The sequence below is a fragment of the Schistocerca serialis genome, chromosome 4, assembly GCF_023864345.2.
Source record: "Schistocerca serialis cubense isolate TAMUIC-IGC-003099 chromosome 4, iqSchSeri2.2, whole genome shotgun sequence".
Taxonomy (NCBI): Eukaryota; Metazoa; Arthropoda; class Insecta; order Orthoptera; family Acrididae; genus Schistocerca; species Schistocerca serialis.
Window position 1 is genome coordinate 266,234,876 of NC_064641.1, and position 72,089 is coordinate 266,306,964.

General features: G+C 42.1%; 1 protein-coding gene across 1 annotated transcript; it reads right to left on the minus strand.

Moving 5' to 3' along the window:
- Positions 1-3,504: 3,504 nt before the first annotated feature.
- On the minus strand, positions 3,505-58,675 carry LOC126474389 (uncharacterized). Its single transcript, XM_050101857.1, has 4 exons — positions 58,631-58,675; positions 38,215-38,309; positions 11,482-11,640; positions 3,505-3,732 (listed from the first exon to the last, which is right to left on the minus strand). The coding sequence occupies exons 2-4, from the start codon at positions 38,296-38,298 to the stop codon at positions 3,505-3,507; spliced, it is 471 nt and encodes a 156-aa protein (XP_049957814.1). The 5' UTR covers positions 38,299-38,309; positions 58,631-58,675.
- Positions 58,676-72,089: the final 13,414 nt, after the last annotated feature.

A 72,089-nucleotide genomic window follows, 5' to 3' on the forward strand; every position in this document is an offset into this window, starting at 1 on the left:
TAATGTTAAGAACTGCAGAGCAGTTGTGATTCCCAGTCAGTGATTTTCTGGTTGTTGTAGATGGCATTACGCACATTCTATATTTCCATTGCGGTGTAGTGTAATATTGGTTCATCGACGGAATGAATTACAGGAAAACTGAATACTTAGATTAGGCAACACAGTTTGATATTATCTTTTCCAAATTTAATATGAGCAGCAGCCCATGACTGATTAGTTGCAGTAAACCTGTGTGATGTTTCACAGACAGCCCAGTCTGGAGTTTAGATCGCTGTTCGGGCACTGAAAGACTATTCCACTTAACAGTGTTCCTCTAAATTTATTTTTGGATGGGATCCATCTTAATCAAAGTACTTTTTTTTTCTTTTATTACTCAGCCATATTCACTGAAGCTTCAGCATTGTGTGTGTTTCTGTTTTCTTTCTTGTTTTTACTATTTGTATAAACATGAAATCGGGTTTTAAGAAACTAATAACAAGTTTGCAAAAACAGTAGACTTTGAATATATACCTTGTTACCACAGGCTGCGGTATTTATCGTTTCGTATGTTTTGCATTACAGCTGTTTTTCCTTTCATAGTTTGTCATCTGCAACCATATAGAAAATAATGTAGACAAGTTTAGGGCAACGTCATTAATTCTATGTGGAACATTGTGTGTTTGTGTGTGTGTGTGTGTGTGTGTTTGTTCGTGCGTGTGTGTGTGTGTGTGTGTGTGTGTGTGTGTGTGTGTGTGTGTGTGAGAGAGAGAGAGAGAGAGAGAGAGAGAGAGTGTGTATGCGTGTGCGCGCGCGCACGTTTTATTTCCCTTACAGAGAGTTGTATCTGTTGGGCAATGTTTCATGTCCAAGACATTCAGGAAATGTAGAAAAACGGCTTTTTCTCTTTAATACTCTTCTCTGTTCTATGTATCTAGCATTAAAGTCCGTCCGATATAAATTGATTTGTAATCCTTGCATGTCAGTTGCTTAAGACTAGATGTGATATGTTTCTCTATGTTTGTATTAGTTGCTCTTAGGTTTCTCTTATTGAGTTCTCTGTTGTATAGGCTAGTTTCAGCTCTTGTTTTTTGAGGCTGTAGCCTATTCTCTGCGCTGAATTCGTATTGTTAGAGTGTACCCTTTGCTTATTGTTGTGGGCATATTTTTTTCATATTTGTTCTGAGTGTTAGAGTTCTAAGAGTCTGTGTTTGCGTGTTGGCGATGATCCGATTGTTTTTGTATTGTAGGTGCTCCATTCATTTTTGTTTTAATTTTGTGATCCAGCTTGTCTATAACGTTTTTGCCATACCAATTCTCCTCACCTATTTGTTTGATTATATGTGATTCGTTCTGGTGTTTGTCTTCACTGACTGCAGTTTTGTTCAGTCTGTGCACTATGTACTGCAATCCGGCTAGTTTGCGTGTAAACGGATGATTCGAGTTTTTATGTAGGGCTGCCCGTGTGGTGACGGCTTTCCTGAATGTGGATAACTGGCGTCTGTTGCTGTGCCTTTGTATTGTGGGGTTATCTTCTGTTTCTATGGTGAATTTTACTTTTGTGTCAACCGTGTTTACGACATTGTGGAGTTGTTGGACGCTACTGGGTGTTTTATCCAGAAGGCATATGTCATTTACATAGCAATACCAATATACTACCCGGTATTTTTAGGGTCTTACTATTATTTCAAATATTTTGTTCTCAGTGCGATTCGGGAAGATATTGGCTAGAAGTCCACTGGCCGGTAACCCGATGTTTGGGTGTTCCTCTAGATGCAGTATCTTCTGTTGGAATGAACCTAATCAATTAAATAATGAAAAATCATTTTAGGCAGTCGTGGCATGTGGCAAAATTAGTGGTAAATATGGAGCTACTGTATAAAGAAGGCAATTGTATCACTACGACACAGGAGATATTTCAATTGAAATTTTGTGTTGTGAAAGAATTAATAACTCTTCCTCAGGTTATGTACACAATTTATTGCAGAGACTGCGGAAAGTCCACGAAGAATGTTGGACTTGTTTGTTTTCTGTTTTCAGTTCCATTTCTAATGATAAATTTGAATTTCCAGAAATATCTGAATATTTTTTCGAGTGAATAAAATCAAAAGAAGTATTTAGGAACAGAGCGATAAATAAATGTGCCGCAGAATAAACGTACCCATGGATGTGTCATAGTTTGTAGCTGACACCGTCTGCCGACAGTGTAATATAGCGTTATCATGATTTTAGTGCTCCAACTAAATATTACGTAGGTGATAAAGAATATTTTCGACCATTTGTTATAGTCGAATCTCAGCTCCTACCTTACATATTGACAGCGTAAGCACTATTTATCATGTTCAAAAACTTTGTAAGGTGTCTAGGCCATTGTTTCAAAAAACTGTAACACTGAGTGTTTTCATGACTAATAGTCCGACTCATTGAGACTCTAGAAGAAATTGTCTCCCAGTGTGCGCACCAATATCAGCACTAGTTCTGAAACAGCGAAATAGGTGAAATTCTTTGCTAACATCGTCAAATTACTCGGAAAACTGAGCTCTTATTTGATGTGAAAATCGAGAAAGCTCATTATCCACTGTAACAATCAATGACCTCTGCATATCAATTGAGCTCTCCATACCAGAATGTCAATAAAGCGCGTCCGACTAACTTTTCTGCATGCCGGACACGAACGAATACTATGCTATCGAAAGTATATTGTGGATGAAGGATTAGATTGCGTCGAAATGCGAGAGTTGGATCTGGGCTGACAGGTGAAATGTTATTGTCAGATGAACGTCACTTTCGGCATCGTTCATTATACGAAAATTCGAAAAGCGCAAAATCAAACATCTTGCGTAAAGGAAGAAGCTGGTTGCAGCTCAGGAACATGTTTTTGTGTCAGTGCAAGGGATCAATAACCATAACAAAGCTTCTGTCGACCGATTTGGTTGCAAATAACCTTCAGAAGTCGTTCACAAAGAAAATATTTCTTACTGCATCGGATTAAATCTTTCAGGAATTCTCGAAAGTTAGTCGCCTAATTTCTCCAACTAAACTAAGACTTAATATTTATCAGACGAACTTCACCCTCATTGGGGCTCTTTGGATTCTACTCCAAGAGCCACTCCGCAAATGTTGCGTCTACTATTGGTGGCCAGGATTCATATACCACTAATGCAACCTCAGTAGTTTGTTGAGCAGCTGGAAACCTGTATGGGCGTTGTTCTACATATTGCAGTTACTTTGCTTGTCAACTTGCGACCATGTGACTCAACTGTGTATAAATTAAAGAATGAGACAATACAGTTTTACAATGTATGAAATTCAATTTCCACAAGACCACCTCTTCTCCTGTCCCAGTTGCTCACTTACTGTCTTACAATCAGTGATAAATAACTTTGTATTTGAAAGAAGATGATTTAGTATGAGAATGGATAGTTTCATCTATTACAGAGAATTAAGAAAAACTGCAGTTACTTGCTTGAGTGCTTGAAAAAAAAAAAAAAAAAAAAAAAAAAGTGTTCAGGTGCGAACTCTGTGGTACTAAAATGCCGGCTTCCCAGAGCGATCTGTCCTGTTAACAGAGCTGTCTTGTGGCGACGTTGCAGAAATGCCTGCAGACTCTCCGCCCAGCGGAGGTCCCACACGGGGTACCAGCGACTCGATGGGCTCAGTCGTGGTGAAGGAGGAGGCGCTGATGTCCAGACCCAGCTTCGCCGCGATGAACGGCTTCGCCGCCTCCACCAGCTGCTGTATGCGCTCTGCTGTGTTCTGTGGGCATGACCAACCATTGTTATTACTACGGTGCCCTGTCTCAGAGTATAAATTTACTGTATATTTACTGTTAACTACCCACGTTACAACGTAGCGAGGAAGTCATCGACTTTACCGTGTTACACTCATGAAAGGATTCTCTAAGATGCGTGACGATCTCTTATTTATTTCTAGGACGCGTTGTCCCAGAAGAAATTTACAACAAGTTCCAATCCCACGATTATTTTTAAGGTTTCTCTTGGCTCTAAATCAAATACTACATCTGTAAATATCATCCCCCATATGCCGAAATGCGGCTCCTTCTGCCCCACTATCAGGACGCGAACAGGACTTTCAGTCGGTTAGATCTCTAACAATTACCAACACCCATTAAGGCAGATCATAGGAAGTACGCCAAAAAGCGTATAACAAATTAAAACAGAAACCAAATACAACCACAATTGTGAGCAGGCCGTTAGAACTACTGTGCGTCCCACGTGACTGGCAGAACATGGTAAGTACTCAGAGAAAGATCTGATATCGTGAATATCTACAGAATAATACTGATAGAACTATGTAACAGATATCACATTGGATCATTTATTGCATTATTTAATGATATTGAATCCTCCGTACAATAACACTGTTGTCAGAACCGATCTTCACTCTTGGATAAATATTTCAAGGATTTATTGACACGTCAGATTTAGATGTAATCTCAAGAGTTCAACGACTTCACGTGTCATCATAGTCACGGATTACCTGCAAGCTATATGGTACTTCATTCAGCTGACGGAATTGTAACATAGAGACGTCACGGAACTAAACCCATCTAGAATGACCTACGACATACCAAGAATACCAAGAAAGAACACACATGAAACTCAAAAGGAATAAAACCGTACAATAAATTACCAAAGAAGATTAAAGAATTGCTAAAACAAATTTAATTAAAAAGCCAGTTAAGAAGTAATACATTCTATACATTCAAGGATTACTTAGATAGCACAGCATAGCGGTTTCGTAAAAAGTGTAAACAAATAAAGATTGATAGTAAAACGAATAGATTTCTACATAACACTTTCTCATTATATATTTTTTTCCTTCATTTCTCCTTTTCTGGACAACTTACTCCTACAGTTAGGCAATGTGTAATACCAACGCCTAATCCTCTTGCGAGCTCAATATCTCAGTAGTTAGCTTTTAAAAGTATTAAAGACTCAACAGAAATTCAACTCTTCTTCATAGAACTAATCTGAGTATACCAAAATCATTGCCTCCATTGAAATACGGATATTTGTGACCTCTCTAATTATACACAAGTAAACTTTTGAATGTAAGAATTTCAGCTGAGAATTATATACACTAATGGCCATTAAAATTCCTACATCACGAAGATAACATGCTACAGACGCGAAATTTAACCGACAAGAAGAAGATGCTGTGATATGCAAACGATTAGCTTTTCAGAGCATTCACACAAGGTTGACGCCGGTGGCGACACCTACAGCGTGCTGACATGAGGAAAGTTTCCAACCGATTTCTCATACACAAACAGCAGTTGACCGGCGTTGCTTGGTGAAACGTTGTTGTGATGCCTCGTGTAAGGAGGAGAAATGCGTACCATCAAGTTTCCGACTTTGATAAAGGTCGGATTGTAGCCTATTGCGATTGCGGTTTATCGTATCGCGACATTGCTGCTCGCGTTGGTCGAGATCCAATGACTGTTAGCAGAATATCGAATCTGTAGGTTCAGTAGGGTAATACGGAACGCCGTGCTGGATCCCAACGGCCTCGTATAACTAGCAGTCGAGATGACAGGCATCTTATCCGCATGGCTGTAACGGATCGTGCAGCCACGCCTCGATCCTTGAGTCAACAGATGGGGACGTTTGCAAGACAACAACCAGCAGCACGATCAGTTCGACGACGTTTGCAGCATCATGGACCATCCGCTCTGAGACCATGGCTGCGGTTACCCTTGACGCTGCATCACAGACAGGAGCGCCTGCGGTGGTGTACTCAACGACGAACCTGGGTGCACGAATGGCAAAACATCATTTTTTCGGATGAATCCCGGTTCTGTTTACAGCATCATGATGGTCGCATCCGTATTTGGCGACATCGCGGTGAACGCACATTGGAAGCGTGTATTCGTCATCGCCATACTGGCGTATCACCGGGCGTGACGGTATGGGGTGCCATTGTTTACACGTCTCGGTCACCTCTTGTTCGCATTGACGGCACTTTGAACTGTGGACGTTACATTTCAGAAGTGTTACGACCCGTTATTACGGCCAGAGGTGGTTGTTCTGGGTACTGATTTCTCAGGATCTATGCACCCAAATTGCGTGAAAATGTAATCACATGTCCGTTCTAGTATAGTATATTTGTCCAATGAATTCCCGTTTATCATCTGCATTTCTTCTTGGTGTAGCAATTTTAATGGCCAGTAGTGTGCATTTTAATTACAAGTAAGCGCAATGCGCGATCTCGACAGACACTGTATCAGATCGTAGTACTCCACATATCAGTTGTGTACACTACGGAGCCAGACTCAATCTAGTTTATCTTATAACATAGATTCAGTGCATACCAGTGTCAGATCATCATGCCCTCCACATGAACGTAATCAGTGAATCTAGTATGATACTATGACCATCGATCAATAACGCATTTTAGCTATAAATTATTTCTTTAATACTGCACTATGCAGAAGTACATTGCTAATTACTTAAATGAAATTATTGAATGTATTATCTGGGGTACCTTTTGTACCAGCAAGATCTGAACTTTTATCAGTGTAAATAATATAAGGCAAAGCGTGGTGGTCCATTGTATGAAACATTTCATTTTATTAATCACTCCAGTTTATTAAACATCAGATTTAAGAAAGAATGTAAGCTGTAAGGGAGACTGACTGAAGCCCATTGGCGTGGACCTACATGTGGACTAGCGTCTTATTGGCTCTGAGCAGCGATTGTGGAGTGTCCAGAGACCAACTGGTAGCCAACAGAAGATAAAACGGGGGAGTTCATATTACGCAGGTAAAGATGCAGTTACATTCATGGAGTCGTAAGAACAGTTTTCTAGTGATAGTTGACCTACAGTAGCATGCGGTCACACTAGATACCACATCAGTTACTGCTGAGTTGGAAGGCAACCCACAAATCCAAAAACCCAAAATTGCAAAGAGAAGAGCGATTCGAGAACAATCTGCTTACATCATTCAGCATGGAAGAATGAGATACGGCTATTAAAAAAAGCCAGAACGGAAAATCAGCTGACTTAGATGATATACGAGCAGAGAAAATAAATCACTTTGCGTAACAACAGAGAAATGCCAGAATGAGATTTTCACTCTGCAGTGAAGTGTGCGCTGATATGAAACTTCCTGGCAGATTAAAACTGTGTGTCCTACCGAGACTCGAACTCGGGACCTTTGCGTTTCGCGGGCAAGTGTTCTACCAACTTTTTTTTTAAATCTCATTTTGCTCTATTTTGTTCGTTGAATTAGTTCGTGGCGGAAGTCCGATGACACTCGTTCGGGTTGTTCGTTGATCCGGTTTCTCAGTCTTTTTGTTACAGAGGGTAGCTAACCCTCTGACCGAACACGCTGAGCTACCGTGCCGGCTCCAACTGAGCTACCCAAGCACGACTCAGGCCGGTCCTCACAGTTTTACTTCTTTCAGTACGCCGTCTACTACCATCCAAACTTTACAGAAGCTCTCGTGCGAACATTGCAGAATTAGCAATCCTGAAAGAAAGGATATTGCGGAGACATGGCTTAGCCACTGCCTGGGGGATGTTTCCAGAATGAAATTTTCACTCTGCAGCGGAGAGTGCGCTGATATGAAACTTCCTGGCAGATTAAAACTGTTTGCCAGACCGAGACTCGAAGTCAGGACCTTTGCCTTTCGCGGGCAAAGCACTTGCCCACGAAAGGCCAAGGTCCAGAGTTCGAGTCTCGGTCCGGCACACAGTTTTAATCTGCCAGGAAGTTTCAACAAAGAGATGAATTCTGCAACTCTAAAAATTGCATGAGTAGATGTCAAAGACAAGTTTCATCACTCTGTCATCTATACAGACTGCTGAAAGGAATGATTTTAAATCGCCTCCTACCTGTAGTTTACCCCCTGCTGATACCTGAGCAAACTGGATTTTGTCGAGGTAAAAGCTTCACAGGACAACTGATGAGTCTTACGCAGTTCATAAAAGATGGGTTTGAAGATCGTAAGATAACAGGGATGGTATTTGTCGACTTATCAGCGGCCTATGACACTGTCAACCACCACCTAATACTATTCAACGTTTCAATATGACGAAGGATTTTAATCTAACTAAGTTCACCGCAGCATTTCTACAAAACTGCAGGTTCTTCGTTGACTTTCAAGGCAACGCAACCGATGGAGACTACAGGAAGACGGTCTTCCCCAAGGAAGCGTGCTAGCTCCAATCCTATTCAATAACCTATAGCCCCCAACACCAGGAGTTTCTTGTATGCTGGTGACCTTGCTCTTTTCACTCCGAGCTCAGACATTGAATCAATAGAGAACGCCCTCAAGACTGCCCTTGAAGATCTGTCAAGATACCATAGCAGAAATCAGCTTAAATCAAACTCCTCAAAGACTTTAGCGTATGCCTTTCATTCGAGAAATAGGGCAGCTACTCGTAAATTGATTATAGTATGGTAAGGAATTGAGTTAGAACATTGCTGCACTTTAAAATACCAGGGAGTCTCGGTGGGCAGCTCTCTTGGTTTCAAGAGACACTGCTTGATTTGCAAGTTGAAAGTTTCCATCAGGAAGAATCTGTTAAGAAAATTTGGCGGAACACAGTGGGGTAGTCAACCTGAAACCTTCGCAAGTGCATTAGCGTATTTTGCAGTAGAGTACGCTTGTCCTATTTGATATAATTCGTCACATGCCAAAAAGGTAGATGTAGCTCTCAACAACACCTGCAGAATTATAGCAGGATGTTTGAAATCTACTCTTTGTTTAAAATCTATTCCTGTCGAATGGATTTACTATATAGCAGAAATAACACCACCTCCAATTCGAAGAAAAATTACGGCGAATGAAGAACGAAAGAAAGTGGAACAAGAACAAACCCATCACGTGTAAGCCAAGGATGAGTTTCCTTAGAACATCAAAGGTACTTACTAAAACTGCTGAAAGTGTCAGGGTGCAACTTTGGAGGGATAAGACTTCCCATCCCTGTAGTTGGAAAAGAATTTCTGAAATTCAGCCTCCAGGACAGGACGTAGAATGCATGACCTGGAAATCTTTGAATAGGATGAGATCAGGCATTGGTAGATCAAGGATTAATCTGGCTAGATGGGACTACAGTACAGAAAACAATATTAAGTGTGATTGTGGAAAAGACCAGACTGTCCAGCACACACTTCAGTGCCGAATGTGTCGAGCCTCCTGTATTGCAGAAGGCCTCCATCAAGCGACAGAAAATGGACTGGAAGTGGCCAAAGCTTAGTGAATGACATATAACTGTTCGCCTATATATGTTTCTGACACGATAATAATAATATCTTCAGCAATTGTCGGGACTTTGAAAATATTCCTGTGATGTGGGACTTGGTTAAAATTCAGCAGTTCAGGTGTGCGGTCGAGTTGAGCTCAGTGAACAGTAGAACTGGAGAATTTGATAAATTTTCATGTTAATGCACTATAGCAAGCTTCACTTACATTATTATTAATTATTTAAATAACATTTGTAGGACCACCAGCTTTAATTATTTTAAAGAACTTCTTGGTCGACTATTTCATTTAATTGTAACTTCGCCTGACAGCAATTGTTTTATTTAATGTAACCAGCTGCATTTTATGTTATTTATTATTAGCAATAACTGGCCAATGTCTGGTAAATTTGGCTGTCAAGCTACTGCAGGGCGTTAAAGCTGACGCGTGGGACTCAAGCTGGACGCCAATATTGAGCCAAATATTTTATCTGAGCCACACGTTGTCCAGTACAGACTTCATCATATTCTTTCCCAGTAAGTCGCAGATGGTTTGTCTCATCTTAACTTTCCTCATTCTTTCCACTCTTTTCACCGGCACTTCGCAAGGACAATGTCGATTTATATTTCTGACCTTCTTCGTTCCAAGGATGTTCTCCAATGAGCTTCTCTTCAGCTTACTTCCTTTTTATTCGTGAGATCTGTGACGCTGTACACGACTCAATAAATATCTTGTGACTCTGTACTTTGGATTGAGTTTTAAACCTTCATGCACTATATTCGATGCTGTTTGAGACATTTCATTGAGGACACTGAGTTATCGACGTGAATACACGTACCATCGGTCTTATCTCGGAGAAGAGTCATGTCTTGGCTGTCACAACATATAAGTAGTTCCCGTACAGAAATCAAGAGGATATTGTATTTTTTCATGTGGATGTGAACAGCGCTATGAAAGAGGAGAAGGTTGGCAGAAAATTGCAGAGATTGATAGCTGACCCGACACAGTCTTTAAAAACTAGTCCGAATATTCGTAAAATTACTGGAATAAAAGAATGGCTTGGGGCACAATGTAGTCTACTGCATGATCTCTAATTTTGGTACTAGATTGACACCAATTTCATTTCTGCTCAATCTCGACACATTTGTCTGTCTTTCGTTTACTCTGAGTCGATATTGTTTTCAGTAGACAGTTCTTTCAAGTCGATACGTCCTATAATTCTCCCTCACTTTCACAGAGGATAAGAGCGTCATTTTCGAAACTTATCGTAACGTATATTGCCGCATTTTCATTGTACCTTATGCCTATTTTTCTCAGGGTTTCAAAGATGTTGTAACAACTCATATTGACGAGTTTTCCACGTCACAAAATCCGGTAACAGTGTCTTAATTTTTGTTATCTCTTGCTTCCATTATGAATCGCAAAGTCAGACCGCCTCATTGGTGCCTTTATCTTCTGTAAAGCCAAACAGATCGTCTTATAAAAACGAAAATAATTTTATTTTCCGGTGTTTCGTATTGTATTCAAGAAACTTAATACACGAGTTGCTTTCGCTTTTATCTGTCTTTGGGACTTTACGGATAATGACATTGCGATAATACGATGGTATGTCTCCATCTCATAAATTTTATACATTAAATTTGGTGATCGTTTAGCTGTTACCTACCCCAGTGATTTCAGTTATTCCGTAGGAATATTACATATCCTTTCCTCTTGTTGATCGCAAGTCCTCAAAAGCTCTGCCACAAATAGATTAATACTGGATCCATATGACCCCCAAACAGAAACGAGTTTATTCTGTCATATCAGCAAATAGTTCCTCTCCCTCATCAATACATTGTTAATTATAGTGTAGTACATCAAAAATATCGTAACGATTCAGTATTTCACTACCAGACTAGCAAATACTTTGTTTTGTGTAATAGTCAGGCACTATACTCAGCTAGTTGCCCCTACTAACATTGGTAAGCTACGCATGGAAAATGTTCTGCTATCACTGGATCAGTCTTGAAACGCACCGAGCTGATTTGCAGCTTTGCATTATTTGTAATTTTCCCCAAATACCCAATCAGTGGCGAGAGAGTGTAGAATCGAAAATGGAACTCCCTTCTTTGCAGCGCTGTTACAGTAAAACACTAAACACTTTTCCTAAATTCATCCAACAATATTTCGCTGAAAGAGCACCTACGTTGCTTCAATAATTTTCATTTGAGGTCGCGAATATTACAAATTTGTCTATCAACTGAGCAAACTGTTCACAACTCTAGTAGGTCTCTTGACATTAGCGACTTACGAGAAAGGTGATGTTGAGTACCATGGCAGCGTCCTTGCTGGTGTTGAAGATAACTGCAGTTACATACTCATTCACATCCAGTTCGACGCCTGTACGGTTAAACTGCGGCACTTCGCCAGTCGTGGTGGTTGGCGGTTGAGTTGCTGCGTCCGTGAAGCTCTGCAACACGCAAATCAAATTGTAGACTGGTTCGTATTCCTTAGAGAGGCTTTTGACGCTGACTACGAACAAGAGATTTAGCATCATCTATAGATTTTTCGTACGTTTAAATAAAAATGAAGGAAATGCCATAGGGAAATATACGAGGGTTGTTCAATAAGTAACGCCTCACAAATTTTTTTAAAGCCATTGATATATATATGTAGACAAATGTCCTTGTTGGTGCCTCACATTTTATGCTTGTTCTGTGCACAGGTGAAGTTTCGGACTGTTCTGGCAGATGGCAGAGCTTTTTAGTACAGCGTCAAAATGGCGTCTACATACGACTCACGTTACAAGCAGCGTGCTGTTATTGAATTCTTGTATGCAGAAAAAGAAACCGTGGTGAATATCCATAAACGTGTTTGCGCAGTGTATGGCGATGCCACAGTTGATACGAGTACAGTTAGGCGATGGGTAAAGAAAGTTACAGCCTCAGGAAACGCAGAAACAGAGCTCCATGGTAAGCAGCGCCTGGGACGTCCTGTCACAGCCACTGCTCCAGACATGCTGAAACTTGCAGATGTCGTTATTCACTCATCACAAGTCGACAATTGGCTCTACACTTGTCCGTCAGCACTGGAAGTGCGTCTGCAATGATCGAGGCTCTCGGATATTCAAAGAGGTGCTGTGCTCTCCTTGGGTTCCACGAATGCTCACAGCGGACCACACGACTCAAAGAAAGACCATTTCATCTGAATTGTTGAAGCGTTTTGAGCGACAGAGAGGCTTTTGTGTCAGTTTGAAGATGACGGGAGTGTCACTCGTGAAGTGAAAACATGCTCTTCCACAAAGTTGGCGTACGGTCATAGAACGTGATGTAGACCACGTAAAAAATAGGACATGGGTAAGACTCGTTGATGTGTATTGTCACCGAATTCTGACTCTTAACAATAAATATGTTCCGAGGAAAAACTGTGGGGCATTACTTACTGAACGACCTTCGTATGATAGGGTGATACATTTGAGAAAATCAAAGCGAAAGTAATAGTCACAAGTAAACTGAAGCTAATGATGCAGTATATTAAATATCGGTAGAAACCAAGGACGATGTTTTTCACCACGTAAATAACTGCTTCGGTGAGATCAAAAAATGGCTGTGAGCACTATGGGACAGTCCCCTAGAACTTAGAACTACTTAAATCTAACTAACCTAAGGACGACCGACACACACATCCATGCCCGAGGCAGGATTCGAACCTGCGACCGTAGCAGTCGCGAGGTTCCAGACTGTAGGGCCTAGAACCGCTCGGCCATCCCGGCCGGCAGGTGAGATCAGGAAGGCAATCATTCCACGCACACTAACTTACGAGAAGCATGGAAAAACTGTGGTTCTTCTACTTCTCCCTACGAAATTGATCACAAGTCAACGCCCAGATGTAAGTGTCCAACCGTTTATCTTTTAAATTAGAATCTAAATGGAATATTCAAGACTACAAAAACTATTAAAACCTAGTGGTGGTGAAACATTGTACAAATTCTGTGCAGAAAACCCTTCTCCTTGTTGGACTCAACTGGATGAACTCGACGAACAAGGGAGTTACTAACACAGAGTTATGATAGTGATTATTAACAGGAGGTCTACAGAGAAAAAAACTATTATATGACATGTCTTCACATTACACGAACTTCACTCAAATAGCTGTTCAAGTAAGACAAAGAAGTGATAGAGTGTATTTTTTGGGGTTGGGGGGAGGGGAAGAGGATTTAATGGTCTGACGACTTCTTTGATTAGGTCCGCCACGAATTTCTCTCCTTCGCCAGTCTCTTCATCTCACAGTACCACAACTCAATTTCCTCAATTACTTGTTGGGTAGCTTCCGATCTCTGGTTTCCTCTATAGTTTTTGCCTTCGAGCACCACTGAAGGTATTCTCTGATGCCTTAACACATGGCTATCATCCTGCCCCCTCCTCTCGTCAATGTTTCTCATATGTTCTTCGCCAGTTGTGCAAGGACAACTTCATTCTTTATCGTATCACTCCTCATAATTTTAAACACCCTCCTATAGCACCATATCTCAAGTGCTTTGATTCTAATCTCTACTGGTTTCTCCACAGTCAATGATTCATTTCCATACAATGTGCTCCAGAAATACATTCTCAGAAATTTATTGCTCAAATTAAGGCCGATGTTCGATAGCAATGGACTCCTTTCGGCCAGAATTGCACTCTGCCTCCACTAGTCTGCTTCTTATGTCCTCCCTGTTCGTCTCTTAAGTATTATTTTGCTTCCAAGGTAACATATTCTTTAACTTCATTTGCATCGTGGTCAAAAATGTGGACGCTATGTTGCTATTTCTGCTACAACTCAATACTCGCGTCATTATTTTATACTACTGGCCATTAAAATTGCTACACCAAGAAGAAATGCAAATGATAAACGGGTATTCATTGGACAAATATATTATACTAGAACTGACATGTGATCACATTTTCACGCAATTTGGGTGCAAAGATCCAGAGAAATCAGTACCCAGAACATCCACCTCTGGCCGTAATAACGGCCTTGATACGCCTGGGCATTGAGTCAAACAGAGCTTGGATGGCGTGTACAGGTACAGCTGCCCATGCAGCTTCAACACGATACCACAGTTCATCAAGAGGAGTGACTAGCGTATTGTGACGAGCCAGTTGCTCGGCCACCATTGACTAGACGTTTTCAATTGGTGAGAGATCTGGAGAATACGCTAGCCAGGGCAGCAGTCGAACATTTTTAGTATTCAGAAAAGCCTGTACAGGACCTGCAACATGCGGTCGTGCCTTATCCTATGACGTTTTGCCATTCGTGCTCCCAGGTTCGTCGTTGAGTACACCATCGCAGGCGCTCCTGTCTGTGATGCAGCGTCAATGGTATCCGCAGCCGTGGTTTCCGAGTTGATAGTTCATGCTGCTGCAAACATCGTCAAACTGTTCGTGCAGATGGTTGTTGTCTTGCAAACGTCCTTATCTGTTGACTCAGGGATCGAGACGTGGCTGCACGATCCGTTACAGCCATACGGATAAGATGGCTGTCATATCGACTGCTAGAGATACGAGGCCCTTAGGATCCAGCACGGCGTTCCGTATTACCCTCCTGAACCCACCGATTCCATATTCTGCTAACAGTGATTGGAGCTCGACCACCGCGAGCAGCAATGTCGCGATACGATAAACCGCAATCGTGATAGGCTACAATCCGACCTTTATCAAAGTCCTCCTTACAAGAGGCATCAGAACAACGTTTCACCAGGCAACGCCGGTCAACTGCTGTTTGTGTATTCAGAAATCGGTTGGAAACTTACTTCATGCTATTACGTGTAGGTGTCGCCACCTGCGCCAACCTTGTGTGAATGCCCTGAAAAGCTAATCATTTGCATAGCACAGCATCTTCTTCCTGTCGGTTAAATTTCGCGTTTGTAGCACGTCATCTTCGTGGTGTAGTAATTTTAATGGCCAGTAGTGTATATATCATAAATCCTTATTCTGTACTCAAACAAGTCGGAACGTTAAACACTTCTTGCAGTTCTTCTTCATTTATGCTAAGGATAGAAATGTCATCGGTGGATCTTAATCCTGCTCTTGAACCTTCCTTTTATTTCCCTCAATGCTTTTATGATGTCTATATTGAATACTGGATAGAAAGATTGCATCATTATCCTACAACTTTTTCAATCCGGGCACATTGTTCTTTGTCATCCATTCTTTTCCTTCGCTCTCGGTTCCTGTGCATGTTACACACCAGTGTTAAATTGTAAAGACATATGTAACTTATGCGTGGTGCATTACTGCCAATTAACACAACTTGATATAATTTGACTATACAAGCAAGGAATTGCTGCTGTATAGCACAGAAGGAAACTGAAAGAAATAAGCAATGAGACGAACTGAAATAACGCATTCAATAACGATACTTACACTGAAGTCACCGAGATTTATAATAGTCTGCTAGACATTGCAAAAGATGAAGGCGGAGAATGGTTATAAATAGGGTGTGTTATCATCTGCAACGTGATTGGGAGTTGATTAGGAGTTATTGTAGTATGAAGCGCCATTCTTCTTGGAGCGCGAATGACAACTGCTGGATGGTAGCTGGTGGATGTGGAAGTACTGAAACACGTCTCTACAGTGCAGCCCACATGTGCCCGATGGGATTTAAGTCATGGAACGTGCAAGCCAGTCTATTCGCCAGATATCCTCTCTTTGCAATGGCTCAGCTACCTGTGGTTTTCGAAGCGGTCGTCCATTGCCATAATTAAAAACGAGTCAGGGCCGAATGCACTCCCGAAAACATGCACATTGCAAAGGATAACAGTGTCACAGTAACGTTGACCGGTGAGTGTACTGCGTCCAATGATCTGGAGGTCAGTACGCCCACACAACGTTGTTCCTCTCTCATCATATCACCTGGCCTGCCAAAAGTATCATATTCGGTAATGTTCCTCGGTGCATTACGTGTTCCCGCCTCTTACCATGTGAGGGTACGTCCAGAATGACTACACAGACTGAACTGCTCATCGGAGAAGAGCACGCAACCCATTCCTCGTTGGTCCAGTCACTATGCTCTTGGCACCACCGAAAACGCTGCCGCCTATGTGCGGATGTCCACGGAACACAATCTACTGGTCGTCGGGCAAAGAGACCACCGCCCATACAGTCGCCGTGTCATTATTGAGTGTAAGAGTGCGTGCCTTTCAGTCGTGGTAAATGTGGCTGCAAATACAACCGCTGTTTGATGCGGGTCCCTTCTAGTCTGTTGCACGACGTAGCGGTCGTCTGCTGCTGTAGTTCACAGTGGTCGACAGGCTGTGAGCAACAGTGGACTCCTGAGCTACATTCGTCATACTTAGTCCTTCTTCGAGTTTTCCTATGATTCCCTCATCCAAGTCATCCAAATGTTGTCTCCGGACCATGTTTCAATAAAGGACAACACAGAACTCCATAACTGCTCACTGATTGACTTATAAACACACTATCTTTTTTCATTCCTGTAACTAACTCGAGTTGTGGGGCTTGGCCCACTTGGTGTTGTAATCACACTAACCTCACGCCATATGCCGTCCGACTTTCTGTGCACGACTGGGAGACCTCCGGAAACATGCTCCAATGCTTTCAAACATTTCCACAGATTAATTGATGTAATATGTTACTTTACCTATCTCGTTCTTAAGTTTGTCAGACCAATGTATATTACCCGCCTTTTTCTATAGCTTCGTTCCACCTGCATGAGAATTTCAACCGTCTTGCACAATTTCATGTTCTCCAACTCCTTTTGTAGCTCGACAAACACCACGAAACTGTCTTGATTTTCCTTATGGCTTGTTTCCGTTATCAAGCTCAAGGCGCTACAGTCTGGAGCCGCGCGACCGCTACGGTCGCAGGTTCGAATCCTGCCTCGGGCATGGATGTGTGTGTTGTCCTTAGGTTAGTAAGGTTTAAGTAGTTCTAAGTTCTAGGGGACTGATGACCTCAGCAGTTGAGTCCCATAGTGCTCAGAGCCATTTGAACCATTTTTTGTAACACTGGATCCCCTATGTATTCCACAGAGTGTTCATGATTATAGTTCAGTTTTCAAAACCCCGAAGACCATTCCTCAGAATGACATCAAATTTGGGCAGCACATTTCTGTCGCAAGGGGAAACGTCAAGGAGAAAAAGTGTAAGCGTCCTAACGTAAATTGGATCTGCTGCAAATGACAGATGAATCGCAATAGGACATCTATGGTCTGAGGTGCACATTATACCATTCGTTCTGCTCAATCTGCGTGACTGCGCAGTGTAGGCAGTCAACAGTTGTGGCACTATTAATTATGTAAGTCCATCCATCACGGCAATGTCATACCACAACTGATGGGAAAAAGGTTTTTAATTGTCCTCGGACCAAAATCCGCTTAAAAAGCAAAATAACTACGTTTGTAGTTGGCGTGAGACTGGCACAAGGCGTGTTCAATATACTGTCCGCCGTTTTCTACCTTTCGTTGGCAACGAGAAAGAGCATTTTCCACCAGAGATCGTAGAGTCTCAGGGGTCACGTTTAGAGTGCGTTGCACCGTGCTTGCCTTCAATTCAGCTACGTTCGTAACTGGAGCATTTTTTTTTTCTTTATTGAGACTCGATTCCCCCCGAAAGGGCGGGCAGTCAGCAGCTTAGTACACCGTTCTTCAGCCTACAGATTTTTTTTTTAAAATGAAGATAATGAATAATAAAAGCAGGTGATAAAATCGGTACTTAAATGGTAAAATGGCAAAACATAAAACAAAGGGGCGGCGATGCGAATAAAATACACAGGAAGCAGACAGGTAAAATAATAGAGAGACAATTAAAAAACACGGGGACAATCTGGTTTCTGTTCGCAAGAGATATAAAAATGACACCCAGCGACAACGTGATTTCTGTTCGCAACACTTTGTAGAGACGCACAACACTGAACACTCACTTCAACGCTGCACTAAAAAGTTGGCACAAATATGACACACCACAGCCGAGGGCAGATGGGGAGAACCTGGACAGATGGGAAAGAAAAGGGGGAAGGAGAGGAAAAACGAAGTGAGGTAGTGAGGTGGAGGGGGGGAAGGAGCCGACGGAGGACGAGAACTCATAAGATGGGGGGGGGGGGGGAGCTGGGAAAACGTGAGGGGGAGTGGGGAAAGGCAGAGCAGGGGAATGCAAATGACGGCTGATAATTCTAGCATTTCCGTTCACTGGCTGTCCAATGTGAGGAGGAGCGCCATCTCGCATGAAAGTGATCCTATCCGCACATCTGAGGTATCGACGCTCGATGCAGTTGCAGTTATCGACCGCGGTCCGTATTAGTATAGTTGGACCCGCGAGTCGCGACCAGCGCCGCTAGCCCCTCTCCGCAGCTTGTATCGAGTTTCTAGCGAGCTCTCATCCACCTTGCTCGGGACGTCAAGCAGTAAAGTAGCATAGCCTTCAGCTGATAGGAAGCAACCTCTATTGAGGCACTTAGTAATGTATGGCATAAGTGAGGCCTCAATAGCTATCTGTTTATAATTATATGTATGCAGCGAAGAAGAATCCTGTACAACCAGTTAAGTACAATATGTATTCTTTTTTACCAACGACTTCTAATTATTTTAGTAGTTGCAGATCCAGACAATGCAGCCAGCACCTTACTGACGTTACTGACAAACCTGCTGCGATTTATTTGTATCTATTTAGCATTGGCCTCCAGTCAACATTGGCGACGACTCGTTCGTCGTCATCGTAATAATTGACGACGAGGGTAAAGATACAGATTTTTTGGAAAGCGGAGCAGTGAAAGCAGAGCTGCTTATATGTGTTTATAGACTATATGCTTTATAGACTATATACCCGGCTGCGCCACCCAAAGTGGGTAGCCACTTTGCAAGGCCTCACTCGCGACTGTGAATTTTCATGTTCTTGTGGCATATCATATTCTGACATAATGGTACGTGACGCTATTGCGCAAAACGTGTCAGACACACACATCTGAGAGCAAATTCTTAAATTATCCAACCCCACTTTAGAGAAAGTGATGGACATTTTGGACAGACAGGACAATTTGGACTTTGCTGCAAATTCTTTTGAATCGCCTCCCGCTGTCTGTCAAGTTAGTAAGTCTGCGCGCGCATCACACACACATGATGCTATACCGGCTCGGCGCGGGCCTGCCCAATTCACTTCCAGGAAATACACAGCTGTTAGCCTCCGGTAGAAGCCGCCTGCTTTACACTCATGCCCGCAATGTAATTAAAAGCACTCGCGCCAGAACTGCCCACCGCGCAAGGCCGCGTGCCATTTTTGCAACAAGAAGGGACTTGTCCAGGCAGTGTGCCTCAAAAGACAAAAATTTGACGCTTCGTATCACGTTTCCGGACAAAGTAGCTTCCGCCGGAACGGTTTCCGAAATAAGACTTCCTGTCACAACGAGCCACAAGCATTGAAAATAAATGCTGTAAATTCGCCTCCAGTACCTGTGACATTGCCCGAGTGTGACAATTTTGCTTGTGATGTCAGTAAACGCCAACGTAAGCAGTCCCGCCACGCACGATCTGTGCGTCAACATTTGCCAGTGAACATTGCTTCTCAGGATGACATTTTTTGCCGACGGCAGAACAAACTTTTGAACATTCAGAATGATACGATTCCTTTTCAGTTGGACACTGGAGCGTCTACCGGGTGTTACAAAAAGGTACGGCCAAACTTTCAGGAAACATTCCTCACACACAAAGAAAGAAAATATGTTATGTGGACATGTGTCCGGAAACGCTTACCTCCCATGTTAGAGCTCATTTTATTACTTCTCTTCAAATCACATTAATCATGGAATGGAAACACACAGCAACAGAACGTACCAGCGTGACTTCAAACACTTTGTTACAGGAAATGTTCAAAATGTCCTCCGTTAGCGAGGATACATGCATCCACCCTCCGTCGCATGGAATCCCTGATGCGCTGATGCAGCCCTGGAGAATGGCGTATTGTATCACAGCCGTCCACAATACGAGCACGAAGAGTCTCTACATTTGGTACCGGGGTTGCGTAGACAAGAGCTTTCAAATGCCCCCATAAATGAAAGTCAAGAGGGTTGAGGTCAGGAGAGCGTGGAGGCCATGGAATTGGTCCACCTCTACCAATCCATCGGTCACCGAATCTGCTGTTGAGAAGCGTACGATCACTTCGACTGAAATGTGCAGGAGCTCCATCGTGCATGAACCACATGTTGTGTCGTACTTGTAAAGGCACATGTTATAGCAGCACAGGTAGAGTAGCCCGTATGAAATCATGATAACGTGCTCCATTGAGCATAGGTGGAATCAAGACATCACCAACAATACCTGCCCAAACGTTCACAGAAAATCTGTGTTGATGACGTGATTGCACAATTGCGTGCGAATTCTCGTCAGCCCACACATGTTGATCACGTTGGAATGAGGCCTCATCCGTAAAGACAACATTTTGCACTGAAATGAGGATTGACACATTGTTGGATGAACCATTCGCAGAAGTGTACCCATGGAGGCCAGTCGTTACCTTCCTTCAATTGGGCCAACTGGCGGTGAATCGAGGAAGTACAGTACATACTGACGAAACTAAAATGAGCTCTAACATGGAAATTAAGCGTTTCCGGACACATGTCCACATAACGCCATGTCTCGCGCCGGAATTAACCTCAGTGCTCAGTCGCTGCGGCGACCGGATGACCATATAGACCAGATGCCTTCAACTGTGATAGTGCACAGTGAAATTCCGGTTACAACTCCGCCCATCGCCGTAGAACAGTCTGCGCTTCCTGGTTTCCAGTCTTTCTTGCCGGTCGTGTGCCCCGACCCGGTGGAGGTCGACCCTTCGGTTCCTCCCATAGTTGGAGAATCGCAGACACCTTATATTGACGTGCGCCCTGGAGTGGGTTTCCTAGCGTTTCCTGTCTCCCCTCGCCCCGAATGGCAGGGCGCGGGTAGTCATGCCTCGCCTGCAGTCAGGCTCCCCACCTCTTCGACTACGTCAACATGGGGTCGTCCACCCGGCGGTTGTAAGCCATATTCAACGGCCTTTCGCAGATTTTCGGGGGAGTAATGTGGTATCAACGTTCGATACCATACTTGCTGGGGGTTGCAGTTATTGACCGCAGACCGTATTCGTATCGCTGGACCCACGAGTCGCGACAAGCGCCCCTAGCGGCGCTCCGCGGCTTGTATCAAGTTTCTAGCGAGCTCTCGTCCACCTTGCTCGGGACGTCAAGTAGTAAAGTAGCATAGCCTTCAGCTGATAGGAAGCAGCTTCTAACAAGGCGCTTGGTAACGTATGACCTAAGTGTGGCCCCAATAGCTATCTGTTTTATAATTCTATGTATGCAGCCAAGAAGAATCCTGTACAACCAGTTATGCACAATATATATTAGTTTTTACCAACGACTTCTAATTATTTTAGTCGTTGCAGATCCAAACCATGCAGCCAGTACCTTATCGACGTTACTGACAAACCTGCTGTGGTTTATGTGTTTCTACTTAGCATTGGCCACCAGTCAACTTTGGCGACGACTCGTTCGTCGTCGTCATAACATCAGCGCTGTTGAAGGGTTGAAATGATATTCATGCGCAAAAGACTTTCATAGTGTTTACGATTGACGGTAAAGGCAACAGGATCGGCAGGACTCAACTCCTGAAAAAATACGGCTCCAAGAGAAAACGATGTCACCCGCACCATGCAATGACCTTGCTGAATAAAGCGCTACCAGTTGATGAGCGGGTGGATTTTTACTTGCCCATATTCTGCAATTCTGAGAACTGACATGTTCTTGGAGGTGGAAATGGGCTTCATCTGTCTAGAGAATGTTTCATGGTCATTCATTGTCCACTTCCATGCGAGCAAGAATTTCCAGAGCGAAAGTTTGTCTTGTTGGAAGATGAGCAAGTCAGCAGGAAGCAACTCTTGAACATCAGTCTTTGTATGCTTAAGATATCATGCACCGTGCTCGCAGACATGTATAGTGTTTGGAACATTCCCGATGCACTGAATATTATTTGCACACCACCGCTTGACCCCTTCTGCAATACTGTGGTCTCATCTTCGACAGATGTGAGATCAACTGCTTTCCTCTCTATGCCACTCTGTACTTCAGAAGACCCTGTCTCCTCGAACTTTGTAATCTTTTTCTCCAGGCCCTTAACAGACAGCGGACCAATGCCTTTTTTCATACCCTTGAGTGTCCGGGACTTCAACAGGGCTACTGGCGTCCAGCCAACATAGAAGTAAAAGAGTTTTACTGGCAGCGAGCGATCCTTCTAGGAGACAGTTATTTTCGGCGTCTCGGATGAAAATAGCCATTTGCCACGCGTCTGTTGGTGTGAATATTCTGAAGCTTAAAGCGCCGTCAATTAGTCAAAATTTCGTTAAACTTTTTTGTCTATAACGTTTGCTTCTGCGACAATAATACGCTATCGGAATTTGACATCAGTCTGAACATTGGTTCCCTTTCTATGGCTCATTGAAACGGGAACTTTACTTATGGAAACCTTTTATATCGATCCGTACTACTTCTTCTATCACATCATCAGACACGTCCTCCCCTTCGTAGAGGTTTTCAATGAGTGCTTTTCTTCCTTCTATAGTAGTTCCTTAACGCCGGCGCGCTCGAATCATACTACCTGAACTTCTCGACCGAAACAAAGAACCAAACCTGCTTGCGGAGATGGGTGAAATGCACGTCCCTGATTAATACTTGTTGTTATTTGTCGTAGGACTAGGCTGTGAGATGTTAAATCTCACCTACCCGCTGTTTCCCGTAACAAGCGAAACCCAACGAAAGGTTTCTCATATCGCGTGATCTTGGAAACATCTCACTCGATCCTACTTGCATGAATGAATCAAGCACTTTTTTTGCACATAGATTAATGAAAACGAATAATGGGGACGTGGGTGATTAGTAAGGGCAGTAACACAGTCACAATTATGGAAAGAAGGCAAATGCGACTCCTTAATTGTGTCATAGTCCGCATTCAAGATTTAAAAAGCAACAGAAATCCAGTATTAAACACTGTAATGTGGAGATGTGGAGGAGATAGTGCACTAGTGTTACCAAGCTTAAATTAAAGTAGAAGTTACGTTAATGTAATCATTGAAGCCGATGTAAGGCTGGCACTAGCGAGAGAGAGGTAAATGCCTGCAATAAGTAATACCAATGGATGACGAAGCCGCGTCACCTGGTCTATAGGCCGTAGCATCTCGCCATGTTGTGCCGAAGGCGGCTGACGATTGTTCCCGAGGTGACAGACACAAACGCTGAGTGATCCTTGGAAATCTCGTTCCAAGCAAGGAAACCACAGACGTGGCAGTATTTTATATTGCCCCGGTTCCTGCATAAAGCTGTATTTGTCTTACCTGCGAGTTCTGTCGGAACTTTCCGAATTTGTTAGGTTGCTTTACCTGGTGTTCCCAAACACCATCTACCTCCCAGGACTGTATCTGTACACTCCTGGTATCCTCCTTCAAAATACGATCTTCTCCGACGGTCGCACCTCGTGATGACTGGGTGTTGTGTGATGTGCTTAGTTTAGTTAGGTTTAAGTAGTTCTAAGTTCTAGCGGACTGATGACCATAGATGTTAAGTCCCATAGTGCTCAGAGCCATCTGAGCCATTTTTCCAACGGTCGCTGCCGTCTTGGTGACCACCATTAATTATCGCCTGTAAGGCGTTGACTTAATGTGGCTCGAGCTTCTTTCTCACTCTCGTCTCGGCGGCACACAAAAAAATGGGAAGGCAAGATGCTTAACTAAAAAGTAAAATAAATGTATCATAGTGGCACGTCGTCATACTTGTGCCCTGCAGCTAAGATATCTCAAATTGCATAGGTTCCACAAGTGATTCTGCAGTCGCAATTTCAATAGTAGAGCGCTTCTGAATTAAACATACGAGGAGCTTGCAATAAGAAAGCAGGCTGGAATTATTCAGGATTCCAATATACCATATTATTCCTCACTCATTTGGCTAAAAAGCTCTATTTTTCAACTTAACCTCCGTTCCGGGCGACGGCCTTACGCCACCTTATTGGGAGCGCCTGTACGACCGCATCGTACCATTCTACTGGTCGACGTCGAAGCCATCGTGTCGCTGCGTCAATAACCTCCCATCTTCCACGTTCTGCTTCCCGCGTAGTTTATCCTTCATTTGGTCGAACAGATGAAAGTGGGAAGGTGAGAGATATGGACAGTAAAGTGCATGAGGAAGAACGCTCAATGAAATTTTGTGAACCCCTCCCGCATGAAAATGTTAGACAAACAACTGATACAACAAGCCTTTAACGCGTATGCAGTTCCGCACAGAAGGTCTTTCGTTGCTCTTTATGGTCTTCTGTTAGGCAGCAAGGAACTTAGGGGGCAAATAGCTCTGAGTACCACAACTAGTTTCATGACTGTCAACAGAGACATCCAGTTGAGCAGCGAGTTGTTTGACTGTGATCCGTCCACGACCTCGAATCAGAATGTCCGCACGTTACAACAATTCAAAAGTCACAGCTGTTTGCGGCCGACCGGCACGCGGGAAATGTGACAGGTTTTCGCGGCCTTGCAGTGATGACGACAAACACCTCGCCCAGCGACTCTCCGCACATTCGTTCAGTTGTTTTCAAGAAGTGGAAATGAGGACATGTGTTACAACTTGTCTGAGATATAGTTACTTCATATGCATCTACATATCCGCTCCACAAGCCACCGTGTGGAGCGTGGCGGAGGATATTCTGTAACGTTAATAGTTATTTCCTTTCCAGTTCCACTCGCAATTTCCACTCGCATGCAGAAAGAGAGAAAAACGACTATCCATATGCCTCTGTACGAGTCCTAATGTCTCTAATCTGATCTTCATGGCCCTTACGCGGAATATGTCTTGACGATAGTAGAATCGTTCTGCAGTCAGCCTCAAAGCCGATTGTCTAGATTTTCCCAGTAGTGTTCCTCGAGAAGAACGTCGGCTTTCCTCTAGTGATGCCCATTTGAGTTCCCGAAGCATCTCCGTAATACTTACGTGTTGTTGGAACCTACTGGTATCAATTCTAGCAGCCTGCCTCTATATTGCTTGGATGTCTTCCATTAATCCGACCTGATGCGGATCCCAAACACTCAAACAGCACTCAACAATGGGGAGCAGTAATGTCCTACATATTGTCTCCTTTAAAGATGAACCAAACTTTCCTAAAATTCTCCCAATAAACTGAAGCCGACCATTCGCCTTCCCCGCTACAATCCTTATATGATCATTCCATTTCATACTGTTTTGCAATGTGAAGCCTAGGTAATTATTTAATCGACGTGACTGTGTGAAGCAGTAATATTACCCATACTAAACTCGAACATTATGGGTTTGTTTTCTCTGCTAATTAGTATTAACTTACTTTTCCTACCATTCATTATAACCAATAGGAAATTTTTCGAATGCATTTTGTATCCTCCTACAGTCACTCAATGGTGACACATTCCCATGTATCGCAGAATCATCAACTAACAGACACAGACTGCTGCTTATCCCGACCGCCAGATCATTTATGTATAAAGAAAATAAAAGCGGTGATACTAAACTTCCCTGGGGCAATCCAGACGATACCCTTGTCTCTGATGAACATTTAAAGCCGAGGGCAACATACTTGGTTCTGTTACTTCAGAAGTCTTCGAGCCATTCACATACCTGGGAACCTAATCCATATGCTTGTACCTTTATTAACAGCTGACAGTGTGACACCATGTCAAATGCTTTGCGGAAATCTAAGAAAATTCAGGTTGGATACGGAAGTACTAAGGAATGATGAGAAACACTTGAAGTTCTCTAAGACTATAGATACAGCTATAATGGGTAGGTCAGTAAGCAGTTCAGTTGAACAAGAATGGACATCTCTAAAAAGAGCTATCACAAAAATTAGAAAGGAAAACGTAGTCAGTTACGAAGAAGTTAACTGCGAAGAAACCAGGCCAAACAGAAGAAATACTTCAGTTGATCGATGAAAGAAGGAAGTATCAAGATGTTTGGGAAAATTCAGAAATACGGAATTACAAGGCACTTAGGAATTAAATAAATAGGAAGTGCAGGGGAGCTCAGACGAAATGGCTGCACGAAAAATGTGAAGAAATCGAAAAACAAATGATTATCGGAAGGACTGACTGAGTGTATAGAAGTCAAAACAGTCTTCAATGAAATTAAAAGCAAAGGTGGTAACATTAAGAGGACAATGTGAACTCAATGTTAAATCCAGAGGAGAGAGCGGATAGATGGAAAGAGTATGTTGTAGACTTTTATGAGGGGGAAGACTTCTCTGACGATGCGATGGAAGAAGAAACGTAAGACGGTAGGGAAGAGATAGGGCATCCAATATGAGAATCAGAATATATCAGAGCTTTAGAAGACTCATTCGAATAAGGCAGCTAAGAAAGATGACATTCAATCAGAACTTCTAAAAACATTGGAGAAATTGGCAATAACTATTCGTGTTGGTGTGTAGAATGTACGAGACTGACGTTATACAGACAGATTTTCGACTAAACATCATTCACACGATTCCTAAGACTGCAAGAGCAGATAAATGCGAGAATTATCACACAGTCTGCTTGACAGCTCATATATCCAAGTTGCGGACAGGAATAATATACAGAAGAATGGAAACCAATTGAGAATGTGTTAGATGACGATCAGTTTAGATTTAGGAGAGGTAAAAATTAGGTGGACTGATAAGATAAGGAACGAAGAGTTCTCCGCAGAATCAGACAGAAAAGGAATATGTGAAGAACACTGATAAGGAGAAGGGACAAGATGATAGGACATCTGTTAAGGCATCAGGGAATGACTTTATGCTACTAGAGGCAGCTGCAGAGGCCAAAACCTGTAGAGGAAGACAGAGATTGGTATACATCCAGCAAATAAAAATAATTGAGAACTTAGGTTGCAAGTTATACTCTGAGATGAAGAGGTTTGCACAGGACAGGAATTCGAGGCGCGCCGCATCAAACCAGTCAGAAGACTGACGACTCAAAAATAAATAAATAAATGATGATGATGAAGTCCCACACTCCGTAACTGAGCGTAGGGGACGATGGGGGAGACCCGCACCTCCGTACTAGGCAAGGTCCTAGTGGAGTTGGTTTGCCATTGCCTTCCTCCGACCGTAATGTGGATGAATGATGATGATGGAGACGTCACAACGATACCCAGTCATCTTTAGAAAGGTGAAAATCCCTGACCCCGCCGGGAATCAAACACGGGACTCCGTGCTTGGAAAGCGAGAACGCTACTGCGAGACCACGAGATGCGGACAATAAATAAATAAAAAAATAAAAGAAAAGAAATTAAAAAGGCCACAGAGGGGCATAGCTGATAACAGAATCAAGAAAAGTCAAGAAACGTTCAGAGGATTTGCCGATCTGAAAAAACCTCTCGACAATGTAGAATGGGGCAAGATCTTCGAATTTCTGTGAAACATAGGGATGATCTATAGGGACAGACAAGTAATATACAAGGTGTACAAGAACCAAGAGGGAAAAATAAGAGAGGAAAATCAAGAACGAAGTACTCAGATTAAAAAGGGTGTAAGACAGGGATGCAGCCTTTCGACCCTACTGTTCAATATATACGTGAAAGAAGCAATGATAGAAATAAATGAAAGGCACAAGATTGGAATTAATATATAAGGTAAAAGGATATCAATGATAAGATTGTCTGGTTACATTGCTACCCTCAGTGAAAGTGAAGAACTAAAGAATGTGTTGAATGGACTGAACAGTTTAATTAGGACAGAATATGATTTGATAAGAAATCGAAGACAGACAAAAGTAACGAAAGGAGAAAAATGACAATCGAGAGAAAACATCAAAATTGGGTATCACGAATTAGACAAAGTCAAGGAATTTTGCTACCTAGACAGTAAAATAACCCTTGTAGGACGTAGCAAGGAGGACATAACAAGCAGACCAGCACTGGCAAAAAGGGCACTTGAAGCCAAGAGAAGTCTACTAGTATCAAGCATAGCCTTCATTTAAGGAGAAATTTCTAAGACTGTACGTTTGGAGCACAGTATTATATAGTAGGGACGTATGGACTGTGGGAAATCTGGAAAAGAAGAGAATCGAAGCATTTGAGATGCGGTGCTACAAAAGAATGGTACTAGAGGGAGATGCAGAGGTTAAAAACTGGAGAGGAAAACGGAGACTGGAATACATCCGGCAAATAATTGAGGACGCAGGTTGCAGATTGTGTTGTGAGATGAAAAGACAAGCACAGTACAGGAATTCCTGGCCGGCCGTATCAGACCAATCAGAAGACTAATGTCACAAGAGAAAAGAAAAAAAGGAGAGGGAGAGAGAGAAAGGGGAACATGGAATTCGCCTCTTGCCCTTCATCCATGGTTTGTAGGATCTCATTTGAGAAAAGAGGAAAAGAGCATGCTGGGTTTCACACGAGCGATGTTTCCTAATATGCTCTGATTTATGGACCGCATCTTACCGTATCAAGGAAATTAATTATAATCGAAAAGAGAATACGTTCAAGGATTCTGCAGCAAAATGATGTTAAAGGTATTGGTCTGCATTCTTGCAGGATCGTTCTTCTATCCTTCTTATACACAGGAACCACCTGCATTCTTTTCCAGTCACATGGGAATTTGTGCTGGGTGAGAGATTCGCGATATGTGCAAGTTATGTAAGGGTCCAATGAAGAGTACTCTTTGTATAGCCAAACTGCAAATCCATTAGGACCTGGGGAATTTCCTAATAGTGAAAAATTCCAACAAAAAACTTCTGACACCGTAGGAAATCTTTCATTTAGAAAGAACTCTTGCAACGAAAAAGACTAAATCAATACAAAAATAGCCCATTGATCATGTTCGCTGCTAAAACAATAACAAACAGAGATGTAAGACACTGCCATACTAAACAATAGATTAATATCTCTCTACCTCTTTCTCTCTCTCTCTATAACAGTGTCTGTCCCTCTCTCTGTCCCAGTCTCTGTCCATCTCTCTCTCTCTCTCTCTCTCTCTCTCTCTCTCTCTCACACACACACACACACACACACACACACACACACACATACACGTGCACAGATACACACACATACACACACAAACACAGACACAGACACAGACACAGACACACACATACACACACACACACACACACACACACACACACAACAAACGATCGAATATCAAATCATACATACCTGAGTGGAAGGGAAGTCATTTTACATAGGACCAGAATTTTCTAGGTTTTTCGGCAATACCTTTCGCTAAGCATAATTGTGGTAGTTGTAAGCTTCGTGCGTCGATCGTTTTCCAGACGTACGAATTTCTATCAACTTTTGGCTGTCGTCGGTCTAAGGCACTGCAGTCATGGCCTGTGCGGCTGGTACCGGCGGAGGTTCGAGTCCTCCCTCGGGCATGGGTGTGTATGTTCGTCCTTAGGATAGTTTAGGTTAAGTAGTGTGTAGGCTTAGGGACTGATGACCTTAGCAGTTAAGTCCCATAAAATTTCGCACAGATTTGAACTTTTTTTTTATGCCTGTCGTCATTTGTGCGTTCTCCTTTGAACCGGAAGTGGCACAGCCTTTGCTTCCTCAGCATGTTTCGAATTTCGTTGTTAAACCACGGTGTGTCTTTTCCGCTCTTAATCAACTTACTCGGCACTTATTTCTCTAGAGTGTGCTTTATAACCCGTTCAAACCTTACCCATAATTGTTCTATGTCCATCGTATTGGAACTAATTCATGTCAATTCATTGTCAAAATGTTACGCTAGCAACTGTATCTGCTATTTCTAGCAGAAATATTCTCCTAGCCTTGTCGATTGATTTGTTAACTTTAGTAACCGAAGTTTCTATGGTATCATGGTCACTAAGTCCCATCTTTATAGTGCCGCCGTCGATTAAGTAAGGTATTTTCGTAGCTATTAGATGTACTGCCTTTCCACAGCGTATGGGATGTCGAACTAGATGCTCAAGACAGTTTTCGGAAAACTGGTCCAAAGAAAACAGAAAGACTGTCTCTACCCCTCTTCAATAAATTCATAGACGTCGCGGTTCATGATCGGGGGATTAAAGTCGTCTCCACTAATATTGCAGCCGCGCGGGACTAGCCGAGCGGTCAGAGGGCGCTGCAGTCACGGACTATGCGGCTGGTCCCGGCGGAGATTCGAGTCCTCCCTTGGGCATGGGTGTGTGTGTGTTCGTCCTTAGGATAATATAGGTTAAGTAGTGTGTAAGCTTAGGGACTGATGACCTTAGTTAAGTCCCATAAGATTTCATACACATTTGAACTTTCTTTTTGGATCCTGATGTAGTATGGAATTCCTGTATGATGGTCTGGATAGATGTCTGCCTATTACACATTACGACCCTCTTAAAATGTCGTCGGACTCTGTCAGTCGACAGACGAGGTCAGCCTGTACGCTTTTGATCTGTACGTGTCCCTTCACGTTTCCACTTCACTCTTCACTATCACATCGTAAACAGTGGACCTAGAGACGTTTAGGAGTGTAGAAATCTCGCGTGCAGACGTATGACACAAATGACACTCAATCACCTGACCACGTTCGAAGTCCGTGATTTCCGCGAAGCTCCCCATTCTGCTGGAAAAGAATGCAGGTGGTTCCTGTGTATAAGAAGGATAGAAGAACGATCCTGCAAGATTGCAGACCAATACCTTTAACATCATTTTGCTGCAGAATCCTTGAACATATTCTCTTTCCGATTATAATTAATTTCCTTGATACGGTAAGATGCGGTCCATAAATCAGAGCATATTAGGAAACATCGCTCGTGTTAAACCCAGCATGCTGTTTTCCTCTTTTCTCAAATGAGATCCTACAAACCATGGATGAAGGGCAAGAGGCGAATTCCATGTTCCCCTTTCTCTCTCTCCCTCTCCTTTTTTTTCTTTTCTTTTGTGACATTAGTCTTCTGATTGGTCTGATACGGCCGGCCACGAATTCCTGTACTGTGCTTGTCTTTTCATCTCACAACACCATCTGCAACCGACGTCCTCAATTATTTGCTGGATGTATTCCAGTCTCTGTTTTCCTCTCCAGTTTTTACCCTCTGCATCTCCCTCTAGTACCATTCTTTTGTAGCACCGCATCTCAAATGCTTCGATTCTCTTCTTTTCCAGATTTCCCACAGTCCATACGTCCCTACTATACAATATTGTGCTCCAAACGTACAGTCTTAGAAAAACAGTGCATACTGAGGAAGTATGAATGAGAACAATGGCGTATTTAAGTTTACAGAATAATGACAGTATTTATTAATACTTTTTAACTACAACTAGATGGTCAGAAATCACAAACACAAATCGGGAAAGGAATGAAATTTGATTCGCAAAGCATACACCGGGTGGAAGCTAAACAATATTCTTCCCTAAATCGCTGGCCGGAGTGGCGCTGCAGTCTGGAACCGCGTGACCGCTACGGTCGCAGGTTCGACACCTGCCTCGGGCATGGATGTGTGTGATGTCCTTAGGTTAGTTAGGTTTAAGTAGTTCTGATGACCTCAGATGTCAAGTCCCATAGTGCTCAGAGCTATTTGAGCCATTTGAGTCTTCCCTGAATTACTCCCTTTTACAGAGCAATCTGAATTCGTTTACGTGAATTCACTGTGAGGCCCAACTCTATTGAAATAGAATCAACTACGACCAAGTATACCACGAACTATCGTTCACTTGAGAACAGGGGGCTGTAAACATCATTAACAACCCTACGCCTGTGCAGCAATACTTTACCCTTTCACTTTGATTCAGGCGGTAGCAGAAACTGATATCTGTGGGTGAGAATGGTGCTCTCTGGCAGCTGGAATGGTGACGAGGAAGGCAAAGAATCACAATCACTTTCCACCAAGTCTCTGTACAGGTGCTGAATTAGAGAAAAACGAAACCGTCCCAACATTGCACAAAACAATCTAGCTGTCCTCTACTCATTGAATCTCCCCTGCTGACTAATCTGTTGGCCTGTTACCCAATCCAGCCACAACACCGAGGCTCCCATGCTGGGGGAGGAAGCCACCACTTTACATATCCTGAAAGGAAGGAATCACTGACTCCAAATCTCTCTAATCTGAGAAAAGAAGATTTTAGACTAGGGAGGCGTCGTTTTCAACTTAAGAATGGCTGTGTTTTCGCAAAAGACTTCTCCTAGATGCCAAAATGAATTGCCGAAAGTGGTTGTTTTCAGAATAAAATAAAATATCTCAAAGTATACGGCTCTTGGTGAAGTTTGTTGACACTGAAAAATAACAAGAAAGTCAATCAGTCTGATTAATATCCTACTGGTAACAAACAATATTTCCTTGACTAATTTACTATCTTACTCTGGAAAAAAACGTTATTTTGAAACTTCCTGGCAGATTAAAACTGAGTGCCGGGCCGAGACTCGATCTCGGGACCTTTGCTTTTCTCTGGCAAGTGCTTTATTAACTGAGCTATCCAAGCACGACTCACGCCCAGTCCTCACAGCTTCAATTCCGCCAGTACCTCGTCTCCTACCTTCCAAACTTTGCAGAAGCTCTTCTGCGAACCTTGCAGAACTAGCACTCCTGAAAGAAAGGATATTGCGGAGACATGGCTTAGCCGCAGCCTGAGGGATATTTCCAGAATGAGATTTTCACTCTGCAGCGGAGTGTGCGCTGATATAAAACTTCCTGGCAGATTAAAACTGTGTGCCAGGCCGACACTCGAACTCGAGACCTTTGCCTTTCGCGGGCAAGTGCTCTACCAACTGAGCTAGTCAAGCATGACTCAGGCCCCGTCCTCACAGCTTTACTTCTGCCAGTACCTCGTCACTTACCTTCCCAGGTCTCCGCAATATCCTTTCTTTCAGGAGTGTTAGTTCTGCAGGGTTCGCAGGAGAGCTTCTGTTAAGTTTGGAAGGTAGGAGACGAGGTACTGGCAGAAGAGAGGCTGTGAGGACGGGCCGAGCACACAGTTTTAATCTGGCAAGAACTTTCATATCAGCGCACACTCCGCTGCAGAGTGAAAATCTCATTCCGGAAACGTTATTTGGGTTGTCAAGAGAAGTGGGAGACGTCTTATGCATAAAGGATTCGATTCAATTATTTCATGCTTACTGGACAGAGGGGACATCTTCCCCAGCTTTGGCCAGCTATAAAGCGGTGTTAGATGTTGCATGCCCCTGATCTCGGATTGTTGGCAGTCAATTAAAAGACCGCTTTGACAGTAGAGTACCTGCCAAGAAAACTGGGATGTGTATAAGAGGACCCTGTCGTTAGTCTTCATCAGAGGTGCAGGGAACGATCATGTGTGACAACAGCATAAGAATGTGAGTCGTGGATGACAAGATGTTGTACATTAATGAAAAGCCCATGGAAGGTACACAAAGTTAATATCCTTGTATACAGAACGGTAGACGGCAGTGGGACCATAAGTCCAGGCAATTGTCTGCCAAATGTCTGCATGATGATGAATTACCCTCCGATTGCACACCAATTCTTTCAAATGTCAATAATTAGCACCATGATTATCGCTTGCGGAGCTTTGTGAGGGAGTCACTGACTAAAATCATGCTGGCCGTTGTTACCGAAAAATTATTATTCACCCTAAGGGTAAATGTAGCAATATCTAAGTTAATGTGGATGAGTAGTAATAACAAACCCATAATGTTTGGATACAGTACGTATTAGGGTAACGTTGCAAAGAAATACACTGCGTGATCAATTGAATCCGGATACCCCCCAAAACATATACTTTTCATATTAGGTTAATTTTGCAGTCACCTACTGCCAGTTACTCCTTATCAGCGACCTCAGTAGTCACTAGACATCGTGAAAGAACAGAATGGGGCGCTCCGCGGAACTCACGCACTTCGAACTTGGTCAGGTGCTAGTGTGTCACTTGTGTCATACGTATGTACGCGAGATTTCCACACTCCTAAACATCCCTAGATCCACTGTTTCCGATGTGCTAGTGAAGTGGAAACGTGAAGGGACACGTACAGCACAAAAGCGTACAGGCCGACCTCGTCTGTTGACTGACAGAGACCGCCGACAATTGAAGAGGGTCGTAATGTGTAATAGGCAGCCATCTATCCAGACCACTACAGAGGAATTCTAAACTGCATCAGTATCCACTGCAAGTACTGTGGCAGTTGGGCAGCAGGTGAGAAAACTTTGATTTCATGGTCTAGCGGCTGTTCGTAAGCCACACATCATGCCGGTAAACGGCAAACGACGCCTCGCTTGGTATAAGGAGAGTAAACATTGGACGATTGAACAGTGGAAAAACGTTGTATGGAGTAACGAATCACGGTAAAAAATGTGGCGATCCGATGGCAGGGTGTGGGTATGGCGAATGGCCGGTGAACGTCATCTGCCAGAGTGTGTAGTGCCAACAGTAAAATTCGGAGGCGGTGGTATTAGCAGGTGGCCGTGTTTCTCATGGAGAGAGTTTGCACCACTTGTTATTTTGCGCGACACTATCACAGCACACGTCCACATTTATGTTTTAAGTACCTTCTTGCTTCCCAATGTTGAAGAGCAATTCGGGATGGTGATTGCATCTTTCAACACGATCGAGCACCTGTTCGTAATGCACGACCTGTGACGGAGTGGTTACACGACAATAACATCCCTGTAATGGACTGGCCTGCACAGAGTCCTGACATGGATCCTATAGAACACCTTTGGGATATTGTGGAACGCCGACTTCGTGCGAAGCTTCAGCGACCGACATCGATACCTCTCCTCAGCGTAGCACTCCGTGAAGGATGGGCTGTCATTCCCCAAGAAACCTTCCAACACCTGACTGAACGTATGCCTGCGAGTGTGGAAGCTGTCATCAAGGCTAAGCGTGGGTCAACACCATATTGAATTCCAGAATTACCAATTGAGGGCGCCACGTACTTTTAAGTCACTTTCAGCCAGGTGTCCGGATACCTTTGGTCACATAGTGTATGAAACGGAACGAGCATGTGGTAATGATGGTAGGGAAGGCGAATTATGGATTTCGGTTGAGTGGGACAATTTTGCTAAAGTGTGGTTCGTCTGTAAGGGAGAGCACTGGTGTGACCTGTTCTTGAGTGCTGCCTGAGCGCTTGGGATCCGCTGCAGGTCGCATAAAAAAAGACAGGCTGATTTGTTACCGGTAAGTTCGAACAAGACACAGGATTATCTCCTCGAGGAAAACTATTGAGGAAATTTAGGGAACCGTCATTTGAAGCTCACTACAGAACCATTCTACAGCCGCTGACATATTGCGTAAAGACATGATAAATTAGGGCCCATACGGAAGCATGTAGACAGTTGTTTTTTCCTCGTACTTTCTGCGAATGGAACGGGAAAGGAAATAACTAGTAATGGTACACGATACCCTCCATCCTGTGTACGGTGGCTGGCGGAGTATGGAAATAGATGTAGATGGTCGGGGAATAATTATATACAGAAATCCTGAACGATGAATGACACTGTTCTTAGTGGAGTGACAACGCCCGAGAAACTCGTTGTCTGTCAACTTATGAGACATAGAAATTAGTGAATAAACTTAATATTATTAATAACAATTCCGTGTAGATCAAAGTCTAGTACGAGTCTGTCAATTTTACGCCACTTTAGCTTCATTGGGTGTCCATAAATCATCGCAGTAGTACAACCTGGGAAACCGGACCTACAGTTTAACGTGGAATCCGAACCCTGTGTAGTTCCAGGTGACTCTCCACATAACTGAAGGATGAATGCTACTTTAGAGGGAGACTGAAGTATTCGATTCAGCGACCTTTCGATTTCCAGAAACGTGTTTCATCATTATACTATCACACCCGACAGTGAGTCATGAAGTTAATTCATTTTTGCGTTACACGCTAAATTTAATCGTGACTTCTCATTTTGACAGGAGCAGTTATCTGTGAACCTACTTGCTGTTATCTGCGCTCACAGGTATAGCATATAGAAATCAGTAGAAGCAGTTGACAAAATTAATGACATCATCGTTTGTCATTTGTTCATTGATAATATTTATGATGATCGTTTTTTTTCTTGCGTTTGAGATTAAGAAGATATTCACTAGCACAGTGGCTGGATTGCACTGTAGTGAACCTAACGTCGGCACAAAATCATATCACAGCAACAAAAGAATCTGACATGGAACCAATCGTCAAAAGAAGCATAAAGTTCTTCGCATTCAGAAGTCAATTCTTCTTCAAAACTTATCTTCCGTCAGAGGATTCGATGACACACGCAAGGATTCAACCAAAACAGTTTAATTAGCCAAAATGTTACCAAAGTTTTTTTTTTCAGAAGTATGTACAACTTTTGTTCAAAAGAAAGTCACTGTTTAACTTCTCATCGACAAGATAGTAATTAGGATAGTAACGCCAGCTCGGAACTGACAAGGATGGGGAAGGATGTAAGACACAAACTTTTCAAGGGAAATCAGACAAATGCTAAATCTGGACGTCCGGACTGAGACTTGAACCCCACTTCTTTCGCTTGTTAGTCAAGAGCGATACACTCTACACACTACACATACACTACATCACAATTAAAATAATCGCTTATATGATACACAGAATACGCAGTTAACTGAACTTAAGCATCTAAGTTATATTTGGCATACTGTACAGAGAGTTGGAAATTCCGTGTTGCCAATATATTTTCAACCGGTAGTTCTGATTACTTATGTCTCTTGACTGACCTTGTTGTCACTCTGAAGGAGAAGGGGTCATCTAATAATGACAATGTTTGTCGAATCGAGGAGGGAATGTTTTAATAAAAATGCGATCGTGACTGATGAGAAAAGTGAATAAATTTAAAAAGATTAATTTTCAACCATAACGCACTGTTTGAATCCATTCTGCTGCAAATCTTGAGATATATTTGGAAAGAGATGTGGTAAAACCACAATCTTAAATTCACAGATTTTTGACACAATGCTACAGACGTTGTAGAATGTTAGCATAAATAATAATTTTGTCCTCTTCCTTCATTCCAATTTTACCTCTGGGCCCATTGCCTTTGGTTCAGTTATTTATCTGTCTTAGAGAGTTTAAGATTATAATTTTTGCTATTACGATTTTGATAATAATAGAGATATCAAGGCTTTACAAAATAGCAGGCCTGCTCGGTATGGACTTACCGTAAAGATGAGATTCCACACGGTTTGCTTGAATCCTAAGCTATTACCTCGACTAGCGCCAAAGATCTTGCGCTTCCTACGGATCGGAAAAGTCTGGTAGCTTTCGTATGCCGCGGGCCCCTCTAGAGAGAACTTCGACTGCAACATGGATGCACAAAGCGCTGAGTGTCAGAGGAGTGGGACGAGTGTTGTTTTGATAGTATAGAAGCTTTTAAAGAATGACTGGCCTTGTTCTTTTAATTTCACTAGCATTAATCATATTTTCAGTACAGGCCATGATAAAAATCTTAAGAACCTGGTAACTTTTAACGCAATACTCGTTGAAATTTTGAAGGTAGCGGAGATAAAACACACTACGTCACTTTCATAACCTTTAGCTTGTACGAGTAACTGCATTCTCGTTTCTGTACTTAGTGTGGGCTATATTTACAGTAAATAGCAATTACGGGAACGTGAACGTTAAGGAGTTATAAGAACCATATTTTAACAATTTTTTCAATGTATCTTGACATGGAGGAAAGCAATCGAAACTTACAAAAAACCAGTGCGTAGATCTTTTTAACTTCTACAACTTCCTCCTACAACATTTTTTGATTAGAGCTATAATTTTTCACTTATTTAAGGAAACCCTTTTTGCAATTTTGTGATTCTTTTGGTCATGTTCACCATTTTCGATAGAATTTCGTGAAGAAGAAACTAAATTTAAAATTTAATTTCCTGCACGCTCATATTTTTCGTTTCAGGTAATAATTTTTCAAATCTCTTCTCCATAGTGCCTGGAGTAGATGGAAGAGCGACGTCGCCCGCCAGCGCACTGTTGTCAAGGGTGCGGTCGACCAAGATGTCGTCGATACCTCACTAACGACATCGAAAAATGAGAATTAAATGCTACGTTGGCTCTAGCTTGAGACAAGGAATTATTTTTCAGAACTTTTCTATTCATGATAATATGCTATTCCACATTGTCATACCTTGTGAACGTCGGTGGCACATGTTCCGTGTTGCAAGCAAACTGATACAAGCACCACACTGCCGACCAGAAACAGGAAACGCATGGCTTCTGAAACTGAGACATACAGGGTATAAGACAACATATAATAGGATCAGGAGTCACTGCGTACAGAAACGATGATGAATTTCTCCAAGACGACTGATCGGCGTAATTAATAACTCTAAATACTAGTACTGTATTAAAATATTTGTAAATATGGTACATATCAGTCATTGACCTTAACAGTGTTTCTGCATATATTTCTTTTTCAGTTCACTATCCCTTCCAGGAATTACAACCATATGGTTCAAATGGCTCTGAGCACTATGGGACTCAACTGCTGAGGTCAATAGTCCCCTAGAACTTAGAACTAGTTAAACCTAACTAACCTAAGGACATCACAAACATCCATGCCCGAGGCAGGATTCGAACCTGCGACCGTAGTGGGCTTGCGGTTCCAGACTGCAGCGCCTTTAACCGCACGGCCACTTCGGCCGGCTTACAACCATATCTCTATACACTGGAGGTATGAATTAAAAAGCGCCTTTAGCCACAACTTATCGTGTTTTATGAAGTTCACAATGCGTTTCAGACGCAGTTGGTCAATCATCAGGTGTAATTTGTCTGAGTACATGCTTTATTTCTTCCTTTGAATGAGGTGAAATAAGTGTTTCGGTCAGGAAAAGGTTTAATGTTAGGTTATGAATTTCGTTAATCAAAAGCGGAAAATATGTGCGAAATAGTGGGAAAGATGAACTGTGTGAACTTACCACATAAATCAAGAAAAACATTTTTAACGTTTTAGCACAAGAAAACATATTTATCTATCGTCTTCGTACATGTCACTTCATACAAGAAGCACATTTGCTCACACATGTTTGTAAACGTTTCACTGATGTTTTTGGACATGGTGTTGTCAAATATGAATTTATTCTTAGTGCTAAAGATATAACTATTAAACAATTGACATATGCAGGAGTAGAATAGGTCTCTAAAAGTACTGAAATAACTATGGCTTGCGAAATCTGTTTTTTCATTTGACGTAGGTTTTGAATTTTTGTTTTTGTAGAGGTATACCTTCAGTTGTTCTAACATATTTAGGGTCTCACCATTGACTTCGTTATGCAGCACTACCAAATTGTTAGCTAGACTGTTGATGACATGTTTCGTTTCGAACATATGATGTACAATTACTGATTTCACGAAGTGGTTGTGCCTGAAAGCATTTGCGTGTTCTTCAAAACGGGTTTTGAAGTTTCTACCTGTTTTCCCTACATAGTACGCAGGACGATTGGGGCATGATACTTTGTACACTCCGCTGTTGTTGTAAGTTCGCGTATTTGATTTTATGTTATGGACGGGTAAGTTTCCTAACTTATTATTAGTTGAGATGCAACTGTTACTTTTGTTTTCCTGAAAAGTTTAGCGATTTTTTGTGATATGGGTCCGAGGTATGGGATACTGGCGAATATTTTTTGTTTCACAGTGTGGCAATTCGTTGTCTTACTTTTGTATACTTGTCTGTTTAAATTGTCAATGGTTTTGGCTGTGTAGCCATTGCTTATGGCAATGCTCTTTATTGTATCTATCTCATTCTGGAGGGTGTTTTCTTCTAAATCAGGGGAGTGTACTCAGTGTAGCATGGACCCAAATGAAGCATTTTTCTGTGTGGTCGGATGGTATGATGAGTTGTCCAGTGTTAAGTCTGTGTATGTGCGTTTTCGTGTGTGATAGATTTATGTGTTTGTTGGTGGTTAGTGATTTAAGATCCAGGATATTTTTGCTTTTCTTGTCCTCACGTTCTATTGTGAATTTTATGTTTTTGTGGAAAGAATGGAATACTGGTAGTAGTTCGTCGATCTCATCTTTTGTTCCATCAAATAGCAACAAGGTGTCATCAACATATCTCCAATAATATATTACATTACTTTTGAGTGAACTGTTTTCATTAAAGAAAAGAAGTTGATTTGCTTGTGGATTTTCCGTTGCCCATATTCGATAATTCGTTGTATTGACATATCATGTCAGATGGTGCCCACAAAATCTTCCATGGCCAATCATTGTCCACTTCCATGCGAGTAAGAAATTCTAAAGCAAAGGTCTCTCTTGCTGGCAGGTCAACAGGAAGCAACTTGTGCACATGGGTAATGTTGAATGGATAGCATAGAAGGGTGTTTTACGCACAGTGCGCACGGATATGTCCAATGTTCAAGCAATTATCCGTGCACTACAAGTTTGCACACCATCATCCGTCTCCTCCTGCACTGCTGTGGCCACTGCTTCCACTGACGTCTAATCAATTCGTTTCCTTCCCCTACCAGATTCCTCACCAAGACAACCAGTCTTTTCGAATTGTGTTGTTGTTGTTGTGGTCTTCAGTCCTGAGACTGGTTTGATGCAAATCTCCATGCTACTCTATCCTGTACAAGCCTCTTCATCTCCCAGTACCTAGCGCAACCTACATCCTTCTGAATCTGCTTAGTGTATTCATATCTTGGTCTCCCTCTACAATTTTTACCCTCCACGGTGCCCTCCAATGCTAAATTTGTGATCCCTTGATGCCTCAAAACATGTCCTACCAACCGATCCCTTCTTCTAGTCAAGTTGTGCCACAAACTTCTCTTCTCCCCAATCCTACTCAATACCTCCTCATTAGTTACGTGATCTACCCATCTAATCTTCAGCATTCTTCTGTAGCACCGCATTTTGAAAGCTTCTATTCTCTTCTTGTCCAAACTATTTATCCTCCATGTTTCACTTCCACACATGGCTACACTCCATACAAATACTTTCAGAAATGACTTCCTGACACTTAAATCTATATTCGATGTTAACAAATCTCTCTTCTTCAGAAACGCTTTCCTTGCCATTGCAAGTCTACATTTCATATCCTCTCTACTTCGACCATCATCAGTTACTTTGCTCCCCAAATAGCAAAACTCCTTTACTACTTTAAGTGTCTCATTTCCTAACCTAATTCCCTCAGCATGACGCAACTTAATTCAACTACATTCCATTATCCCTGTTTTGCCTATGTTGATGTTCATCTTATATCCCCCTTTCAACACAATCCATTCCGTTCAACTGCTCTTCCAAGTCCTTTGCTGTCTCTGACGGAATTACAATGTCATCGGCGAACCTCAAAGTTTTTATTTCTTCTCCATGGATTTAAATACCTACTCCAAATTTTTCTCTTGTTTCCTTCACTGCTTGCTCAATATGCAGATTGAATAACATCGGGGAGAGACTACAACCCTGTCTCACTCCCTTCCCAACCACTGCTTCCCTTTCATGTCCCTCGACTCTTATAACAGCCATCTGGTTTCTGTACAAATTATAAATAGCCTTTCGCTTCCTGTATTTTACCCCTGCCACCTTCAGAATTTGAAAGAAAGTATTCCAGTCAACACTGTCAAAAGCTTTCTCTAACTCTACAAATGCTAGAAACGTAGGTTTACCTTTCCTTAATCTAGCTTCTAAGATAAGTCATAGGTTCAGTATTGCCTCACGTGTTCCACCATTTCTACGGAATCCAAACTGATCTTCCCCTAGGTCGGCTTCTACTAGTTTTTCCATTCGTCTGTAAAGAATTTGCGTTAGTATTTTGCAGCCACGACTAATTAAACTGATAGTTCGGTAATTTTCACATTTGTCAACATCTGCTTTCTTTGGGATTGGAATTATTATATTCTTCTTGAAGTCTGTGGGTATTTCGCCTGTCTCATACATCTTGCTCACCAGATGGTGGAGTTTTGTCATGACTGGCTCTCCCAAGGCCATCAGTAGTTCTAATGGAATGTTGTCTACTCCCGGGGACTTGTTTCGACTCAGGTCTTTCAGTGCTCTATCAAACTCTTCACGCGGTATCGAATCTCCCATTTCATCTTCGTCTACATCCTCTTCCATTTCCATAATATTGTCCTCAAGTACATCGCCCTTGCATAGACCCTCTATATACTCCTTCCACGTTTCTGCTTTCCCTTCTTTGCTTAGAACTGGGTTTCCATCTGAGCTTTTGATATTCATACAAGTGGTTCTCTCTTCTCCAAAGGTCTCTTTAATTTTCCTGTAGGCAGTATCTATCTTACCCCTAGTGAGATAGGCCTCTACATCCTTACATTTGTCCTCTACCCATGCCTGCTTAGCAATTTTGCGCTTCCTGTCGATCTCATTTTTGAGACGTTTGTATTCCTTTTTGTCTGATTCATTTCCTGCATTTTTATATTTTCTCCTTTCATCAATCAAATTCAGTATTTCTTCTGTCACCCAAGTATTTATACTAGCCCTCGTCTTTTTACCTACTTGATCCTCTGCTCCCTTCACTACTTCATCCCTCAAAGCTACCCATTCTTTTTCTACTGTATTTCTTTCCCCCATTCCTGTCAATTGTTCCCTTATGCTCTCCCTGAAACTCTGTACACCCTCTGGTTTAGTCAGTTTATCCAGGTCTCATCTCCTTAAATTCCCACCTTTTTGCAGTTTCTTCAGTTTTAATCTACACGTCATAACGAATAGATTGTGGTCAGAGTCAACATCTGGCTCTGGAAATGTCTTACAATTTAAAACCTTTTCGAATTACCGAATCATTTTCTCCAGACCCACGGCAGTAATCTGACCAACACCTTTTTTCAAACCCTTCAGTGTCAGGAACTTCTGCTGAGTGACCTGTGCACTGTCATCATTCTTGTAATACAGTTTTGCAAGCAGGCCGCGATCCTGCATTGAGACAGTCATGGCGAACGTTTCAGCCGCCAAAGGAGGAAAAGCCGTGTATCCGGTTTGGTTATACCAACTTCAGGTGTTTTCATTTACCAATTCTGACACATACAGTACCATCTACTGATTAATTTTCACACTACTTTTTTTTTTTTTTGCCATACATTTTCCCCCTTCTCCGATAATATTCCGTTGCAATTTGATGTCATTCTTACCTGTAGTGTTTTTTCTACAGCGTTTTGAAAGTTTATCTTTAATTACAATCATCCTGTATATTAGTACTTTTTGCTTGCAACGTTGAACGAATACGAGTACGATGCCCAAAATCACTTTTGCAGGCTAGTTTAGAATGAACTGTCAGCAGCCTAGAGCGGCTTAATAACACTGCCCCACAGCGGAGTGATGATCGAGACGTACGTGCAAAATCTGGTCACTCGCATTATATCTGCGCGTCCTCAGCCTGCTGAAACTTACCTGCCCTAACCTGGTCTGCAGCAGTTCTGACGCTCTCCTCCAACTGGTGTGGCGTACTTATTCTTTCTTTAACCAAAGAGACCCAGGAAGATGTTCGTACACCGTCAGATAAATAACACGCTCCTCTCGTAAGAAGAATTTATATTGTGTATTCCCTGCTTCCTCTTATTAACTTGGTCCACAGGCAGCAACAACACAAATGCGAAGACACAATAGCCGTGCACCAGAATTCACGAAGTCTGTACTATAACAGCTAAATCTTATGGATAATCTACACTCTTAAATCCACTTTTTCAGTGACTCTCCTCTATCACAATAATACTGCTGCCACATAGGACCCTGAAAATGAAACGCCAGCCTCTTGATATTACTCACACAGTATTGTCCAAAACGATAAAAGCTGACACCCAAAATTGCGACCAAGACTAGTAACGTTGGTGAGTAGTGTGGCGATGTACCATCTGACTTTCGGAGAAATATCATTTAAACAATTTCTAACACTGAATGAGCTGACAAGTACGCCCCGAACTATAGCACAATCAGCGTAATAGCTCATACATGCAAGTTGATGACAAGAGTAATATACAGTGGAATGGATAAAACTGAGCGTATGTTAGGTGACAATCAGTTTGACTATAGGAAGAATAAAGGCACCAGAGAGCAGAGCTGACGGTGCCGTTGACAACTGAAGCTAGACCGAAGATAAGACAAGACACGGATATAGGATTTATCAGCCTGGAAAAAACTTTCGAATGTGTTATTTCCTCGCACTTTTCGAGAGTGGAATAATTGGTAACTATTGTGAAGGTGGTTCGATTAGCCCTCTGTCAGGCATTTAAGTATGATTTGCAGAGTATCCGTGTATATGTAGATCTATATGAAGAAATGCTGCAAGATATTCGAAATTCTGAGGAAAACAGCAGGCAACCATAGGGGGAGACGGGTAGTAAAAAACATTTACAAGAACCGAGAGGGAATAATAAGCATGTAGGACCAAGAACAAAGTGCTCGGACTAAAGAGGATTAAAAAGGGACGTAGTCTTTCTCCCCTACTGTTCAGTCTTTACATAGAAGAAGCAACGATGGAAATTAAAGAAATGCTCAAGAGTGAAATTAAAATTCAAGGTGAAAGGATATCAATGATAAGATTTGCTGATGATGTTGCTATCCACAGTGAAATGGAAGAAGAATTGCATGATGTGCTAAATGGAATGGACAATCTAATGAGTACAGAACATGAAATCAGGGTACATCGTAGATAGACGAAAGTAATGAGAGGTAACAAAAACGAGAACTGCTAGAAACTTAACATCAGAATTGATTGTCACGAAGCAGGTGAGATGAAGCAATTCTGCTACCTTGGAAGCAAAATAAGTGACAGACGGAGCAAGGAGGACATCAAAAGCAGACTAGCATTGGCAAAAAGGGCATTCCTGGCCGAGAGAAGTCTACTATTTCAAACATAGGCCTTAATTTGAGGAAGAAATGTCTGAAATTGTACTTTTGGAGCACAGCATTTAATGGTAGCAAAACAAGGACTGTGGGGAAACCGGAACAGAAGAAAATTGAAGCATCTGACATATTGTGGTACAGAAGAATGTTCAAAAGTATGTGGACTGATAAGGTTAGGAGTGAGGAAGTTCTTTCCAGATTCGGCAAGGAAAGGGGTACATGGGAAACACTAACAAGAAAAGAGACAGAATGATACGGCGCCTGTTAATAAATCAGGGAATAACCTCGATGGTACTAGAGGGAGATCTAGAGGATGAAAGCGGGAGGGGAGGACAGAGATTGGAACACATCCACCAATAATTGAGGAATATGGTTGCAAGAGCTATTCTGAGATGAAAAGGTTGGGAATCAGAATCACGGACGGTTTCAATGATCTGTCCATTTCTAGTTCTGCTCCTCACTTCAGAAGATCGTATAACTTGTGGATACAGGTCTGTGCGTCCATGCAGTGGTTCCCATCGCCAACCGTGCTCCTCTTTCGTCGTTAAGGGCTATTTCCATTTCGCAGTGGGAAAAGAATATCTCTGTCTGGTCCCCAAGATCGTCGGGAGTCTCATTTTGGCTCCCGATAATGGTATGCTTGAGCTCATGAATTTTACTAGAAGTCAGAGCACTCTGTGGTCGCACTAAAATAATTTAGATTTTTACTAAACCCCTACTTTAGTACCTTCCGCCGCGGAAGTCGAACACGCACCAGAACAAATGAACGTGGTCAGCCCATAGAGGGCTCCGCCTCCGCGGCGGCTATTCCGCGCAGCGGCTCTCGCGCAGCGAGGGCGCCACCGCTACGCCACGTGCAGACAGCGGCCATTAGCCGCTCCCTCCGGTTTCGTATATAGGGACCTGATCTGCCCTAGTCCCGTCAGTCTGGTACTCGCTCTGGATTTCGTTTCTATTTCTGCGGTACTGCCTTCTGGTCGTTGCTCGTTGTTGACATATGCCTGGCTCTGGTTCTGACAAGGGAACCTGTCCATCGCACCCCACTCAAATTTAGTTATAAGTTAGCACAGGGGATAGGCCTTGAAAAACTGAGCACGGATCAATCGAGAAAACAGGGAGAAGTTGTGTGGAACTATGAAAAAATAAGCAAAATATACAAACTGAGTAGTCCACGCTCAAGATAAGTAACAACAAGGATAATCTGAGGCGAGGAGCGCCATGGTCCCGTGGTTAGCGTGAGCAGCTGCGGAACAAGAGGTCCGTGGTTCAAGTCTTCCCTCGAGTGAAAAGTTTAATTTCTTTATTTTCGCAAAGTTATGATCCGTCCGTTCGTTCATTGACGTCTCTGTTCACTGTAATAAGTTTAGAGTCTGTTTTGCGACCGCACCGCAAAACCGTGTGATTAGTAGACGAAAGGACGTGCCTCTCCAATGGGAACCGAAAACATATTGCCCACGAAATACATCTCACGTATTTAATGCACTCTCGTCCAAAGTAGCGAACAGTCAACTGCCACCCAGGGAGCCTCGTTAGCAGGAATACTCTCTCATCCGTGCGCTGTAATCGACTGACGTCGTGCGTTTCGATGTTTGTTTAAGTGTAGCGTCCCCATACTACGGCGCAGTTACCTCGCATCGGACGGACAGATAATAATTGCCTGAAAATAAAAAATTAAAATTTTTCACTCGAGGGAAGACTTGAACACAGGACCTCTCATTCCGGATCTGTTGACGCTAACCACGGGACCACAGCGCTCCTGAGCTCTCTTTATCCTTGTTGTCGCTTATCTTTCGCATGGACTACTCAGTTTGTATATTTTGCTTATTTTTTTCATAGTTCCACACAACTTCTTCCCGTTTTCTCGATTGATCTGTGTTCAGTTTTTCAAGGCTTATCCACTGTGCCAACTTGTAACTAAATCTGGGAGGGGTGCGATGGGGAGGTTCCCTTGTGAGTGGATTTACTGTTGGTGTTTGGTGTTGTGGGTTCCACAAGCCTCCGTTGTTTATCTCTTCCTTGTTGTGTCGGTCATAGTCGGTCGTCGTCGGTTGTTGTCAGTTGTCGTTGGTCTGTCGCCCGACTCGTCCTGTGTTTACCCGGTGGTGCGTGCCCCACCACCGGCGGCTTCCCCGCCTGGCGGCTCAGATCCGCAGCCCAAGGCGTTCCCGCAGTTGGTTTTGGTTACTACACCTGCGTTCAGTTTTAGAATCACTCCAGGTCTCGCTATATAAAGATTATTAATTTTCCTATTTGGACTGAGAAAGCACAGGCATTGTTCTTTGCTCATCATGGAAGCGTCATAATGAATCCCAATAATGTTACAACAAGATAAGTAGCAATATACGAATTTCTAACTCATATATTCGAGAAGGAAACAATAACGAAAGTCATATCGACGGCGGAGATATTGGCCGATTATTAATAATATCATACTGAAGTGGAATAGAAAGACTATTTGTTTTCTACATGCGGCAAACGTAAATGAATTGGAGATACCTGTGGGTGTTCCGAAAACCTGTACAAGAATATCAACATCTCTTCTGAGCGAAAGAAAGCTGCATTCGTTAGCTAAAGACAAAGAAGCTCGAAAAGCCTATGTGAAGTTCTGAAAAAAAGAGAAGACATATGCTATCAATATCTAAAAGGCAGCTCATTTGTACGAAATAGGAGGAATTCATTGTGACAAAGCGCTGAGTAATCTGAGCTTAAGGAACCAAGAGGCCTCCACAAGATTCCTTCGGAATTCATGGAATTCATGGGAGAGATTTTTGCTTTAAAGTAGTTTGGCATGTCTTTCATTTTAAGACATAATGTTTATCTGTGACACCAGGAAACTGTCTTAAATAATATGATGCCATTCTTCACTTTGGGTTTGAAACTAATGGCTATGACTCTTCACATTTTCTTTTTCAAGCTAATGACAAACAGTGAAACGCAAAGCATAACCAGGTTGTGCGATGGACTGAGCTCATAGTCTCGTAGATGTGCTGTTATGATAACGCCACGTAAATGGAAGTAGTAACTCTAAAGTTTATTCCAGTCAATTCACACAAAATTCTTCATTAGTGCACTAACTACATCATCGCAATATAATTACTCTTATGAACTTGGGATGAAAAGTTAGGCACAATTTGAAAATAACAACATTCGTAAAGAAAAGGCTATGCAAGAACCATATTTGAGTTGCACAGATGCGATATCAATAGCAGCCACTCTGCAGTGTGATGTATTTGGTTGGTTGCTGGGTAGACAGTAGACTCATTTCCGCGAGGGGCCAGCGATGTGTCGCCGAGCGGCGATATGTGGACGTGCATGGCATACATGACTGGATTTGGCTTGCTGGAGGCAAAGTGTACTGTTTGGGGTTTGATGTTGCCGTGGACATGTTTACCCGCCCGGCAGGCTTATCACAGGGGCAGAAGCAACAACCTGGCGTGAGGACTGTTGGAGCTGAGACGCCTGTCTGAATCTGTGCCACTACTCACTCAACCATTTGACGGACGGGAATGTGGCCTGGAATTCCTTGTCATCTGAAAACTGTTGGAATCTTCTTGGTGAGTATCTACCTCCGTCATTGGGCAGCGACTTTGAAAGGGTCCTGTAGCCCCTTGCATTATCATTTTATTTGCTTTCCAGTGATACAGAACTCTCTGACACGCGTGAGTGAATGAATGTGGGTGTGTTTCATTTTGCTACACGGTGGTTCAGTCTGCTGCAGAGAATCAGCAGTAGTCGTACAGAATGGCCAACTCTTGTATTTTTCAGGTAGGCAAAGAGGTTTTCTCCCGTTGTGTGAAAGTTACCGGTGTTAGGTTTGTGGCGGAAGCCTCATCTCTGGGTTTTCCTGGCCATTGGGTCACGTAGGAGACGTTGGAGTGTATGTGACCGTCCGTCTGCTTCCCGCTCGCCGAGGGTCTGCAGCCGAAGTCTCTTCGAAGAAGGGTGAATTGATATAACCGCGTGGCGCATTGTCTCATAGTGAGAGGGGAGCTTTGGCCACGGTACGCAGAAATTGTGTCTCCGTGAACCATGGGGCACACGAGTCTGTTGTGAATTGTATAGCGTTTCACAAGCAATTGTACTTAGCTAACAGGCAGCAGCAGTTATGTAGATGCCTTACATCAATGTTTTAAGGAATAAATAATTTTACCTCCAATCTTATCCATCTTATCGGCTCAGATCGTTGTTGCAGAAGCAACGAAAAAAGCATGCCAAATTTAAAGGAACGCAAAATCCCCAAGAATGGCAAAGTATTACAGAAGTTCGATACATAACGAGTACTTCAATGCGAGATGCTTTTAGTAATTTCCACAACGAAACTCTGTCTCGAAATCTGGCAGAAAAACCAAAGAGATGCTGGTCATACATAAAGAACACCAGTGGCATGACGCAATCAATACCTTCACTGCGCGATAACAACGGTGAAGTCACTGACGACAGTGCCACTAAGGCAGAGTTATTGAACACGGTTTTCTGAAACTCCTTCACCAAAGAAGACGAAGTAAATATTCCCGATTTCCAAACAAGAACAACTGCGAAGATGAGAAACATGGAAATAGATATCCTCGTTGTCGCAAAGCAGCTTAAATGACTTAACAAAAGCAAGGCCTCCGATCCAAATTGTATACCATTCAGGTTCCTCTCAGAGTATGCTGATAAAATAGCTCCATATTTTCCAATTATATACAACCACTCGCTCACAGAAATATCCGTACCTAAAGACTGGAAAATTGCCCAAGTCCGACCAATACCCAAAAACGGAAGTAGAAGTAATCCGCTGAATTACAGGCCTATATCACTAACGTCGATTTGCAGTAGGGTTTTGGAAAATATACTGTATTCGAACATTATGTAGTTCCTCGAAGAAAACATTCTCAACGTATTGTCCCGCACTACATTCGTAGTGCCCCCGCCCATTATACTCATTACTCGCGGCGCGTTGCCGATTCCCGTAATTGTTCGGGCACTGTTTCTGCATGCGCGAAGAAGATGGTCAAGTGGCCGGTGAGCCTTAACTATATATATACTAAGATATATATATATATATATATATATATATATATATATATATACTAAGATACTAGATATATATACTATAGATATATATATACTAAGATTCGCGCATGTCCGAAAGAACAGATACCATCTTAATAAGTATATAGTTAAGCCTCACCGGCCACTTGACCATGTTCTTCTGTGCGAATGCACAAACAGTGCCAGAACTCTTACGGGAATCGGCAACGCGCCACGAGTAATGAGTATAATGGGCGGGGGCATTACGAATGGAGTGCGAGACAATACGTTGAGAATGTGGGTTTTCGCGGGAGGCGTGCCAGAGATAAATCCCTGCAGTCGCGCTATCCTCTGTATCCTCGGTGGCTCAGATGCCGGCACGGTAGCTCAGCGTGTTCGGTCAGAGGGTAATGTGCCCTCTGTAATAAAAAAACTGAGTTAACCGATCAACAACGAACTTAAATGGATGTCTTACGACGTCCGCCCCGAGCAGATGCAACGAACTAAAGCGAACAAAATGAAAATTAAAAAAAAAGATGGATAGAGCGTCTGCATTCAAGCAGGAGATCCCGGGTTCGAGTCCCGGTCAGGTCACACATTTTCATCTGTCCCCGTTGACGTATGTCAACGCCTGTAAGCCGCTGAGGTTGTTCATTTCATTGTAACGTCTTAGGAAGTTAGAGGATTCAACCTTATGGATCTCAGTTACCTTATCTTACAGTTGTATTAACTAGGCTCCCCATTTCCTCTCACAAGGGAACCTCCCCATCGCACCCCCCTCAGATTTAGTTATAAGTTGGCACAGTGGATAGGCCTTGAAAAACTGAACACAGATCAATGGCGAAAACAGGAAGAAGTCGTGTGGAACTATGAAAAAAATTAGTAAAATATACAAACTGAGTAGTCCATGCGCAAGACAGGCAACATCAAGGAGATTATGAGCTCAGGAGCACCGTGGTCCTGTGGTTAGCGTGAGCAGCTGCGGAGTGAGAGGTCCTTGGTACAAGTCTTCCCTCGACTAAAAATTTTACTTTCTTTATTTTCGCAAAGTTATGATCTGTCCGTTCGTTCATTGACGTCTCTGTTCACAGTAATAAGTTTAGTGTCTGTGTTTTCCGACCGCACCGCAAAACCGTGCGATTAGTAGATGAAAGGATGTGCCTCTCCAATAACCGAAAACATTTGATCGCAAGGTCATAGGTCAACCGATTCCTCCACAGGAAAACACGTCTGGTATATTCTATACAACACTGGTGACGGCATGTGCATCACATGACAGGAAAATGTTGTCGACCCACCAAACTTGTACACTTGGCGAATGGGTAGAAAGATTCTTGTACCTTGCCCGATTTAGGTTTTCTTGTGGATGTGATAATCACTCCCAAAAAAGTGATGAAAACATAAGAGTTTGTCACATATACTGAAAATATAAAATTAATCTTTTCACTAGAGGGAAGACTTGAACCTGGGACCTCTCGTTCCGTAGCTGCTCTCGCTTACCACGGGACCACGGCGCTCCTTGAGTCCCATTGTCCTTGATGTTGCCTATCTTCACGTGGACTACTCAGTTTGTATATTTTACTAATTTTTTTCATAGTTTCACACAACTTCTTCCTCTTTTCTCGATTCATTTGTGTTCAGTTTTTAAAGGCCTATCCACTGTACCAACTTATAACTAAATCTGAGGGGGGTGCGATGGGGAGGTTCCCTTCTCAGTTTGCTGAATATCGTTACTGCGCCTTTAACAAAGTTTTCGAAGTGCTACAATTGGTGTCTACTTTCACAATATGTTTTACAGTAGTCAAATGCGTTATTCACTGTTATTCCATGTTAAGAGGGCACTCTGTGTGTTTCTTAACCCGGTAGATAATTTATATTCATTATTTGCGTAATTCTCAGCGTTCTGTTCAAATTTACGACAAACTTTAGATTGTGGACGCTACTTAAAACAAAGAAAAAATGCATTCAGTGCTAGTCGTCTCGCGTCTTTAGCTAAAACCAAAATCTCCATTTGCTTGGCTATTGTGACAGGGCTGTGCGCCAGGAGTTAACTGAGGTAAAATTAATCGTTCCTCTAAATTAGCGTAAGTAGCTACATGAAATATAAAATCGAATATCGATTATAGCAATATATCAGCAGCGCATGGAGCACTAATCAGGGATGTAGTATGTGGTGTCACCGCCAGACACCACACTTGCTAGGTGGTAGCTTTAAATCGGCCGCGGTCCATTAGTACATGTCGGACCCGCGTGTCGCCACTGTGTGATTGCAGACCGAGCGTCACCACAAGGCAGGTCTCGAGATACGGAATAGCACTCGCCCCAGTTGTACGGACGACTTTGCTAGCGACTACACTGACGAAGCCTCGCTCCTTTGCCGAGCAGATAGTTAGAATATCCTTCAGCTAAGTCCATGGCTACGACCTAGCAAGGCGCCATTAGCCTTTCATAGCAATTGATACTTATCGTATAAAGCATGTCTCATCAAGAACGATGTATACAACAAGGATGGATTAAAGTTAAGTATTCCAAAAGCTACGTATTTTTTTTTTTTTATAGCATTCATTACGTATCCTGTTTCAGACCTCACGCCATCCTTCGTGTGTTTATAGCGTGCATTGCGGTCCCCTCAAATCACACTGTGTCGGCAATTCTGTCGACACATCATAGTAGCCTTATCATAACATATAACTGACTGCCAATGCACTTGACGTAACATTATGCCCGACGAAATACAATCACTTCACTCAGAGAATAGTAGGTGATGATATTTATTTCGTACACTATAACTTATGCTCGCATGTTCTTAAAAACTATTTTCTTCAATTTCGCCGAAAGAGTTTCAAGGGCGAAAAATGGCTCTGAGCACTATGGGACTTAATATCTGTGGCCATCAGTCCCCTAGAACTTAGAACTACTTAAACCTAACTAAACTAAGGACATCACACACATCCATGCCCGAGGCAGGATTTGAACCCGCGACTGTAGCGGTCACGTGGTTCCAGACTGAAGTGCCTAGAACCGCACGGCCACACCGGCCGGCTTCAAGGGCGACAGGAGAAGACTAAATACATTTATTAGCAGTAATTCGTTAGACCGAACTTTGCGAAAATCCTTAGAGAAATCGTAGAATTCGTGATTTTATTTTAACCTTACGCTTTCCTTGAAAGCAGAGGGCATTGATTGAAGATTTTTTTAAATTCACATACATTTGATAAAATAATACTTTTTGAATCATGCTGGTGAGGTGAAGTATTTTATTCCCCTTTAGATTACGTAGAAAACCATTTTTACCGAGTCTTGTGCGATAGTGACGTTAACGAGAGACAATCACACAATTCAATGATTAATTAACAGTTTAGTTTTACTAGTAAGTTTTTAAGATTTCGGAAAACGAAAATCCACAGGTAACTTGTTTCTAGAAAATTAATATGATAAGAATAATTTTGAGAAGTTACGTTATCCTTCAATTTGACAACGAATATGATTCACTCATCAATCACCAGGCCATTTTCAAGCAAATGTAAGTTTGTTAACACGAAATAAAGAAGCGTTGCCTGTAAAATAAGTTCCATAATTGCCAACATCACGTATTTTAAAATATATTATGGATGTTTCCTTTTACTGCATCTAGGGTACTCCAGTTTCTTATGAATATGAGAATACCGTGTTTACAAAGAGCAGTAACATACTCTATAATGTTAAGTCAAAGTTATTACAGGCTTGGAAGATTGTTCATAAGGGATGCATAATGAATTACGAATTGGATACACGATGAATGATGAATGAGGTACATGATCAATGTTCGCTCGCTTAATGAGATGTATGATGAATTTTCGCTCACTTCAAAGTCATAAAAAGTTTGACTGTTTTTGGCGCTATTACTTTTGTGATGTAAACGTTGGGAAATACACACAAAGAATCGGGAAAAAAATCAAGACGAATTTCTACTTACGGTTGCAGAAAGCAAAAATATACGGAGTAAAGTTTATAAAGATACACAAATTACGTTGCCTAGAGGAATTACATAGCATTATTAGTCCTTTTAAGCACTTGTTGGGCCAGCAACAAACACCATTGGTCAATTTACTACTTTGAATAAGTGAGTGAAAATGCATCACCTGGCGTTGAAATTTGTTCGTCGTTTCGAGACCAGTTCGAATTAACGAAAGAAAGATACAAATTCAAGGAAGAACTGCACGATTCGTCACATTTCTAACAAACCGCGCGAGATCATCACAGAAATTTTTAACATAATGGTGTCAAACTTTCGTGAGCTTAAGTTCAGTTTCTTGTTGATAACAAAACATATCGTGAAATGACAAATAAAGTAAATATAGAGAAATATCAATCTGCGTAGAGGGGAAAAAATATGAAAGATAAATTAGGCAGTTGAAAGTAAGAAAGACTCGGAAACCCACTTGAATGGAATTGACAGCATACATTTGCTTAGAATGTACTTTAAGAATAGGCAAAACTGAGGGAATGGTGAACTTAAGTACAGGAAAGTAAAACAGAGGTCTGCTCGTCATAAAAGTCTCGTATGATAGAGCAGTGGAGAGCGAGAAAGAATCCACTATTTAGGCTGTAGTGTTATACCGAACAGTCCAATCAAGTATTATGCCATAAGCTGCATGGCAGTCGTGAAGCAAGACCTCGGAACCAAGCCGTTATTGAATTAAGTACTGATGCAGAATTAAGAAAGAATTTGGTGAAGCGCAAGACTCGAGAACATACGTGTACGCAACAAAAATGGTTCAAATGGCTCTAATCAATATGGGACTTAACATCTGAGGTCATCAGTCCCCTAGAACTTAGAACTAATTAAACCTAAGGACATACAATCATCCATGCCCGAGGTAGGATTCGAACCTGCGACCGTAGCAGCAGCGCGGTCCCAGACTGAAGCACCTAGAACCGCTCGGCCACAACTGCCGGCCTTGTACGCAACAATAGCGTGGGTTATGAGAAATTCAAGTAAGAATAAACAATGATATAATAAATTCCAACAAAATATGTTAAAAATAAGTGTTTATGGTGAGATGTGAAAGTTTAAAATGGTTAAAATGGCTCTGAGCACTATGGGACCTAACTTCTGAGTTCATCAGTCCCCTAGAACTTAGAACTACTTAGACCTAACCAACCTAAGGACATCACACATATCCATGCCCGAGGCAGGATTCGAACCTGCGACCGTAGTGGTCGCACGGTTCCTGACTGTAGCGCGTAGAACCACTCGGCCACCCGGCCGGCCAGATATGAGAGGAAATGGGCTGGAAAGAATACACGAAGATCAGTTTTATTCGCTCCCAGCTCGACCCATCGTGGAGAATTTAAATAATAATCAAGGGAAAAAAAGCTATAGTTGCCGTCTGTGGCTCACTCGGAAGGTGGTCGAAAGATACATGGCCGGAGTATCAGTCGTTGGTAGGAGTAATACAGTGGAGAAAATATGAAGAGGAGGAAGACGGTGATGTGCTAAACAGATTTTGCAAATGTTCAATGTAGTATTGTTCGTTAAATACTGTACACCGCATGCATATTGATGATTCAGATTTAGATTTAGTAGGTCTAAATGGTAGTGTACAATGTTTGCCAAATATCCTCATTAGCTGTTAGAGTTGAAGGCAGCGTCGAACTGGCAGCCACACTTTTTTTTAACCATATTGTTTCACTCTCGCAATATGAAGGTAAAGACCAATAAAACTTTATTTCACTAATTCACGCACTGGCTTGATTTTTCCGCTCCATACCTCAAAACTAAAGTAATACTTATCGCCGCTACATACTTAGGTACGTATACATTCAAACTGATCAAATGGTCAGGACGCTATTGTTTTCACGAAGTGGGAGGAGAGAGGTGCTCAATGTTCCACGCAGAAACATCGGCAAGCAGGGCAGTTGCCTGCCGCTTCAGGCGCAGGCTTGTACCAGGTTCTCTCGAAATTTACTGCAGGTCACGCCACGAAGAAAAATGCGAATAACAAACTTATAAAGTTTAGATCGCCGGATAGAAGAAAATTTCGTTACACACTGTATAGTACGATGCTACAGAGAATCACCAGTCAAAGAGTCGGATTTACTTTGCGCTTACGGCTGGAAGCTGGAAACCCAACACTGAAACATTAGACGGGAGATAACTTACGTATCTAAATTAGAAGTACGAATATAAACAGAAATTTTCAAAAATCGTAAATATTGTCCACCAAGCTTTTTTTATTAATCAACATCGTTTATTGTCATCTGGTTATGTATTTTAAAACACCTTTTAAATAAGTGTAACATTTGGCAGAAAAGCGGTTTTACTCGCTGCCAACTCGCTCCTTCGTGGAGAATAATAATCAGGGAAAAAAAACCTATAGTTGCAATTTGTGGCTCACTCGGAAGGTGGTCGAAGGTGCATAGCCGAAGTATCAGGTTAAGTAAAAGCGTTTCTGTGGTTGGAAGTCCGAAATTTTATGCATCATACTCAGCACTGAGCTGAGAGGCATTCACTAGAGATCCCCCTGACTGCCAGTGCTTTATCTGCCCATGCCGCACGCAAGTGGATGAGTGAATATTGGCCATCCGTCACTCCTGCTGGCTGAGTAGTACGTCATTCACTCCCCGTCGCGTCAAAGAGCAGTTCTCATTATACTGCATCACACTGTATCTTCACAAATTTTCTGCTTCTGCTTTAACAATTTGAAAATATAAATTTTCAGATACACTTCAATAAATATCAGAGGCATAGGCACATAATTTAGAATGTAATAATTCGTCCATTCACCGTCAGTAAAAATCAATTTAGTTGTTTTGCAAATAAACTTCTTCATGGTCCTCACTTGCCAGATTTATTCACTGTGATACATAAAACTACTCTAAAGACTCGCTAGCCGAACTTATCTAGTGAAAAGAACGTTAAACAGGATCGCAGAAACAGCTCTAATTGTGCGAAGTTTCGCTTGACGACTCACTTGTTTGGTGCGAGGGTAGTTAATCAGTTAGTTAGTTAATTATTTTCATGTTCCATGGAAAATTCTGGACGATAAATCTAATCACGTGGGAAGAGACATTTTAATTTAAAAAAAAATATTCAGATTTGAGTTAGTAATTCCTGTCCACTATCTTTTACACATTGCTGTAATAGGAATTCTTCTATGGACTAGGAGGAGTTATGCAAGAGAAAATTTTTCAGTTTGTTTTCAAATTTTACTTTACTGTCTATCAGACATTTTATATTATTCGGTAAGTTACTAAACATTGTAGTTGCAGTATTGTGCGCCCCTCGTTGAGCTAAAGGCCAACTTAACGTGCAGTAAAGTATGAATTTTTTCCTTCTAGTTTCGTCTCTATGTACATCATATTTCCTTTTGAATTGCTGTGGATTATTGACTTCTCAAGAGGGAATAAATATAATGTGAATCAGTGGTCAGAGTGCCCGGCTCCTTAAAAAAGGAATCCACGAGATTATCGTGGTTCAGCACCCCATATTGTACTTAAAGCACGTTTTTGAACAATGAAAACTTTCTTTCTTAAGGACAAATTACCCCAGAACATCATTACATAACATTATTGAATGAAAATGCACAAAATATATCAGCTAAGTGATTTGTCTTTCTCCATGCTTTGCAATGATTCTAAGTGCAAAAGGGGCTGAACTAAGTTATTTTGGAGTTCGAAAATGTACTTTTTCCAGTTTAAATTTTAATCAATACGAATTTTGAAGATTCCACAATATTTATTATTTCCTCACTGTGTGTTACACGTATCATTGGGGTATTACACTTGGGTGTGCAGAACTGCATATATTGTGTCTTTTTAAAACTGAAGGTGAGACCAACCGCAGAAAACCTGTCAGTGATAATTTTAAGAGCACTGTATTCCGTTTCTTCTGTATGCTTCTAATGATTCCATTACTAGTGTCATTTGCAGAAAGAACTAATACTTCTTGTTGAATATTAGACGGAAGATGGTTTACATATATAAGAAACAATAGTGGACATAAGATTGAGCCTTGGGAATCCCATACTGATTTCTCCCCAGTAGAAATAAGGTCCCCAGGCTATATTGGTTGAATCGCGAAGTATAAATTCTACATTTTTTTCATTAGACACAACATTATCCGCTGTTTGGCTGTATCATCAATCCCAAAAACTTAAATTTATCTATCAGAAAACTGTGATTCATACGGTCAAATACCTTACATAGATACAGAGAAAACACAAAGCAGTGTTCTTTTATTATTGAATGCTTACAAAATTTTGTAAGTGAACGAGTAAATAGCATTCTGAATAGAGCAAGCCTTTTGAAATCCAGACTGCTATTTGCTGAGGACAGTATTGGTGCTCAGGTGAGATACTATTCTAGACTGCATCAGCTTCTCAAAAATTTTGTGAAATGGCGTCATTAGTGAAACAGGTCGTTTATTTACATGTAGGCGTGTTTTATTAAGCATCTAAAACAAGGAGCTATGTATAAGATATTGTGCTGCAAGTTCGTAATATATAAATAAAACAACGCAGTTCGTAATACAGAAAACGTCGTTCTATAAAGTAGATTAACGACGAACATGTTTCTTCAGAAGTCCCACAAAATACACCTAGTTTTATCTTAATAACCTATTTTTCCAGTATTGCACAATTATGGAGACAATATCCTAACAGTATTACTACCTTCAACTGAAAATTGCTAACGATCAATGCTCCTCTCTGAAAACAAGAGCGCCTGTTCAAGGGTGCGGCAGGGCCGCGCAGTCTTACCTCTGGAGTTCGTGTTGCAAATCGGCACGGAGCCTCTTCACTCTGCACACAGGAGGGAATTCGCACTGGCGAGCCTGCCACAATCGCTTCGGACACAGTGACCGCGACCGCAGAGACACCTGGTCGGAGGGTCACCAAACGCACCGGCCAGTAGCGCAAGCCGGCCACACATTCCTTAACGTCGCTGAAAGTGGTGCTTCCCGACATTCCACTATGTAAGCAATACCATAGGATACTTCAGCTAATGCTTTAGGCAGTGTTGACTGCAATTCAATACGGTATTTCAAATTTTGAAGCTACAAGGATGAAACACTGAAGATGAATTGCTATCCACAACGTATAAAGAACCCAAACAGCCGTTATATGAGTCGAACGACATGAAAGGAGGACAGTGACTGTATGTTACTCAGTTTAAGCGTTAAGCAATCAGGAAAGCTCACGGAAGAAACATAAAAAAATTCATCTATGCTGATGACATTTTAATACAGTCCAAGTCCCTGACCTCGAAAGTCATTTCATCTCAATTGAGCTATTTGATGAAAACCATGTTGATATAACAATTTTCAGCAAGTAATAGATTCATTTAAATGTTAGAAGGGTATAAAATTACTTACGAACGTTCAGCTCATATATTTAAACAAATGTTTATAGAAAGATAGCCTACATGTTCAAAATGTTGGATACACGTGAGAGATCGATGTGACTATAATTATCTTTGGTGCTCGCTTCTGTGATGAACAAAGTTGTTCTCACGTTGTTAGTCATTGAGCTCACTGTAAATATGCTACACAATAGCCCACAAACAAGTGGATTACGATTTTGATCGATGCAGTTGAGAAATTTTCAAAACTGTTGCGACGTGAGTGAGATAAGGCAGGTTAATGAAGTATGACTAATGTTCTGATTGTAACATACGAGCAATATTAGTGGTTCAGACTGTGTTTATCATATAATATTAAATTCATTTGTCTCAAGAAGTGTGTATGTCACCTTTTCAGTCAGAGTATAGACATGTGCAGTTATAATAAGTGTGTCTTAGCGAATTATGCTACCTGTCTAAATAAAAAAATAAAAAATTAAAAAAATTAAGTCCCAAGAAGACATGGCCGGACGTCAATTGATTATAGAGTTACTATATTGTGGGACGGGTAGAGCGGCTACCTGAATCCAATAGTGTTATTCATGTTTACTGTTGTTACAGGCCTATTAGGGTGTATAAGGGACGTGAAATGCGCCAAATGCTGACTGATCACTGCGAAGGATCAAAGTAGTTACGACATTTTCACAACAGTTGTGACGTGAGCATAATAAGACAGGTTAGTCAGGCAACCAGACCGTTGTGATTTTCACATACGACCACCATTAATCCCCCTCAGACGATGTTTATCATACAGTATTAACTTGCAGGTCTTGCGTCCTCTCAGTGGGAGTATGGGAGGGGCCCGTTATCAGAAATATGTTAGTGACATCCGTAGTATTGTTATAAATGCCAAAGTAGCTCTTGTTTTTGAGCAACTAAACTGCTGAACCAATTTAGATGAAACCTGATATGGAGATAGCGTGAGCCCTGAGGTAGAACATAGACTACATTAAAAAAAGCATAAAAGAGCACTGCTGAGGTGGTGAAGCAGGGATTCGAATATCTTTTCCTACGTCAGTGAGCATAAACCATTTTACATATTATTACGTTTGTTGCGTAATGTGCACGTGGTGTAATGTACTCGTATAGCTACTTCAATAGCACGATGTATAGATGAGCGCTCATGTCCACGGCGTTCCACACACAGCCTCGGCGGCGATGATGCGCGTACCTCCACGTCGTGCATTGGGGCAGTTCAGGAGAGCCATGCTTATCCAAACAGGCACACACATGAGGACAGCTGACGTTATTGCACGTACAACAGTTTACTTACTCACCATCACAAATCATAACAAAACTATTGATATGCGAGCGCAGCCAAGGGTAACACCAAGTATTAGCATATAAATACTGATGTCTACCCGTTTAGACCAATATTAAGACAACTATATGTTATACATCAGAAAGGGATATTCTAAAACGAGTTTTTGTCCAATAAGTACCAAATGACTTTATACGAATTTTTATAATTTTTTTACAAAAACTTTTGTATCAATATTTTCATCGTGCTCCGTATTGCTTATAGTTAGTGGACCCTAGAAGATGGTCCACATAAACCAAAACCAGCAGTGGATTTCAATAAAGAGTATGCAGCAGCTGACAACATCTACAGATAATTCTCTCATTAAACATAGCAGTTATAGCAGTGGTATACTATAGTGAGAAAAAAAAATTGATGGAGGTTACCCGGTTTCTGATCACGTGCTAATGAGATTCGGGAATTCGACACCAAGACAGTATGAAATGAGGAACACTCTTCGTAATAAGGAACAAACCTCATACGCCACGACCGCCGAGTAAGACAGGTTTCAACAGTATTAGCTGCCATCATCTTATCTTATGGAACTCGTTATAAAAATGCAATGTTACATTACACGAAGTCAGAGTATAAAGGTATACATAACTTGATAAGAGCTCAGTTGATAAAATGCACAGAGTTGATAAAATCGTCGTAGCATCCACTTCAAGCTGGTCAACTTGAAACAATAAAAACGCCTACACCGCGATCGCGGCGCACGAAGGATATTCCTCGTTTCCAGTCATTGAAATCGCCCCACAGCACAGCATGCGTAGTAGTAAAGTTTTTGCGGTTTGGTGGCGACAGAGCTGACGATGGTAGAACTAACGAAATACTGTCGTAAATGAGGACTGGCAGCAGCAAGAAAAGTTTTTCCGAAGGAAGGAAATATTTTAACACCTAATATAATTGTAGCTAATAGGAAGTCTTCTCTGAAGTATTTGTCTGATGTGCGGCCTTGTAGGGAAAGGAAACTTTCACGATAAAAAGTTAAGACAAGAACGAAATGGAAGTTTTTGGAAGATAGTGCCACAAAAAAATATTGAAGGTATGATAGATAGATTAAATAATTTCTGAAGACGTATTAAAATGAACTGTAGAGAAACAAGCTTTGTGCCACAACTTGACTAAAAGAGGGAATTGATTGACAGGATATGCCCCAAAGGTATCAAGAATTGGTCAGTTTGCTAATGGAGGGAAGCGTGAGATACAAATTGTAGAGACAGAGAGAGACTATGCTTCACAATAGCAAGTGGATTCAGAAGGTCCTGTGAGTTAGTATGCGTAGCGGTTATAATTGACAACCGGAATAAATTAATAATTGCTTCCTTTTACCGACCTCTAACTTAGTACGGTTGCTAAACAGTTCAAAGAATAATTGGGTCTAATTTGCAACAGGTATCCTACTCATACAGTTACACTTGGTGGTGCCTTCAATCTGCTCTTGATATATTCGCAAAAATGAATGTTTAAAGCCGGTGGTAGGCATAAAATGTCAGTCGAAATTGTTCTGAATGCTTTCTCAGAAAATTATTTTGAAAAAAAAAATTAGTTCAGGAGCCAACCCGAAGTGTAAACGGTTGTGAAAAAACTCATCATCTCTTAGAAAGAAATAATAATGAACAAACAGGAAGCAACATGATGGGTACAGGGACTAGTGACCACAAGGCTGTTGTAGTGAGACTTAATACCGTAACATCTGACTCCACCAAAAATAAACGCAAAGTACAGCAATTTAAAAGGAGCTCAAAAAAATTCCCTTGACGCCTTTCTAAGAGACAGTCTCCATGCTTTTCAGTCCGACTATGTAAGCGTAGGCAAGATACGGTTTGAACTAAAAAAATAATACTGAAGGCAATTGAGAGATAACAAATAAATCAATAAGTGATGGTACTGGTCCGCCATGGTACACAGAATGGGTCAGATCACTCTTGCAGAGCGACGAAAAAAACATGCCAAATATAAAAGAACGCAAAATCTCATGGATTGGTAAAATTTTACGGAACCTTGAAAGCTAGAGCGAACTTGGGGTGAGACGGTTTTAATAGATTCCACTAAAAAATACTATCAGGAAATATGGCAAGAAACCCAAAGAGATTATGGCCACATGTATAGCACACCAGCGGCAAGGCGTAATCAGTGCCTTCACTGTGATAGCAATGGTGATGCCACTGATGACAGTGCTGCTAAGGCATAGTTACTAAACACGGTTTCCGAAACTTCTTTAGCAAAGAAGACGAAATGAATACTCCATATTTCAGATATAGATATCTGCCAACATGTGTAACTTAGAAGTAGATCTTCTCACTGTAGTGTAGAACTTTAAATCAGTTGAAAAAGACAAGGATTCCGGTCCAGACTGCATACTAGTCAAGTTCCTTACAGAGAACACTGATGCAATAGCTCCATATTCAGCAATCATATACAACCACTCGCTCGGCGAAAGATCCGAAACTAAAGGCTGGAGAGTTCCACAGGTCACAATAATACCCAACAATGGATATAATAGCAGTCCGCTGAATTACAGGCCCATATCGTTAACGTCGATTTGCAGTACAATTTTTGAATATATACCTACTGTGTGCGAACATTATGAATTACCCCGAAGAAAACTATTTCTTGACAAATAGTTGGCATGGATTCAAAAATATCTTTCCCGTAAGACACAACTATCTCTTTATTCCCACGAAGTAATGACTGTTACCGAAAGGATAAGTCAACTCAATTCCATATTTTATATATTCCAATGGCTTTTCACACAGTTCCTCACAAGTCACTCACAATTAAATTGCGTGCCTATGGAGTTTCGCCTCAGTTGTGTGACTACATTCGCGATTTCCTATCAGACAGGTCACAGATCGTAGTAACTGATGGAAAGTTACCGAAGGAAGTGTTATAGGCCCTCTATTCTTCCTGATCTACATAAACGATTTAGGAGACAATTTGAGAAGTCCCCTTGGATTGTTTGCAGATGATGCTATCATTTACGGTCATGTAATGTCACCAGATGATCGAAACAATTTGCAAAATTATTTAGACAAAATATCTGTATGGTGCAGAAAGTGGCAATTGAATCTAAATAATGAAAAGTGTGAAGTCATCCACAGGAGCACTAGAAATATTCCGCTAAATTTCAGTTACACGATAAACCACACAAATCTAAAGGCTGTAAACTCAAAGAAATGCTTAAATACTTAGGGATTACTATTACGAATAATTTAAACTGAGACGATCACATATATAATGTTGTGGGGAAAGCAAAGAAAAGTCTACGATTTATTGGCAGAACACTTAGAAAATGTAACAGGTTTACTAGAGAGACTACTTACACTACGCTTGTCCGATCTCTTATGTGTGGGATCCGCATCAGGTGGGGCTGACGGATGGCATCGGAAAAGTTCAGAGAATGGCGGCTCGTTTTTTATTGTCATGAAATAGTGGACCGAGAGGGACGGTCATGATACACGAATTGGGTTGGAAGTCATTAAAACAAAGGATCTTTTCAGAAATTTCAATTACCAACTTTCAACTCCGATTGCGTAAATATTCAATAGGGGCCCACGTACATAGGGAGAAATGATCACCATGATTAAATAAGAGGAATCAGAGCACGCACACAATGATTTAAATGCTCGTTTTTCCCGCGTGCCTTTCGAAAGTGGAACAGTAGAGAAATAGCTTGCAAGTGATTCGATGAACCCTCTGCCAGGTACTTAACTGTGAACTGCAGAGTATTCATGGAGATGAAGACGCAGAAGGAAGTAAGATGCGGTAGCTACGCAGAGATGAAGAGTCTTGATAGACTAGCAGAGAATTTTATCCAAAAGTCTCCAGATTGGAGGTCTTATCAACACTGTGTTAATTTCCAAAAGAGAGTTATTTGTTATTTTTTACCCACTAGTGACTGTACGTAACCATTACCTGTGCTGCATATGAACTTCCGTACTTAAAGTACCTACGTGCATTATTATGTACACAGTTGCAATTCTCATGAACACCACTCACATCTTACCTATGACATGTGAATAACCTCACTGTTTTGATCTCCGATGAGTAACTTTTACACAGCCACAGGGCTAAATAGCGTAAGTATGTGGATGTAATCTGAATAGACAATCGCTGTACCGTAAGTGCATAAACAAAGTACAGTTCTGGCCGCAATAATCATTTTCCTTTACCTGTGTGCAAACGGACAAATTGTTATACCTTACTACTGCCTGCCTAAAATAAATCACGATCGTTTCTGTTCAACTAATATTGCCGTGTGCAGTGCAAGATCTTCCGCCAGCTTGAGATATAGTTAACATTTGGATCTCGCGAACTGCAATGTGAGTCCTAAATAAGTTTCTTTTAAAATTTTTGAATATCAAGTGATATATGGCTAATTAATGTCGAATAATTTTAAAAATTAATTGCATTTCAGGTTTGTGTTTAATAAGGTTAGAGCAAGACTGCATAACTGATCATTGTTACTATAACTGAAATTAATACTTTAGGCAAAACCTTAAACATTCATAGAATTATCTCTTGAAATAAAAGTTACATTCAGTTTTTAAAAACCAAAAGGGGCAAATATTGATGTTTTCCTTTCCTGAGTTCATGTACTTAGGATATAATTAAACAGCAGTACCGTCTTAGTGAAACAATGACAGGTAAGAAAATTTACCAACCAAAATTAAAAATTTTCCTGGAATACAACATTCCACTTTGTGCAAAGCAAGCACATACGGCTGGAAATTATCTTCTTTTACGAGTTCCAAAGTAGAGCAACAGCATTCTACAATTCGACCTGCGCATCAGTACACATGTCTGCTTCTGAACAGCTTTCGAGCTCTTTGTTGCTCATATTTTGAGAGTAGATAGTAGGGACCAAAACAAGAAAAAATCGTCTAGAAAACATTGAGACTAAAATGCACAGATTATATGAAAGCATTGAATGAGTAATAATTTGTGAAGGAAGATTAAAACTGAATAGTGACACGTGAGTGGAATGCTGTTGGAGGGGAAGGGTCAGAAGTAAAAGTTAAGGAAGAATATGGGTTCAGGAGCAGAGCTGTATTCAGGATTTGTATTAGGCTGGACCTGTGGTGCAGTCAGTACTAGGGTAAATTTTTGGATAACTAAACCGCAAAAATAGTGTGCAATTATCGAATTAAGATTTATTATTGCATTGTAAAATATTTCTTTCTGCACTTCTAATTTTAACCTTTTTTTCTTTCTATGGCGTTTAGTTTATTTTCTATGACTGTCCTTCAATTGCATAGTAAAGTATTTTACAATGTAATAATGAAAGTATCGTCCACATACCTTCAAAATATAGTTGGTTTAAGAACAGCTGATTCAATAGCTCTAACCTCGAAATTCTCGGTTAAAATAGCAAGAATCTTCTGTAAATACCAAGACAAAGTAATTTAGCGTCCAACATCTAAGATTGCAGACCTTTCAGGATCAACGAAGGCTTGTTATGGCGAAGGTCTGGATTTACAAAGTCCCTTGTCAGCGTGTTATTGCTGACATAGTACAGACCATACGCACTGTGAAACACCGCTCCATTTAACATCAACACTGCACTCGCCTTTTGCAACCAAGCAAGTCTGCTATTATCGAACACTATTTTCATTGGACATTCAGTGGAGAAGAACTGCGATTGCGACCACAGCTACATCTTTTTAGGACTCCATTAGTAAGGAATCCGTGGAAATAGGCCCGGCGCAAAATCTGATGAACCATGAAAGCGGCTACCAGTCGGACAGTGCGTAGAGCTCCATCATTTCCACGGTTTGTTCTAATCGAAGACGACAGAATGCGCTAACGGCCGCGGCGTGTGGTGACACAAGGACAGCTGAGTTCTGCTGCTCAGCCAACGAGAGCGCCACCGCCGTGAAGTGCGGACCGTCTGTCAACTTGCATTTTGACGCATGCACGGAATACAAGCAGCACGCTGTGTAGGGCGAAACGGAGTAAGCCTTCGTCAGTCTACGATTGCTCATCTGAAGATAACTGGCAGGTGTAAATTCAAAATATCGTACAATGAATTAGACGATGACCGGCTGCAAACCAGAAATTTGTATGCACAACGGTTGCTGTGGTTTCCATTTCGCGACAGATCGGACCTTACTTTCCGAATAACTCTGGTATATGTAAGACTCTCGTGGAGTTGACACTTGTTGATAAAAAAGAGAACTGTCCGTAAGAGGAAATGCTGGAAACCATGATTCGGATACACCAATGGACTGCTGTCACATGTCTGCGCATGCGGCATCTCCAGCACGATATATCTCGAATACTTTACTGTGACGTTACGTTCGACAGAGTGAGAGGAGCAACGCTGGTGTTGTCCGAAGAGCGAGATGCCAAGACAAAGTTGGTACCACGCAACACAACCACAAGATGAGAGGTCGCTGCAAGGCGCATTGGCGAATGAGCGACACCATCGTAACCAAGGTCAGAAACGTTTTGCAGCGCCACCGCAACCGTCTGCTACTTACAGGCGAGCACGGGACTGCTCAGCTCAGTCCGCAGTCATCGACTATGACGATAGCAAGGTCTCCTGATAGGCCAGCGGGGTGACCAATGTACTAGGTGACCCGCCCGGTAGGCCGAGCGGTCTAACGCACGGCTTTCCGGGCGGGAAGGATCGCCCGGCGGATTTGTGTCGAGGTCCGGTGAACCGGTCAGTCTGTAGATGGTTTTTAGGCGGTTTTCCATCTGCCTAGGCGAATGCGGGCTGGTTCCCCTTATTCCGCCTCAGTTACATTGTGTTGGCGATTGCTGCGCAAACAATTTCTCCACATACGCGTACACCACCATTACTCTACCACGCAAACATAGACGTTACACTCGTCTGGTATGAGATGTTCCCTGTGGGGTCCACCGGGGTCGGAATCGCACAATAACCCTGGGTTCGGTGTGGGGCAGCGGAGGGGTGAAGTGGACTGGGGTAGTCGTTGTGGGGTTGTGGACCACTGCGGCTGCGGCGGGGACGGAGCCTCTGCGTCGTTTCTAGGTCCCCGGTTAACATACAATACAATACAGTACAATGTATTAGGTAGAACTCTTCGCGAAAGTTATTGTTAAATTTACTCTGACTGAAAAAGCTGCATTGTTTCTGTACCAAGTGCTACGCTAATGTTTAGAGACAGCTGTAAATATTCATGTCGAATTGGACTGTACAAAGCTAACTAATTTTCCTTATGTGTTTGTAATAAAGTGAACTGATATTTTACACATCAACCGCTCTCCTCCCAGTGCAAGATAAAGAATCTACCATTGAACTGACGAGTGCACTTTCGTTGAGTACAACAAACATAAAACGAAGCTCAAGATAAAACACCGCGTGTTCGTTGTCTAGTGCGCAAAGCACAATTTGAGGAAAATATGTGCGGAAAGTTTGCGGAAAAGTTTACGACTAGAAGTATTTTGGGAAATTTCCAGTAAAGTCTGAAATGAAAAACTTAGTGGCAAAGTGGCGTAAAACAGGCCTTACAGCGAACAAAAAATATAACTATCCGAAAAGAGTTCGAACACCACAAAACAGTCGCTCTCGTGAAGGAAACCACAAAACAGTCGCTCTCGTGAAGGAAACCTTGGAACAAAGTCGGTCGAATTGTCAACACCTGTTGGACACCGTTGAGCCAAAATATGATGACCACCTTCTTATTAGTTTCTTTGTCCGTCTTTGTAGCGAAATACGTCACTGATTATATTTATCAAGGATCCAAGAGGTTATGGTAGGTTTGTGGAGGAATGTGGCATTAGATGTCTACGCACAGCTCATGTAATTCGAGTGAATAAAGGGCCGCTGATTTACGTACATGGTAATGGGGCCCGACATCGACCCAGATTTGTTCCGTAGAATTTGCAGCAGGCGAATTTGGTGGCCGAGACATCACCGTGAGTTCACTATAATGCTCCTCAAATCACCGTAGCCCGGTTCTGGCTCCGACAGACGGTCAATTATACGGCTGAAATATGACTTCGCCATCGGGGAAGACATCAAGCGTGGAGTGTTGCAGGTCGTTCGCAGCTGTCAGAGTATCTTCGGTTAGTACAAGTCCCATGCAACGTGGGACAATGCCTCCTAGCATAATACCACTCCCCCCGGCCTGCGTCCATGGCGTGCTGCACGTTTCGAGCCACCGATCACCTGGATGACGCCGTTTGTGGAGACGACCGTCGACCTAGAGCAGCAAATATGTGATTCTCGTTTCCATTCATTGACGGTCGAATCCCAATGGTCATGTGCCAACTGCAGTCGTAACTGACGATGTCCTTGATTCAACATGTGAAGACATAGGGGTGGTCTGCTGCGGAGCTCGATGTTCAACAATGTACGATGTACAGCGTGCTCCGAAACACTTGTACGTGCACCAGCATTGTGCTCTTTTGGCAGAGATGCCACAGATCACCATCTATCCTACTTTACAGAGCAGACAAGCGTCCGAATCCTATGTTCTGTGGAGAGTAGTAAACGTCCGACCATTTAGCGCCTAGTGGTAGTTTCACTGTCCTTATACCTCTTTCCTTAGATGCTCACGACAGTAGCACGTGAACATTCGACCAGCTTCGCCGTTTTCGAGATACTCGTTCACAGGCTCTGAGTCATAAAACACTGTCCCCTGTCAAAGTCGATTATTTCAAAGGATATCACCATTTGCAGCCCATATCTTCGCTAGGGTGACCCCATCTTTGTCCGCTCCGCTTACACACTTTTGTTAGCTCGTCACGTGCCCCCAGCGCCACCAGGCAGTGTGCGACGGATTTTTTACGTGCGTGCGTGCGATGCGCCAATTGCGACGGATTATACGTTGCTGCTGCTATGCAATTTCTTTTATAATTTTTGTTCACCTACCTCTTTACAGCGGTAGATCTTCGCACGTAAACTTCTGACTGCAGCTACTTACGAGATCACAGATAAGCAGTGTTGAGGAAATTGTAGCCTCATAGCTACACGCCGGAGGCTGCTATAAGTAAAATTTGCTGAAAATTGTCTATGTACTTTAAAGAAATGATTCGGAAAGGGGATGTCACTCGTAATTTGCTGAAAATTGTCTACGTACTTTAAAGAAATGATTCGGAAAGGGGATGTCACTCGTAATTTAAAGATGAAGGTCAAATTTAAATCTTCAGTAGATCTTTATTGCCTTTAAGCAAGATCATCAGCCCACATTTACGAAAATTACTAAAGTTTCTGCTCACAGTTATCACCATACCTAAAACAGCCAGAAATTTTACCTTCCCAAATTCCGAAACCAATTACTTGTAACACAATCAATGATCGGCCAGTTACTTCTGCACACATTATTCAGTGGTTGTATTTAGTAAAAGTTTATGCTCGCCATAAAATACTCAGTAAGAATATACTCAGTACCGCCACACTATATAATTCAAAGTTCACTCGCGATTTTCGTCGGAACGAATTATCGCAACACTCTAAAGTTTTCATAAACAGTTTCTGGTCACTACCAGATACCATTAACACTGGACCATAATGCGGTAGTCATCCCAAGACTTCATCTTACACATAATGCGAAAAGTCGCATCCAGCATAACCGCCTCCAATCAAAGCTAGCTCGCGACTCCCCTTTCACTCTCCCACTCTCAAAAAACTATATCTCCTCGCTAGGCGGCCAACCGCCTCGCTTCTCATTGGCTGTCAGCACTTACGGCCAATGAGAACTCACTTCTAGGGTGCGGCTCGCGCCAAAATCTAGCAAACACCAACTATTTCTCTAGGCTCATTGACGTCATCAAGTTACGTAATACAAAACTCTCTAATTAAATAAACAAAACAAATGAACTATAAGCTTTACTCTACATCTGGAAATTTATTATGTAGTGGCGAACGTTCTGGCTGTCTTGTACATAAGCATACATACTTGGACGTCCGACATTCACTAGTAGGTGAACCACTAGTGGATTCGTTCGCACGTTACAGAGTTGGAACACTTGCCAGTTCCTGTAGAGAATTACATGAATGATTTTTAATAATGCCGTACGTCCCACATACACTCACGCACACATTCTCATTCACACGTACCCTAACACACAATACACATATTTACTTAGAATTTTTGAAATTATTATTATAGAAAAGTCACAGAGGTTTTCTGAAACTAAAAACTTTCCAAATTTATATATGAACACTGAAAGTGTTATCAGATCATCGTACATAGTCACTGAAGGTGAACTATTACATCACTGTATTTATTTAAATTCTTGACTGTCGGAAAATTACGTTTCCTTATGGAATTTTACTAACTATTTTTAATCGCAGACTTTGACATATTGTTTGTTTTCACAACAGAAAGTTGTACATCAAATATGACGTTACTCAGGTTATTCCATTATTAGTTATTAATATTTTTAGTTTCGTATAATGTAAGTTACCTGCCAGCGCTACTCCACTGCTTTCACACGCGCAGCTGCAACAGATGGTCGTGACGTCAGTCTGCAGGACACAACTCGCCCGTTACTGACCATATAATACTCTACCGGCTTACATTGCAGCCCACATACATTCTGAAGTGAAGCTTTTAATAGACAAATGGGCGATCGCGCACAAGTTGCGACGCCACAAGTGGTCATGATGTTTTGACTTATCAATGTACACTCCTGGAAATTGAAATAAGAACACCGTGAATTCATTGTCCCAGGAAGGGGAAACTTTATTGACACATTCCTGGGGTCAGATACATCACATGATCACACTGACAGAACCACAGGCACATAGACACAGGCAACAGAGCATGCACAATGTCGCCACTGGTACAGTGTATATCCACCTTTCGCAGCAATGCAGGCTGCTATTCTCCCATGGAGACGATCGTAGAGATGCTGGATGTAGTCCTGTGGAACGGCTTGCCATGCCATTTCCACCTGGCGCCTCAGTTAGAGCAGCGTTCGTGCTGGACGTGCAGACCGCGTGAGACGACGCTTCATCCAGTCCCAAACATGCTCAATGGGGGACAGATCCGGAGATCTTGCTGGCCAGGGTAGTTGACTTACACCTTCTAGAGCACGTTGAGTGGCACGGGATACATGCAGACGTGCATTGTCCTGTTGGAACAGCAAGTTCCCTTGCCGGTCTAGGAATGGTAGAACGATGGGTTCGATGACGGTTTGGATGTACCGTGCACTATTCAGTGTCCCCTCGAAGATCACCAGTGGTGTACGGCCAGTGTAGGAGATCGCTCCCCACACCATGATGCCGGGTGTTGGCCCTGTGTGCCTCGGTCGTATGCAGTCCTGATTGTGGCGCTCACCTGCACGGCGCCAAACACGCATACGACCATCATTGGCACCAAGGCAGAAGCGACTCTCATCGCTGAAGACGACACGTCTCCATTCGTCCCTCCATTCACGCCTGTCGCGACACCACTGGAGGCGGGCTGCACGATGTTGGGGCGTGAGCGGAAGACGGCCTAACGGTGTGCGGGACCGTAGCCCAGCTTCATGGAGACGGTTGCGAATGGTCCTCGCCGATACCCCAGGAGCAACAGTGTCCCTAATTTGCTGGGAAG

What these genes read in the sequence shown, in the direction of transcription:
- LOC126474389 (XM_050101857.1), bottom strand. Translation starts at nt 38,298, where the DNA reads ATGCGTTTCCTGTTTCTGGTCGGCAGTGTGGTGCTTGTATCAGTTTGC. An exon ending in GTGCCACCGACGTTCACAAG is followed by an intron (nt 11,641 to 38,214) that starts GTATGACAATGT and finishes TGCGTGTTGCAG; the next exon opens with AGCTTCACGGACGCAGCAAC. An exon ending in TACTCAACATCACCTTTCTC is followed by an intron (nt 3,733 to 11,481) that starts GTAAGTCGCTAA and finishes TCATGCCCACAG; the next exon opens with AACACAGCAGAGCGCATACA.